This window comes from Dermacentor albipictus, unplaced genomic scaffold (genome assembly GCF_038994185.2).
Source record: "Dermacentor albipictus isolate Rhodes 1998 colony unplaced genomic scaffold, USDA_Dalb.pri_finalv2 scaffold_22, whole genome shotgun sequence".
Classification (NCBI taxonomy): Eukaryota; Metazoa; Arthropoda; class Arachnida; order Ixodida; family Ixodidae; genus Dermacentor; species Dermacentor albipictus.
This window is the reverse complement of record NW_027225576.1, coordinates 1,412,897-1,484,985: the sequence shown is the minus strand read 5'-3', so window position 1 is coordinate 1,484,985 and position 72,089 is coordinate 1,412,897. Positions and strand designations below refer to the sequence as shown.

The 72,089-nt window shown below is 48.0% G+C and overlaps 1 protein-coding gene across 1 annotated transcript; it reads right to left on the bottom strand.

The window, feature by feature from the left end:
• Positions 1-29,173: 29,173 nt before the first annotated feature.
• LOC139052416 (uncharacterized) lies at positions 29,174-62,768 on the bottom strand. The gene is made up of 8 exons (XM_070529511.1): positions 62,566-62,768; positions 62,360-62,485; positions 62,032-62,191; positions 55,399-55,510; positions 55,201-55,252; positions 54,609-54,759; positions 54,298-54,370; positions 29,174-29,478 (listed from the first exon to the last, which is right to left on the bottom strand). The coding sequence occupies exons 1-8, from the start codon at positions 62,766-62,768 to the stop codon at positions 29,174-29,176; spliced, it is 1,182 nt and encodes a 393-aa protein (XP_070385612.1).
• Positions 62,769-72,089: the final 9,321 nt, after the last annotated feature.

The following is a 72,089-nucleotide window of genomic DNA, read 5'->3' as shown; positions in this document are numbered from 1 at the left end:
TTGAACAATACATATTGATGCAATGAATATTTACACACTTGAATTATCACGAAAGATGGTTGTTTTACAATTCTGCGCTTTGCTTTCTATTGGTGTTAGATTTTGCATAAGCATGCCCCCCGTGCAATAGCATTTTGAAGTGTAAGGGTTCAATAAAAGGTGATGAACTAAATCTAAGTGCAAGAGCTTTTTTTCGAACCTATGACTTCCATCGAAATGCGACTTCCATGGCTGGCAAATCAATCCCTCGCCTTGTGTTAGCAGCAGAATGCTATAGCCACAGTGGCAGGTGAACAAATTGAAGAACAATATTTCTGTCTATAATTTTTTTCTTGCCTGTATGTAAGTAAAGTTTGGAATAAGTTTGTCATTGCAAAAAAGCCCAGTTTGTGTTCTTTTATTGAATGAACCACATATTGTGTATAGTTGAAATGCAGAAATTTGTTCTAAAATCCTCAGGTGATATATGTTCTTGCAAGTAGCATGGTATTTCATTACTTATAAAGATAGTAATCGCAGCGGATATCGTTATATGGGTTTACACACTAATATATGTGATCACAAACTTATTAGAAACTTACTAGAAACATGTAAGGCATGAATGTTTCTGCACACTTGATCAGCTGTGAACGTGCAAGCACTGCTTGTACTGGCTGACTTCACTGCACAGTTTGGATTTACTTTTCTTCAGCGTGTCGTTTTATACTGTTTTATCCACACAAGAACAGGGCGTTTGCCTGCTTTTCACATTGTTGCACGAGTTCTACATAATTGTGCAGGAGGGTACGTTGTCACTGTATTTACTTAATCTACTAGCTGTGCAGTTAGTTACCTTGCAGAGCAAGTGTTCATACAGATGCAGTAAGGATACAAAGTCCGCAACATAGTCAATGTTTATCGGTTTCTGTGCAAGAAAAAAAAATTCTCCAGAGAAGAGGTGCAACTAAACGTGCATGTAATATTTTATTCAAGCCACGGATTTAATGCTATCGTAGCAAATTCATTACGATAGCCTACACTTTTGCTCTGTCAGATTTAATAAGAGGCAAGATAAGCTTTGAAGATGCATCGGGAAATTCATGCTTGAAAACCGACAAGAAAATTCAACTGAACGGTACCGCGTTCAGCGCAACGTTGAAACTTCGGGTACTTTGCTGTCTTGTCATTTGCCCTTGCCGAGGTTGAAATAATTCAAGCTGCTCCGTAAGCGCGATTTTTGCATGCTACTCAAAACATTGTAGCGACCTCGTCGTCTGCTGGGGATCGAACACCTCCTAGCACTGACAACTCGCAAAGGCGTACGAAGCAAACGTGAAAATGCACTTCATTTGCTGTGCAGAGTGTCAACAAACGCATAGAAATCGGAGAATGCAATCTGCGGTACAAGTTTTTTATTCTCCCTTCGCGTACGTACCGAATTCGACGATCCACGTCTCCGCGTATTGCACCTGTCGATCGAGACGCCATTTTCCAAAACAAACCAGCGAAATAGCTCCTGTGGCAGCTCTCCGCGCAATTTCGACGGAAAATCGCAGCGATCGGTGCGACGGTGCGACTGTGCGACCAACCGGTTGGTCGCAGCCGAAAATCGGGGGGTCGGCACTGCGACTGCGATTTTCATCGCAAACGACGGAAATCGCACTTCCGGTGCGACGAAAATCGCATCATGTGAAACAGGCTTTACAAATGACCACGCTTACAGACTTCAACGCGGACTTCTGCCTCTACTGTGAAAGCTTGTACGTACACTATATTTTGATGCCTAGTTACGAACCTTAAATGAACAAGTGGTAAACTGCACAAACGACGCTTCCATGATAAAGGGAGTCCACTTTACAACGTCGTATAGCAGATATTTTTGACCACCAAGTGTGTCATTGATTGCACGACATCATTTGCTAACAAATTTTCCTTTAAACAAACACGCATAAACGGGTGAACGTATGTCAATTGATTAACAACTGCTTCACGGAAGCTCCACTTCACATCCATTTCAATATGTGTGTTAAGTTGCATATACGTTTTAAATTTGGATTTTTCTCTCTCGCAGCGCCCAACACATCACCACCTTTACCGTGCTGGTCAATCGGAACAAATTGCTTCGGCTACACGGTCGAGACAGCTCCGTGAAGCTGTCTCCACACGCGGCTTCTACACTAGCCATTGTAGACCCCGCAAAACGACGCTACCGAAAGGATTCAGCCTTGTACGGAAGCATTGAGACTGGACTGCGCGCTCCGGGAGCTGCCAATCGAGTTGCGCCGTTTCGGGGAGCCCGAGTGCCTCAGTTTCCTCCAAGCGGTAGCAACAAACAGAAACCTATGCAAAGTCACTATTCTTCACCTGCCTACAACGGCAAGCATTGACAGCATCTGCGGCGTGATCCTTCAGCGTGGACTCGAGCACCGATTCCAGATCCGTCACCATCACGTATCCGAGCTTGATGTAAGAGCGCAGCGAAAATGTTCGTGGATTTCCAGAGTCATGGTCAACGTCGTGTATTTTGTTCACCACTGTCAGCACGGCCCGGAACGAGTTAACGCGGCATTCGAGGCCGTAGGTTTCGGAAGCCATGTGAGATGGCTTCATGCGTAGTGCATGTGTTTCGAGGAAGGATCGTACACCTTCTGTGCTGGTTACATCGAAGCATCGCCACGCTCGATGAAGTGAAGGTGGTCTTGCTGCATGGCAAGATGAGCTGAATGAAGATCCGCGGGAGGACGTCAACGGCGAACTGATTAGAGCAGTTGCCCGCAGCGTCAGCCCCAGTATCGTCATGCTATCTCAAATTAAGCTGGAGGTGGAAGATTGTAAAGCCTTCGCCAAAACTGCGCTGAGACATCTCGTTGAGTTTCATATAGCACTGTACATCGACATCAAGGCGCCGTTTATTCCACACCTGACCTCTGGAGCGGCCAGCTATTTCTCCTAGCTGCAGGCTGAGCTGCACGGGGACATCATTCCTGAACAGACAGCAATCCAGGTAACGTGCTGCGTCTTCATACCCGCTACTAAATTATTTTATCAAATAATTTGCACAGACATTAACGATTATAGATTCACGGCAAACTCTAGACAGTGCATGATATCCAAAATGTGGTTTCCGTCTGTTACAAAAAGTTGCGCATTCGCAAGTTCAAAATGCAACAACAGGTTCTCATGCGGAATATGTTTTCGTGGTGCGCTTAATTTATTTATTTTCCGGTGAGCTTATACACGTGAACAATTTATCTTTCATGACAGGCACCTGTGATAATATGACTTTACACACGCGCAAATGTTTATATGGACGTAATGATAATATAGATTACTTCCATGCGACTCTACAAACCTGTGTCTGTGTACAGGTGTGACTGCAAATGAGAACGAACAACGCGTTAAACAAAATGTAGTATGGCTCCTTACATACGCATTGTAGCCGACGTTTGTTCTTTTTTCCACGAGTGTTGATTTATTGCCTGTAAGAGACAGGCTTACCGAAAAGTGGCGACATTTATCTATTTGCGGAAAAATTCCGCATTGATCTGGATGGGAATGGTGCTTATGACGATTGAACCCTCTAACAAATATATAAACAATATAGACGATAGAATTTCCAGGCTGAGTCTTTCAATTGACATTGAGGTACTTGAAAAGCTTCGCTCTTTTTCGCTCTGAATATGCCCCTTCCAGTGCACATTATGCTTGTCGGGGCGTCCCATAGACTGGGGTAATTAGTCCGAGCCTCTGCAACCTCGACCTTGTAAGATTTATACATCATCAGCCAAAAATGATTATCGTTTGAATTGACGTAGACATATTCGACGATTCCAATTAGACGATTCCCATTAAATTGTTGAATGTGCTGCAACATAAAAAAGCAAGCAAAAAGCAACAAAAATTTTCACATCTAGCTGATGCACGTGAACAATTTATCTATCTTTCGTGACAACCACCTGATTTATGATTTTACACACGCACAAATTTTTAGATGGATGTGACGATAATGTAGGATGCTTTCATGCCGCTCTACAAAGCAGCGTCGATGTATGGCTGTGACTGCAATTGAGACCCAACAACTAAAAGAACGAAATGCAGTATGGCTCCTTACATGCGTATGGTCGCCGACGTTGGTTCTTGTCTCCGCAAGTGTCCCTTTCTAGACTGCAACAGACAGGCTCACCGAAACGCGTCGACATTTATCTATTTTCGGAAAAATCACTCATCGTTCTTGATAGTAAAGGTGCTTATGACAACTGAACCCACGAAGCAATTCTTGGCGCAATAGAGACGGTAGAATTTTGCGGCCGAGTGTTTGGCACACAGGTTTATTTTTTAATTTTTTTTTTCGCTCTGGTGCCTGTGACAACGAAACCCAAGAAGCAATTCTTGATGCGTAGAGACGGCAGACTTTTTAGGCCGAGTCATTTGATGAGCACAGAGGTGGCTGAAAAGCGTTCTTTTGTTCGCTCTGAAAATTGCCCGACTAGGGAGCGTTATGCTTGTCGTGGCGTCCCATAGACTGGGGTTATTAGTCCGAGCCTTTGCAACCTCGGCATTGTAAGTTTTGTACATCATCTGCCAAAAATGATTAGCGTTTGAATTTAATTATATTTGGCCTTCAGCCGTAACACGTCTTCAGCTTCACGCAAGACTTGTGAGGGAGGATTTATCGTGCAGAGCTGGTATGCAAACATCAAGTACAGAATGCACCCTAGTCAACAGGCTGCAGGGATCACTTGGTGCCTATGGTCTTCCGCTACTGAGATGGAGGTGAGCGACTGGATCCCAGCTTCGGTGGCCTCATTTCGGCGTTAGCGAAATGAAAAGTATTCTGTACTGAACTTTCAGGGCACGTTAGAGAACCAAATGTTGGTAAACTTGATCTGGAGTCCCCCACTGCTACCTGAATCATAATCCTGTTGGAGTTTTCGGACTGAAAATCAAATATTTTAAATTCAAATTTTAAGCTTGATTTCATGTAATGTGTAAGTCGGTCTTGAAATTTCGTTAGTAATTAGCAGGTACGCATCAACATCTGTGGAACGGTTAAGAGTTGCTTCAATTAAGCCTGCTAGTGCAATTTGCCGAGAGACAGTCGGCGCACCACAGACGACAATACACAATTTGCCACAGTTCGTGAAGGGATAGGCATTGAAGCCGAGGAAAGCATATTCGAAATGACTTGTTACGTTTAGATGCAATTTAGAAAGAACAGCGCAAAGAACGAACCAAGAGAACATCAACGCACGAGCAATGTGTAGACCCTCATTACGCAATTCCTTTTACTTCCAGGAAGCGGCAAAAGGACTCGCTCCCTCGTCGAGCATGCGGCCCGCTTTGTGCTCAACGGCGAGTCGGGTGACTACCGCAGCGAAGCAGCAGCCGTCGAGCTCGTCCACCACCACCCGCGGCTCGTGGAAATCATCCGGGACGGCGCAGGTGTGGAGATCGCCGAGCCACTGCAGTATGGTTTGGTCCTCACTGGCAGCGGTCCAACGCTGCAGCCTGGACGAATTTATGAGGCTAGCTGTTGTGGTGCGAGAACGCGTGGAATGCTTGGACCAGCCCGACGCAGGTCTCTGGCTTTTTGACATCGGCGAAACCAGCTGGTTGTACATTAGACAGATCATCAGGCTTTAGTACCCGTAAAGCCATGTGGCACTAAAATAAGGGTAAATGTGTCAGAACCGTGGTCGTCTTCATATAGATGTCGGAACGGTTTGGTTGAGACTTTCTGTACGCCCGCTGGTTGTTTAATTTTATGCGGAAATAAATCTCACAGTAAAATAACTTTTCCAAGAACCATACTCTTTTTCTTTGTATATATAGTCGTATCGTAAGACGCCAACAAGGACAACATAGGGGAAATTACTTCTACGTATTACCGAAATTAAGGAAATAATAAATTATTCGAATCGCAAGTGGAGGAGAAAACAACTGGCCGCAGGTGGAATATAAACACATGTTTTGGCATTACGCGCGCGATGCTCTTACCAATGGAGCTACACATGCGCCGCTTTCCCATCTACTCTCATTTCCACTAACGTTATCATTTTTAACGCAAAGAGTTAAGGAGACCGTGTCGAAGGAAATCCAGCGCTGGGGTCTGGCCTCGGATGTTGTTTAAGCAAAAATATTTTCGAACCACCCATACCCAGGCTATTCTTGGGACACAAGGAATTTACTGAATTGAATTTCTGAAGCTGAATACTTCGAAAAATTGTTAACTACGACCTACACACAACCTACAAAGATGATAGCTCTCGGACTAATATTAATATTAATAGCTCTCGGACCGACGTGCGACAGTCGCACTTCTAGCACGACCTCGGTGCCCAGCTCGTACGCCGCTCGCAATCCACGTGCGGCGGTTGCACGTGAGGACCTTGTCTAGCACAGCAACATCTATGCCAGACTGAAACGCTGCTCGGCACAGCTCAGGTGCGGCAGCTCAGGAACCTGCGGCCCTCGGGTCAGCCAGCGTCTCGAACACTGGCAGGAGGAGCCCTGGGACGTCCACGCTCGGCTCTGTGGTCCTGCGCACCTTGCCACGGGCGTCTCGCCTGGCAGGAACTCTCACCTCGTTCAGCCCAGGAGCTTGGAACTGCTGTCCGCCTAGTTCGAACACTGCGAGCGCGCCCTCCTGCCGCCGTGCTCGTGCACCCGTACCCTTCTTCGTTCTTCACAGACCTTGGTAACCGCTCCGATCTTCTAGTGGCACCTCGTGGCACTTACATATGACATTTCACCCCCAGCTTTAAGAAGTTGTTTCATTAAAACAACTTTTCAAAGTACCTGAATGGTCAAAGTTCGCATTCTGTAAGGCGCGAAGTGTTCACATACCAAAGTATTTCCACACGCGCAGTAGTAGTTCCTGAAGTGTTCAGAAACGCAATAAATGCAGTAGGCACACTTCACGCTGTAAGTTCACACTCGGCTCATGTAGTCAGCGCCTACATTTTCGCTACCCTTTATATATTCCATCGTGAAGTTGTGCGCCATTAGTATCAGACTCCACCGGATTATCCGGCTGTTCGTGTGCTTGGCCGAGTTAATGTAAGCGAGCGGTTGTTGGTCGCTCTGAAGTACAAACTGCTTGGCGAAGAGATAGGCGTGGAATTTCTTAATAGCCCATACGAGAGCAAGTCCGTCTCGCTCCACGGTAGAGTAGCGGGTCTCCCGCGGAAGAAGCTTCCTGCTTGCGTAGGCGACAGGTTGAAGAACGCCTTCATGACACTGCATGAGTGCAGCTCCCACACTGCATGGTAGACGATGCGTCGGTGCGGAGAATAAATTTCTTCTCTAGGCCAGGAGACCTTAAGATGGGAGTGGTGGACAATAATCGTCGAAGTTCGTCAAAAGCCACCTGGTGACGTTGTTCTCTTTGCCTTGTTTGGCGCGCGTTTTCGAGGGAGCTCTGTCAAGGGATAAGACACATTGGAATAGTTGGCTGCGAACTCACGGTAGTAACCAGTAAGGCCTTGAAAGAAACGGACTTCTTTCTTCGTTTTCGGTCTTTTTGCAGTTTGTATCATTTCAAGGGTCGCCAGTTGCGGTCGCAAGACCCCATGTCCCACGATGTGGCCCAAGAACTTCACCGATGTTGAACCAACTTTACTCTTGGATAGCTTGATTGTGAAGTGGCCACGCCGCACTTGCCGGAAGAAACACTAGTGTGTTTACGTGCGGATGACGCCACTTTGTGGTCCGTGCATGAAGTTATCTCTAGACAAACTGAACAGCTTCAAGGAGCCCTTGATGTTCTGAACAACTACGCTCGGAAAGCAGTATTGGGAATTTCCGCCCAAAAGTCAAGCTATGTTGTGGTGGCCAACAAGAAAGGACGCACAAGAATCACGCAGCACCCCTTTGCATTTAGACTCAGCGCAGGGACAATCCCTGAGGCTTGGTCCGCATATTGGGTCTCGATATTCACCACTCCGGCAGTGGTGCACACTGGCTCTGTAAAACCAGACAGAGTTAGACAAAACACTTCACCTTATTCGTCGCATTGCAGTGAAAGCAGCTGGAGCTCGTACTGACGTAGCTCGACGGTTCAGCCACGAATCTTATATCAGGCACAATTTCAACGGCTGACTTTGGCACATCTGGCACAGTTGGAGACGATTAAGCGCGATGCTATGCGCACAATCACAGCTCTGCCCCGCATCACTCTGATACCAACCTTACAGGAACATGACCAGCTCAACACAATTGCAGAGCTAATTTTGCAACGTGAAAAAGCACGTGCAATAAAAAAGCAACTTATTCCGGCTGTCGCTGCGTTGCATGCTCATTTTCAACGCGCCTCTCGGATTGACAATCAGCCCTATCCAATGCCTCCCTGGGAATTTACCAGCATCACAACTAATAAGCCAACGAAGTTACAACGCCGCAATACAACAGGTATTATTGACGAACACAGTATCGTCGATGCATCATGCGCTAACACCTGCAAAGTCTATACGCATGCTGCCATTCCCCCAGACGGCGGAAGGACATCATTCCTGAGTACTACGCATAATTTCATCTGCGGCCGCCAGCGCTATTTATCTACGGAAGCCAGCGCTCTAGTAATGAAACTTCGAGCCATCCACGACGCTGTGCAAGGTGCGACATCTAGGCTGCCTACCATCAAGCAACTAGATATCTTCACTGATTCTTTAGCGGTTATTCAGGAACTCCAGAAGGTTGATAAGGCGATGGAAATCTGCGAGACAATACACTCTATGAATAGTAAAACAGCTACTTGCGTCAAGGAAGTGATTCTCGTAGCGACCACTGTTCCTTCGCGCTGCAGTATTTTCGGCTTTTTCCCGTGTTTTACTGGGTGACGCCGTTCCCATTGCCACGGCAATGGAAGTGGAGTCGGCAGAATGCCGCCGCGACGTGACTGCTTCGGCAGGTACCGGCCCGAGGAAGAGAAATTGCCCACCGAGTCAAGCTGACAGCGAGGACACTGCGCTGTACTCCTGCTCAAGTGATGACGCCTCAGATGACGAAGGCTTCGAAAGAGTGGTACATCGCAAGGCCAAGAGAAGAAACATCAGCGGACGGTCTTCGTCAAGTAAGTCTACCGTCATGCCACAGCGAAGGCCGTCTGCGCACACTATTCTTTTTGTGCCGGACACACCCGCCGACAACCTCAACCGCCTTAATAGACAAACGATTTCCGTTTCTCTGGAGGCTCTTGTCCCAGGAGAAATCAAGGATATCAGAATTAACACTCGAAAGAACGTCCTGGCTATTGATGTCCATAACCAAAGCGCAATCAATGCTTTGATGGCAGTAAAGCTCCTGGGCAATATCAACGTCCACTACCTCATTCCACAGGACAACGAAACTACGGCTGGTGTCGTTTATGATATTGACACATCGATTAGCGACAGCGACCTGCCAATTTTAATCAAACCTGCCACTGATGGTGTTGCCCTACTACAAGCTCGGCGCCTCGGCAAGTCGACCTGTGTAAGGCTCGTGTTTAAAGGTGACTGTCTACCGTCACATGTAAAGGTCGGACACTTTCGGCATGTGGTACGACCTTTCGTACCCAAACCACTTATGTGCAGAAGGTGTCAAAGAATTGGACATGTGAGCGCTGTCTGCCGAAATACAGCGACATGCCCACGATGTTCCAAACAACACGACACGGACACCTGCCGTGCAACAGAGCTCAAGTGCCCTAATTGTCAAGGCCCACACGTCGCATCCTCAAAAGACTGTCCACGCCTAAAGAAAGAGCAGAAAATCTTGCGGAAAATGGCCAGAGACGGATCATCACACAGAGATGCTTCTGCAGCGATAAGGCGACACCACTCTCGGAAACGAAAGTCTACGACATCCTCTTTCGGTTCAAGGGAAAAGTCTCGTCCGGCAACGCCACCTCCTGTTCCATCTGTCTCCAGTAACAGCACGAATGTCAACGATAAAAGCGGCCCTGCTATTCCTGCTTCATCAAGTGAGGTGTGGCCAGCACTGCCGAAGACATGCCACGCGCCAGAGCCACAGCACATGACTCGCCACTTAACGTCAAATGTCACTTCAGTTGACCAAGTGCGAGACAAGGATTCCCAGGTGATTGCTATGCTCAAATCCCTCACGAATGTCATGCGTCTACTACTGACAAACATGGACACTCCGGCTGCTCGTAGCGCACTGCAAGTGCTGGACGCGCTGACTCCAGTACTTGAAAGCATCGCATAGCACCATGGCCCGCCCCTCGCTGCCCTTCCACAAGGAAGTCAAGAAAGCATCTTTACTGCAGTGGAATGCCCGTGGTCTCAAATCGAGAATTTCAGATTTCAGACACTACGTTTTCGAAAACCGATTTCCCATACTTGTGATTTGCGAACCGAACGTGCAGAATGTTATACGCATTTCTGGCTATGAGGCATTCATGTCCCCTACCTGTGGTGATATAAGCAAGGTAATCGTATATATTAGATGTGATCTGACATACGTGTTGCACCCAGTCCCGCCGCACGATGACAACCAGTACGTTTGTTTAATTGTGAAAACGAAAAAGTTTACGTTCACACTCGTTGCTGTTTACCTTGCTCCTTCACGCGGATTCGACTCTAAACGACTGCACGACGTGCTATCAGCGACACCCCACCCTACGATTCTCACCGGAGATTTTAATGCTCACCATCCGCTTTGGGGGAGCTTGAAGATGGACTCCAGGGGAAGGAGACTAGCATCCTTTGCCACACAGCACGACCTTCACTGCCTCAATGATGGTAGCCCAACATATTTACGCGGGCTTACATACAGCAGCTGCCTAGACTTGACCCTGGTTTCTCGGCGTCTTGAAAGAAACGTGCAATGGTTTCCAGACATCGAATCCCGTGGAAGCGACCACATTCCGACGTACCTGAAGATCAAGGGACTATTTAAATGCCCCTCCACGACACTCCGGAGAATTGACTGGTCGGCGTTTCGGTCGCACATGGAGGAAGTATGTCAGCGAGGGAACCATTCAAGTCTGGAAACCGAAATTCAAAAAGCCATGCAAGATACTACGCGTGCTTTTCAGCCTTTCCCGAAATACGAAGAATTTGAAGCCGAACTGCAGCGACTACGAGCAATTCGCCGGCGGGCTGAAAGAAGATACAGGAGAACCAAATCCATCCATGATCTCAGAGAGGCAAGGCGGATGCAAAAGAAGATTCAACGCCGCATTGACGCACTTCAATCTCAAAGATGGAAACGTTTCTGCGAGTCGTTGGATCCACGTCAGCGATTATCTCAGATATGGAGAACTGTGCGTGGACTTCGTGTATCACCGCAACAGCGCGTTCCTTTTAAGTCCCTCGCTTTACAACAAGGTCGCAGCGAATTAGACGTTGCCGAAGAATTTTGCTCAAGACTTGCCAGCTCGCAGCCTCAACGCGCCCTTACACCATGTGCCACTCCTGTGCCACGGGACTCCCGCATGGATGTAATGTTTTCGGTGGAGGAGCTTGAAGCGGCACTAGCGACTTGCAGGCGCTCTTCGTCACCTGGGCCGGACGGCGTTACCTATGCGGCGCTCGCCAATCTTGGGCAGAATGCACGCCTCATGCTGCTAAACCTTTACAATGAGTCTTGGCGCAACGGTTTGGTTCCACGTGAATGGAAATGCAGCCGCTTGGTTCAACTTCTAAAACCTGGTAAATCACCGTTAAACTTGTCATCGTACCGCCCCATCGCTCTGGCCAGCTGCATAGGGAAAATAATGGAACGAATGATTTTGACGCGCCTGGAATGGTACCTGGAAAGTTACAACGTGTACCCAGATGCTATGGCTGGCTTCCGGCGTGGGCGCTCATCCATAGATAATGTCATCGATTTGGTCGCGTATGTTCAACATCAAAAACGGATGAAACGATTCACTGCGGCATTATTCCTTGACATAAAAGGCGCCTATGACAATGTAGCACATTATGCCATTATAGAGGCTCTGATTAAAGCAGGAATCGGTGGCCGCACTTTTCAGTGGCTGTGCAGTTATTTGACTGACAGGCATTTCTTCGTGATGACCGGAGAAGGCGCCACGACTCAACACCAAACGTTCTGTGGAGTACCGCAAGGCGGAGTGTTGAGCCCGACGCTATTCAACCTAGTGCTCGTTGGCCTAGTCAGATGCTTGCCCAACACAGTTCAAGTATCAATCTATGCCGACGACATCTGCATTTGGGCGTCTGCTGTAACACGACTGCAGGTACGAGCACGGCTACAAAAGGCAGCTACCTTAACATCACTGTACTTGCGAAAACAGAACTTAGAGCTGTCTTCAGAGAAATGCTGCCTTGTTTCTTTCACTCGGAAGGAAATGAAGCGTTATTCTGTAAGTGTCAACGGCCAAGCAGTTGCACATGCACGTAAACACCGCTTTTTAGGGGTAATTATCGACCGCGACCTATCATGGAGCCCGCACGTTTCGCACCTAAAGAAGAGGTTGCTGACAATAATACATCTCCTCAAGTTTCTCGGCGGAAAGTCATGGGGCACATCGGTGCGATCAATGCTGCAGCTTTATAACGCCTTGTTCCTCGGCTTCGCAAGATACAGCCTCCCTGTGCTTGGAAACACCTGCAAAACAAACCTGCGTGTACTCCAGGGACTACAAGCTCAAGCCCTAAAGACGTGTCTCGGCCTTCCGAGGTGTGCGTCTACAGCGGCAACGATTGTCATAGCTCGAGATCACCCAATAACAACGTACTTGGTAACCGACGCTCTCAGAGCGCATATTCGCCACGTTGCCCGACTACCTTCTCACCACCTTGCCGCTCTACCCGCAGAAAGGCCACACGCAGCTATCAGTCGTATGATTGTTGCCAATCGCACCTCATTGCCAATGAACTACATGCCTGCAGCAAGACCATCCACACCTTTATGGTGCCTGCACAGACCTGAAGTACGCCTCACCATCCCAGGAATCACTAAAAAGGCTAACATGCCGTCGTTTGCCCTGAAGCAGGCCACATTACAACTTATACATGAGGTGCACAGCGGCCGCGTACACGTTTACATCGATGGCTCAGTCACATCTGCAAGTTCAGCTGCTGCTGTGGTGATACCAACAAGATCCATCGAAATACAGCTAAAAACGTCGCATGTATCATCAACGACAGCTGCTGAACTTGTAGGCTTGCGTGCGGCTCTCCATTTCATTCAGGAGGAACCACCGCATGCATGGTCAGTCTTCTGTGATTCCAAGGCAGCCCTACAGAGTGTACTCTCAGCACTGCGCCATGGATCACATGAACAGCTCGTCGCAGAGATTAGAGAAGTACACCATCGCATAGTTGACGAAGGACACGATATCATATATCAGTGGTTGCCTAGTCACTGCGGCATACACGGCAATGATCGAGCAGACGCAGCTGCCCGATCTGCCCATGACGGCGTCAGGTGCGTTGCCATTCCTCTTTCGAGAGCCGACGCAGCGAAAAAACTTGCCGTACTGGCAAACGACCTGACATTAGCTCAGTGGAATTCATCCGATTTCAGAAGTGCACGACTTCATACCCTGGACCCTACTTTACAACTCCGTATTCCGCCCGAACTTCCACGACGCGACTGTACCCTTCTAGTTCGTCTATGGCTTGGAGTAGCATTTTCAAATGCGTACTCCTTTCTTATCGGAATGTCCGACAACCCACTTTGTGACTTCTGCGGGTGCAATGAAACAATCGCGCACCTTCTTTGTGAGTGCTCTCGTTTCAACCCGCAAAGAGCAGTCCTCTCAGCCACCCTAGACAAACTGGACAAGCGCCCACTGTCAGAAAACAAGATCCTTGGACACTGGCCTACGCGAACATCAGCGCGATCGGCTATGAAGGCACTGCTGCGGTATTTAAAAGACACTGGACTTTCTGACAGATTGTGACTTCACTGTGTGACTCAGGATTGTACGGTGCACTGCATCACAGTAGGAACGCCTTTGCGGGCTGCGTGACAGTGCCCACAGAAACAGTTTGTGTGTACGTGCGTGTGTGTGTAGTTTCTTTTTTTTTAATTCTTCTCCCTCTCACCTATCGCTTCCCCTTTCCCCTCCCCCAGTACAGGGTAGCCAACCGGAGATAATCTCTGGTTAACCTCCCTGTCTTTCCTTTGCCTTTCTCTCTCTCTCTCTGCGTCAAGGTACACTGGATTCAAGGCCATTCAGCGAACTCTCACAACATTGCTGCTGACCAGCAGGCACACTGCCCTCCTAATCCTGATCTTCCGCCTATTTCCCTCCCACCTCAACCCCTTAACTCGCTCCGAGCCGGTAAAACGTTTCTCCGGCAGGACACAAGCGCTCTTAACTCAGCGTGTGTCTGCTCCCTCCCCCTTCACCTTACTAGGGCGGAGGAAGTTGTGCTTAGGAGGCTTCGGGCCGGCGTGACCCTTACCGGTGGCCCTTACACCGGCTGTTATCTCAAGGTGGAACTGGTCGCATTTACCACTGGGTGCTACGTGTCCATACTGCTCCGTTCCTGTGATGGAAGCAGATACATACCACCTAATATGGACATGTACTGGATTAAAATCGGAACGCTCGCGTGTCCTACTGCAAGCCGGCCTCCGCTACAGTGTGACAACCAGCTATTACCGCTGGATACATGACAGTAGATTCCACAAAACACTGCTTCAATTCATACGCAAGACAGGCCTCACAGCACACATGTAATACACAAATACGCATTACGAATTACGCCTTGAGGGCAAATCTTTATCACAATAAAAAAAAAGCAAAAGAAGTTTACGCGCGTCTCCCATGTGTCTGTGGCTATAAGCACATCATCGAAGTAATGATATACGTGAGAGATACCAGCCACAACCTTTCGCATGAGCCTATAGCGAACACCGCAGGCGCTGTTTTATTACTGAAGGGCATGAAGCGGAATTGGTAAAGGCCTGGCATTGAATGAAAAGCTGTCATGTTTCGAGTCCTGCTGCATTGGTACCTGCCAGTACCCTTTGGTAAAATCAAACTAGGAGAAATAGCGAGCCTTCCCTAAGTTTGCGAACATCATGTCAACTCGTGGAATAGGCTCATTTTCCATGAGGACGACTTTGTTTACCTGCCGGAAATCAATGCAGAGGCGCACACTGCCGTCTTTCCTTTTAACCACTACAATGGGCAAGTGGTAGGGTGAGTGCCATGGTTCAATAATCCCCTGCGCCAGCACCTTCCTCTACTTCTTCTACTGCCTGTTGCACAGCAAACCGTATCTCGTATTGGCGCACGTTCACCGGCTTTGTAGATGTTGTCGTTAGCTAGCACGCAATCAAGTTCGTCTTGCCCAGAACGTCCGAAAAGGTGTCTTGGTTGTTCGACAGAATTAGTTCGACTTGCGTCTTCCGGTTAATATCGAAGGTGTCAGTGACTTTGACGTCACTCGTCTGGTCTCGCGCTGGTGAAATGAGAGGAACGGTAGTTCCGGGTCCTCTTCCAGTTGTTCCTTCTGCAACGTAACAGCCGCGCGTCCCGCGGTGTCCGTCGAAAGTGGTCTCTCCTCATATTTTTTCAGGAGGTTGATGTGAAACAGACTAGTGCGGGTGCCAAGATCAACGACATAGGCGATTTCACTACGTTTTTCCACTACAGTGAATGCGCCTTTCCATGTTAGTATTAGTTTGTTATTATCGGAAGGTAAGAGCAACAACACCTTGTCTCCGGCTCAGAGCTGACGTGGCTTCGTTTTGCGATCGTAATATTTCTTTTGTGTCAGCTTGGCTTTCTGCAGCTCCTCGTGAGCAATTCTGCACGTTTCCTGTAACCCTTCGCTAAGCTCCATAACATAACCATATGTGGTCTTTGTTTCTTAATCAAAAGTTGCTTGTGCCCATAATTGCTTTAGTATGGACATTGGTCCTCTAATGTATTGACCATACCGTAGGTCGAAAGGAGAAAAGCCGCGACTAGACTGAGGCACCTCTCTGTAAGCAAATAATAATGGCGCCAAGTATCTGTCCCGATTCTTTGGGCTTTCCTGGCACATGCGCCGTATCATTTGCTTTAACGTGCCATTAAAACACTCAACAAGGTCATTCGCCATATAGGGTGGTATAGGGTTGTTGGCAAATGTCGGAAGGACAGTAGTCTGTTTAGTTCTTGCATTACACTTGAAGTGAAGGATCGGCCTCGGTCACTCACGATTTCCCGTGGTATTCCCACACGCGAGAACATTTCCACCATGGCTTCTGCTATCCTCTCCGTTTCAATGCTTGGCAATGCAACAGCGTCAGGATAAGGTGTTGTGCAGTCCACCATTGTTAGGATATAGCGGTTTCCTTTTGCCGATGTCGGTGAGAGCGGCCCGAATATATCAATCGCCACACGTTGGAACGGCGTGTCAATCACCGGCATGTTCCCTAGAGGACACGTCCGACCAGGTGTTTGGGAACAGTGCGCTGACAGATGTCGCAAGAGCGCACAAATCGTGTCACCTCAGCCTGCACGCCTGGCCAATAGAATTTTTCTAGCATCCTCTCAGTGGTGCGCTTAATACTTTGGTGGCCTGCCAAAACTCCTTTGTGCACCATCTTAAGGATGAACTGGCGGAGGCTTTGGGGAATGACCAATTGGTCGACTTCCTTCCTCGTCAGAGATCTGTAGTGTCGGTAAAATATTCCCTTGATCAAACCATATTCTACTTTTGCTGATCGCTTGCTCATTGCCTTCCCGATCGACGAAAAACAACCCTCCTAGGTAGGGTCTGCTCTCTGCAACTCTTCCAGAACTTGTGGATCCACTTCCAGTGCGTTCGATGCAACAACAAGTAACTTCGTTTCCTTGGCTCCCCTTGTTGACGCTGCCCTCAAGGTAGCTCTATCTTGGCACTCGCTTCGGTGCCTAACAGGCTCCTCTGCTGGTGCTGACTCTTTGTGCGGTTTTGATCTATCAGACGGGTCATGTGGCGCGTTAAAACGAATAGGGTCGAACATTCCGTCGATGTTATCAAGAACAACATCATTGAGTGGCTTTTCCATGCAGAGTGCCAGTGTCGTTCCTCGAAAGAAAGGGGAGTCTACGTAGACCTTTGCCTCTGGAAGCTGCGTAAATGAAGTGTCCAGAAGGTAAGCGGTGCGCATGATACCAGTGAAATTCTTTTCCGGCACCATCGAACGTCTGTACTGCAGTATTGCAGAAGTATTGCAGAAGTATTGCATCCGGAATCTGTCAGCGCCGTCACAGGATGTACACCGAAATATCCGGTTGCCGTCGGCATCTCTTGCATCCGAAGGCCTAGACAGACTTCACGTATTTGTGGGCGATGAAGCCTTTCAGCTGAGGCAGGATTTTATGCGGCCCTATCCCGGAAAAGGAATACAACCAAGCCGAAAGGTATTCAACTATAGGCTAAGCAGAGCAAGGTAACATGAAAATCATTGCTCTGGTTGCAATGTAGAGCTCGTGTTTGAAATAAAACAGGCATGCTTGTTAATTTTTACATAGCTGGACAGTCTGTGAATAGCACATTACTAACCTGCTAAATGTTTTGTTCCAGGCGCATTGTCGAAAATGCCTTTGGGATTCTGGTGTCACGATGGAGAGTCCTTCTTGGCCCCCTCAATCAGCTGCAAAAGAATGCAACCAATGTTGTGCTGGCCTGCTGCGCGCTGCATAACTTTTTGTGCTCAATGAGAAAATCTCGGTATTCCCCGCCTGGTTACGTAGGCAGTCAAGACAGTTATGGGAACGTTAATCCAGGCCAGCGGAGGGAAGAGGCTCAGATAAACGGACTGTGTGGCTTGGCAAGAACGTCATCAAGAAATCACACCGCTGATGCTGCTGAGACGCGCGACCTCTTTGTAAAGTACTTTATGTTGGAAGGTGCTGTGCCAAGGCAGTGGGCACACACTTACCTTCGAACCCCATCTAATAATTAACATCTGAAAGCTGCGTTAGTGAGTGGTTTAGGATGACTCGGGACATTTCTAAAAACTATGCGGTTTTTCGAAGAGATCAAGCCTACTCTACATTGGTGAGTTGCGTACTGATTGTTATGAAAGTGTTTAGTGCTCCTCCATTGTCATTGTAAAGCAAGACATTTGACTGTTAAGAAAAAGTTTCCGGAAAGTGGTTGTGGTGCCAGTGCATAGATGTGACGACGTAGGCAGAGAACTGTAGGCTCGCACCTTTGTTTTTTTTTTGCAAAAGTTTTTGAAATGGTTGTACACAAACATTTGACCTCTTATTTGAAGCACGTTCCACTGGAACATGGGTTCATGAGTGGGAATTCTTCTGAAACAAATCTCGCGTGTGTACATGAAGTTCACGTCGACTGTCGATTTTTCAAAAGTCCTTGATGCAGTTATCATTGAAATTAATTATTCTAATCGAAGTTTGCTAAGCAGCCAGGGATGGAGCCACACACTGACTCTGTACCTGCTGGGCTTCCAGCACCAGCTAAGCAGTGAGCAAGAACCTATGATGCACATCACATGTAATTTTTGTTTCGAATACAATAGTGTTATTGTGCTTTTTTATAAATCATGTACTTTTTTTGTGAGAACTTCTGCACCATACGTTTGGCAGCTCTGTTGCAGGACATGACGGCTGTGCCAGAAACAATAGCTATGGTATGACATTTACATGACAAGGTAGCAGTTAACAAAGAGAAGCGTGCGCTTTATTTTCACTCATAATCGTGCCTGTTCAGCAAACGCAAAATTTCTATTTTCAATTCCGACTGCTGTAGTTCTGAAAACTTTCTCAATTTATGGGCAACAAGCTGCCTAAAAACAGCAGGCGCACCTTTATTTTTTTTAGGCAGGTGATCTACAGTTGCAATTCCGTCATCAAGCTTGTGTCTTTTCCTTTTCGCTGCGACTGCTTGTGTTCGCTTTGGCGTGGCACTTCAGCATACTTCAGCTGAAGTCCTCGTCAGTTGTGCTGGAAGTCTGAGGCACAGGTGACTCAGCCTGGGATACGCATTCGTCGGTAGTGTCTGCAAAAAAAGCGGCTAAATTTAAGCCTTGCTACCTTCTTCTAAAGAGTGGCTCAGGCATAGAAATACTTGCACAATACTATGTGACATGTCAAGACGTAGAAACCCTGAGCAAGTTTGTTTTTATATGCACTGTACCTTTATATATTTGTGAAGTGATAAATAAATGTTGTCTTACATTCTTTTTGGCAGCACATGTTGATCAGCAGGGTTTCTGCACTCTCTGGCTCTGCCTCAGCTGGCGGGATATTGCTTGTAGTACTGAAAAATTAATTATGCTGCTTAGCAACTTATACATTACAGCATACACAAACACCGTCTTCTGGAAAGATCATATGAAGGTAAATGTCATAAGGACGCTTAGCAGCTCAACAACATATATATCATGTACCAGCAGTAGAACAAAGTTCTACTTCATAAAACTCTATTTTATCTTGACGCTTACCTTCCGATGTCAACAAAATCCTTCAATAAAATAGCAGTTTAAAATTAGTCCAGCGGACTTCTTTGCTATCGCTTGCCCAGACCCACTTGGCGCACCAGTTTTCCAGGTGCGGTGCTTTTTTGAGAACGTGTCCCTCAAGCTCTTCCAGCGAGCTTGGGCAGTCGAATCTAATATACGAAAATATGCCATTACCCAAATACAGAGAGGCCAAATATGCTGGCAAGAGACACATGTCACAATGAGCAAACAGTGTACGTGCGGAAGGGAGTGTTCGAGCAACATCTAGGCGCTATAATACAATATAAACATTTAACCTTATACAAGTTCTTAAGCAACAGCAATTCGTCAGTGGCGTCGGCCATTGCTATTGCTTGAGTACGCTCCACCTGTACCTTCTTTATTTATTTTTTTCGGCAAGGCTTCACCTTTCTATGCAAGCAACTACTGCTTTTTGCTCATGTACATAGCGGTGCTGACTTAGTTCGAAGCGTATTTTCCGCGGCCTGTTCACGAGCTACAAAGCAGCTGAACGGACGAAGGAAATGTTTTCACATGCACAACAGTTCACAACTCAATTGCAAGGAGGGAAACGAGGCTTGCTTCGTTAAAGATAGCACCAAATTTGTGCAGTGTGTGTCAGAGGCAGTGCACTGTATTCCTTTCACATGTGGTCAAATGTACAGAGGGCAGACTGGCTGGGACCTAAATACCTACCCATGAGATCACCATATTTCACTCAAGAGACCAGTATGCTCTCTGACTTGGCCCAGCATTGCCGCAATGGGCATTCAGGCCGGATTAACATTGTTTATCTTTTGTCGCCCATGGTTGAAAATTGGAAAGAGAAATCAGTCAGGCCTACCACATAAATAAGACGTGTGAGTCAGCCCCCATTATCGATGCATCATGAAAAGCGCCCTTTCTGGCTTACAAGGTTTAGAAATTAGTCCGTGCCTATTTACTTACTCTTTTTATGCAAACACCATTTATCGTGATTTGGTGCTTTTGTATCGCAACTTCTGCCTTACCTCTCAAATTAACTTGTGCACAGCACAAGCGCACATCCAATACTATTTTCGCGAACCCTTCCAGTAATATAAACAGCCGGATGTTAGCCAAGGTCACGTTGTAGGGTCTCGCGTTCCACCCCCTCCCCCCGCCCCCCGCGTCAATATTGTCCGGAAAAGTTTTATGAACCGACCGGCAAATTCCAATGGACACTACAAGTTTCCCCGAGTGGACACGGGTGGTTCTCAGAAATGCACAAAAACAGTGATGGGTACCTGTTGGCATCCTGTAGTGTGTGCAAGCTAGCTTCGGCATTGCTGCAATACACACACTCACAACTGATACAATGCCTACCAGCATGAATGGGGGCAGCTTGGAAAGAATATGAAGAAAGGTAGAGAAAATACTGCAAGCGTACCAGAAAACATCTCCCTACTTAAATAACTGCAGCACAATGAATACTGGCCTTCCTGTGTCATAAAACAAATTCGAGCTCATCAAATTTGTATTGGCCAGTGGCAGTTATTCTGAGAACAAGTCAGAAATAATTGTAAATATCAATGTTAAACAACTATATGCACACTGCGTGCTTAGACCTGTGACATGTATGGCCCACTAAACTTCAAAGTCTTACATGGACAAAAACTGCACCTGTCTGTAGCATGAGCATAAAGGAAAATATGTAAATATATGCTACAGCATAGGGAACAGTTTCAAACAAATAAAACCAAAATAAAAAAGAAATATACTGAGTAATAAGCAAAAACATCATTTAACTTGCAGCCAAGCGATTGATGCGAGAAAAATGCTAAACGTCAGGACATGTTAGGTCTAGAGTTATATAAAACACAATATTGTGCGCATAATGTCTCCAAACAACACAAGCAGCAAGTGGAACAAAGTTGCATAAATACTTAGTCTATTTAGTAAGCTGCGTTAAGCAATATGTTGATAAACTTATCCACTAATGATACCGAGATCCCGCTTTTTGGAACACGTATGCTTAATGCATACCTGACATGTCAATCCAGATTACACGCCGTCCTGCTGCAGCCATGGCCATGGGCACGGTTATCGGTCATGGCATTTACACTACAAGAAGAATTCTGCGGGAACTTATAGCTGTGGCACAATAAGACCACTGTCACATCGTGAACACATGCAAGGAGCATGTAAAAACAGTCACGACAACAATGCCTGCACTGATTCAGGGGGTAACAGAGGTAAAGGTCGAAGTCAATGATGAATATCATGATTGTAGAGACCCCTTGAACAAAGCAGTTTTTAATAAGCGCGCAGCAGCAGGAACGCATTACAAGAAGTGTTTGTTTACATAAAAATTTTAGAGTTTCTTACATGACCTAATCAACTTTTTCCGGTAATGTTTAGTTACGTCAAAGTTATGGCAACCCCCCTTGTCTTGAACATAAGCCTGTACCAGGGACAAGCTGTGATTCCTTACATTTTCCCCTAGTACTGCTTGTAAACCGAATACATTGTAAGCAGTGATTATTTACAACGTGGAATCATTTATAAGCGAGGAAGCGTCATTGCAGTAAGAATCGGTCATGAGGCAGATGAGTGGTTATCATGCTACGTCAGCAGAAAAACGGGAGCTTACGCACAGGCGCGCATGAATACGATTATTTCCGAACGTAATCTTTCTCATCCGAAGAAAATGCTTATCAAGACTTTCAGTTTCGCATTATGACAATCAATTTGCGTAACTAAACTCTGACATCCAGCAAGCATCGGCACAGGTTTTAATGTCGTCGTGGGAGTTTTTCCTACGTTCGCAAGGCACTCTATGCCAACACGAGAAGCACACACAACACGTGTGTAGTTAGCAAGCATGGTTACTCACGTTTTGAATGGTATGACGCGGTTGTTACTGTTACTCCCATCATACGTGCCCGCGTAGTGGATGAGCTGTGGCCGCTAATAGTACGCATTATTTCTTTGCCATGTCCACCCGCCATTCCACAACCAGACAAAGGGAATGCACTCCACGGCATGAACATTGTTGGTACACAATTGGCTGGCGCGCCACGCATACGGCGAGTTTGCAACGAGACACAAGCTCTCTGTGGCACTTATGCGCACGCGAACTAAGTCACATTTCGTTACAACAAACACAAAAACACACGACCAAAGAAGCACATCGGTGCAGCTCGCATATCCGACCGACTCGCACATAAACAGTGCCGCAGGCTAAATGGATGGATGCTATGAGCTTCCCTATTGAAACGGGGCGGTGGGTGGTGACACTAACAGGTCGCATGGGGCCAGCGTCATCTGTGGACTCGTGCGGCTGCTATGGCCTCCTTTATGCCTATATTAATAGCCAGTACACTCATGTTTGGGCCGTATTGCACCCAACTGCGCATAGATATTGCAAGACAACGAGAACCACAGATAATATATTTCGTAAGCTATAGCATGGCACAGAAAGAAATTATATGAGGCATTTTGAATTTTGAATCGCTTCTGTTGTCTGTCGCCTGCAAGAGCATGACCTTCGAGATGAGAAATTTTTATCCCTATAGAACGCCGTTGCTGTGGCGTTATTCGAACGATTCGCTCTTTGTTCGCCTGTTAAAGCCCATGAATAACGTCTTCCGCTCTTCCCCGTGCTGGCAGCTAGATGGCAGCCAGCTAGTTCTGGTCCTGACAGGAAGTCACGTGGGCTGAGATCTCAAGACAACCCGAACGTGCCCGAAGTTTGCAAAATCGAATGCCGGGGCAGCTGGCCAAATGTAAACATGCTACTAGCATGGCAGTGCCCGGCGACACCAGTGCGCGCTCGGCGTAGTCGGCCCATTTATGCATTGCCAGCATCAAAATATATAGCTGCATGCAGGGGTACGATCACTTTCGCGCAACTCGGCGCAGGACGCGCACTGGGCCAACGTCACCTTGGACAGCGCAACCTCCGACGCGTTGGACAAGACGCGAAATCGCTCGAGATTGTATACTACAAAACGATAGCTCGAGGATCCCTGCTCGCAGCGATCACATCACCCACGGGCGATATTGATGAGTTGGCGTTGGGTCATCGCTTCAGATGACATGAAAAAGCAGGATTTCGGGTGCGTCTCATACGCATAAAATTTTGTGCCGACCTTCATGGGCTTCGATTTCGGAAAGTTTGTTGTGGCTGATGGTGCTTCTCATTTTGCCCCTAAGGAGCTGGGGACGCGGCTGGCGCATGAAAATGCACGCCGGCTGTGACCAGCAAAACGTTTCACACGAAAAATAACATTGGTCGCGATCGGGAGACCAATAAGCCAATGTACGTGTCTCTAATGTACCTGTGCCTATTACTCAACCAGTGCATTCTTAGATCAACGGCCTACAGTTGGAACATATATCGGTTTCGAGCTGCCACCCAAGCATACGACGGAGAGACGGAGCGAACACGGGCTAGCTGCAAAGCCTTCGCTTACTGCACAAAAAGGAGATATCTCCGCATACATGCGCTAGATATGTGAAAGGGAGCGCCACCAGAGAAAGACGAACCAAAATGTACCGCAGTGTGTGAATGAGCGTCTACAACTTGCGTGGAACACGATGCAGATAACATGCACGCATGAGAGCGTGGCGCGGTGATCACCGCCACGAAGAAGCTGTCAGGGGACACACACACACAAGCTTCAAGCGGTTCAGCACTGGTCGTATCACACCGCATTGCGACGCGGAACGGAGCGCTTTGTACCTAAAAAGATACACTGCGACAGCAGCAGGTTATCGCATTGTTCACCACTGTCTTACATTTCTCTCTAATGAAAGTTAAGCATCTACTCAAATTAAAAAGAATGAAAACGGGCGTAGTGTCTTATGCAAACAGAGCTAGGCGTCAGAAGGCACCTTAACAAATCATGCAAGCTTGATTTGCTGTACCTGTTGGAACAGCTTGCACGTGTCACCGTCTTGTGCGCTTGTGGATGGGCACTTCAGCCTGCTGGTCCGCATCGCTGCCTCCAGTATCTTCCTCAGCTTGTGGGTTGTTCAGTGCTACAAGGGCATTAATGAGTCATTGCAAGCTTAACATGTGCATTATTTGGTTTTTTTTTCACATTTTGGCGTTTTTCATTTGCTATTGAATTAACTTGTGCTGTGCGTTAGTAATTTTTTATGCACATGCACAAACACTGGTACGCGAGAAGTCCATCCTTTAGTAATACTATCCATGAATATAAGTAACACAGTAGTAAGATTTCACTTGCTTTTCATGTGTGTTTGTCACCTTCCCATAGGAAAAAACATTCTTTTTAACAGAGCCTGTTGTATGCATTGTGAATGATTGAATAAAATGTGTTTTGTGTGCACTTTGCACATACGTGATTGAATGGCTGCCCCTTCTTGAGTCGGTCTGCTCACACAGCTGTTGTCTGGAGTTGGGTCCCTAACCATTTCTCCAACTGGTGGCCCTGTACACTCATCGTACATAGAAAGTAGCAAGTACGAGGGAGAGCTCTCATCTGCACGCAAGAAAACAAGGTAAAGATATGACAACACTGTTAGTATAAAATTACCTTTGAAGTACAAATTCATTTTGTGAACCTTCATCTTAAAGTAGCACAGCATATTAAGCTAGCGTTCAATTATGTTCAAACCATATCCTATATTTTTGTACGCAGAATAAAAAATGACTGATCCAAGCTGAACAGTTTCTACAAGACAAAATAATGGGGGTTCAAGTTTTGGCCGGTAGGTTTCCTAGGGCACATGAAGAAGCACAGCTGTCAATATGCAACCAAAAAACGTAATACTTGCACAGAAAATTCCTCAGCTAAATGAGTAGTCATAATACCCGGCCAGCAATACGCCATTCCGTAAGTACTAGGCAAAACTTGCACGGCGTTGATCACAATCCGGAAATCGGAACCTAATTAGAAATTGCATCTGTGGAAGCTGAGAAAATTTTGCGGACTACAAAATACACAAACATATCCGTTAATGCCAGTCCCCACTCCAGATCACTTGCCATTTAGCTGCTCATTCTGGGCAGTGTGAAGTGCGGCCATTGAATCGGTGGCCGAGTCTCAAAGCTGGCGCACCACATGCCGAGCTTAGAGCTGCCGAGCTGTTGACGACGGCATCGATGTGACAGGTCGCCGAGGTCCCATGCAGCTTGCTCTTCGTGGCACGGCCCTCGGCACACACCCGGCGTTCCGCATCAAATCTGACACTTCTTGGAGCAGATGTTCGCGTTCTCCATATTGTTCCTCGGTGCCGGATCTACAGAGAAAACGAGCAGGTTACGCTACGACTATTCGTTTCAGCTATGAACAAACAGCGCAAACAGTACTACCAGAAGCAGAGCACTCACTTTCTCAGGTGGACTGTGTCTCGCTGTCTAAAATAGCCGACGAGCACGTCCACCCGCTCCTTGATGGCACGAATGGTCAGCTCGCGCTGCACAGCGCGCACCGCATTGCGTAGTACATCTTCCCACGCTGCGGGGTTTTCAAATGGGTCGGCGCTAGTGACCTCGCGTAGGAGACACAAATCCTCATCAATCCTAAATCGCTTGCTTGCTTTGCGCTGCGCAGGCGAACATCGCGTGGTTGAAGCGGACGGCATGGACGGCATGGGCAACATCTCGCTTGAAGGAGCCATCTCTGAAAAAGCACCACGATGCACGCGTGAGCGAGGGCGCGCGCACCGACCACCCTCGCCAGTGGAAGACGGCAGCGACGCTCCGGGCTCCGCTTAGGCAGCTCGTAAGCGGACCGTGTTTCTCGCTCCGCTATCCCGCTTATGGCTAAGCAGACGGCGCATGCGCATTCGTGCTTGCGCTCCGCTTAGCTGCTTAGCGGAGCGTAAACACGCTCAACTAAAACTAAGACACTCTACTGAATGTGCGTTCAAGGTGCCACAAATACACATTATCAAGCTGGCCTATGTCATATTGTGCCTATGTCAGTCCTATTGTGCTTGGATATGTGACGTTGCAAAAAATGTCGGTGGTCACTCTGCCCCTAACTCCAGTAGTGGTAAGGAACTTGCAAAACGTTCTGGCCCAGACGGTTCATCGTGACCCTGTGCAGCGTAGTGTTTTTTGCCAGGGCCTTTAAGAATGCTCGGTACTCCAACGTGCAGAAGCCGAACATGGAGAAGCGCAGGTCATTCAAGGAATCAGTTTCCTGCAGCAGGGCCTGTACCCAAGGCTTGATGCGATCGGTCTCTTCTTTGTGAAATGTGCCGCACATCACGCAGTAGGACAGTGGAATCAAGAAGGACGCGCGACCAGCGATAACAAAGTTGTGGTAGAGCTCGTCGACACGAGTGTAAGTGAAGCTGAAACGCTTGAGGATCTTGGTAGAGCGCAGCAGGTTCCTAACCGGAGCTGCAAACTCTTCCTTAAGTGGGGACAACTCTAGGTCGAGCGGGGTCATAACCGAGTTAAATGACACCCCTATTGCAAAAACCAGCGCCACTGGGACCCAGTGCGCCGGATTATGGGCCCAGTGCAGCGCGCTGGACGCTGGGGCGCTGGGAAGGCGCGGCGTACTGGGAGGCACTGGCTGCTCGATCGAAAAACTGCTCTAGCGCGTTAAAATGCGGTGCTTGGATACCGCATATATTTTTTTTTGAATACATAAAGCAAGGAAGAGCGCTTTAGTGCAATAAAAAAAGAAAAAAAAACAAAATTGGACCGACAAGGACTCGAACGACCGACCTACAGATCCCAAGCCCGTCACTATAGTGCCTAGAATATACTGGGAGTAGTGCCGAGTATACTGGGAATATACTGACGGTATAGTGCCTATTCTAGGCACTATACCGTCACTTTACCACTACGCCACGCCATCTTTTTTCTTTCTTTCTTTGTTGCATGGAATTATCGGTACTGTCAGACCAACGCAGTTACATTACATATGAACATACAAGAGAAACAAATTCACAGATAGTATATACAGTCCAATGTCAGTTCAAAATTCTGGCAAACAAACACAAGCGTCCAGACGTGAAATCAATTCAGGGACGGGGTCATACGTAGCCACCACACTACGGACTTGAGCAGTCTCTTCACGGAAGATAGACCTTGTCGAGCGAGGTGGCTCGGCATGTCTGTCGATCATTCGACTTCTCCATAATGAATAAAGTCCTAATAACATAAACAAATCATATGGTGTACTACTGGCTGCATTTTTGAAAGGAAGGAACCGGATACCATAACATGTGAGAGGAAAGTTTGGTGTGATGGCGTGGCGTAGTTACTTTCCTCTCACTACGCCACGCCATCACACCCAAATTCGCGGATAATTTGCCATGTCAAAGCCGAGAAGCAGTTTGTTTCGCAGAGCTACGTCTCGTACAGACATGGTTGATGCGCTATCGCCCAGCAACTAAAACTCACGCCTGTACCAGAAATAAAAAGTGGCTGTCCGTATTCAGCAGTATGCTTCGAAGTGCCACAACATCGATTTTCACTTGCGATTGCTATTTTAACTACTAGCGCCGAGATCGCTCCCCACCGAAGCTTAGGCCTAGCGTATCCGCCGAGTCCATCCTCTGGGAGTGTCTAGGCGCAGGAATCAAGAAATCTAACAAGGATAAATCACTCTCTATGTCAGCTTTCGCATCGATGTTCTTAAATAAACATTTTTTTCATGTCTACAGTGCCAGCATAAGAAGCGATGACCGCAGATGTGACGCGTCATAAACACAGGTATGTGTGCTATCGCCGAAGGCTCCCAGCACTAGCCCGCGCTTCTCTGACGAAGATCTATGACTAGCCAGGCGTCTTGACTGAAAGGCATCACTGCACTAAGGAAACGGTGCATATCCTTTGCGTGAAGAACCAGAAATGGCTATCGAAATCGGCAGTAACAGGCCATACACCATCCCGGGTCGGCGGTTCATTTCGGACTTTTTTTCGAAGGTAAAACAGCAATCGCAAGTGAAATTCGATGGTGTGGCACTTCCAAGCACACTGCTGAATAAGGACAGCAACTTTTTGATCCTTGTCGGAGCAATTTTATTTTTTACGTTTTCTTTTTTTTATTGCACTAAAGCGCTCTTCCTTGCTTTCTGTATTAAAAAAAACATATGCAGTGTCCAGGCACCGCATATTTAACGCGCTAGAGCTGTTTTTTCGCACGAGTAGCCAGTGCCTCCCAGTACGCCGCGCCTTCCCAGCGCCTTCCCAGCGCCTTCCCAGCGCCCCAGCGTCCAGCGCGCTGCACTGGGCCCATAATCCGGCGCACTGGGTCCCAGTGGCGCTGGTTTTTGCAATAGGGACGGCCTGGGAGATTGGATTGGACGTGAACCTCTGGCCCATGCGTTCTAGAAATCACTTCAAGAGTCGAGAGTGAGTGACTCGTCGCTAAGTACCAAGCAAAGCCGGCAGATCCGAGATCTGGCAATCTATCGCTTTCGAATGCTTGGAGTATCCCTGTCGTGATCGAGAGGGACGATATATTTTGTTTTGATAGAGCCCTTCAAGAAAGTCCTTGGCTTCATGAAGCTTCGTACTGACTTCGAGGGCGCAAAGCACCTTCAAGGGAGAGGTAGTCGCATGCAGAGGCGCCATACTGGCGAATAGCTTTGGCGCGTCGATCATTAGGTTCAGTTCCACCAGGTGCTTCATGGAACAGATAGCTGTGACGAGAGCATTGTTCATTAGTGCCTTGGCCGAGGATTGCAGCAACGGCAGCGCCAAGATCTTGCCTACGGTGTGGCTGAGAGCGAGGCCCACGACCTGCTCGTGGCCTCCGAAGACGTCATCGTTGATGGCTGCCATCACGACGCATCTGTGTTGAGTCAGCAGCCAATACAGGAATGTGGCGGCCCGCGTCTTCTCTTAGGCCATGGCCATGTTAGGTATGGTCGCACCTTCGCGTGCTCCGAGGAGCGACGGGGCTTCGCAGTTCACCTCTCGGAGCTCCAGACCGCCGTTTAAGAAGAAGCCGTTCCAGGCGGCAGCGTTCTTGCAGACATGACACAGTTTCTTTGGACTAGCCGTACATGGTTTCTTGTAGTCGACGCTGAGCCCGGTGTGGCAGCTGCAGATGCCGTCCATGTCGACCAGTGGTAGAGCCATGCCATTGTGCTTCCCTTTTTTGTCCTTGGCGGAAGTACCTGCTTCCCATTTTCTCCTTAGCATCTCTGGAGGTTAAATATGAAGGATGAGCCTGCGAATAGACGCATTGCAGAAGGAAACGCTGTTGTCATACCTTATACAAAAAGTACGCTTTAAACTAAACAACAAAGTCAAGCAATCAAACGGTCGAAATAAATAAGAAAACACGAGACCGGTATTCAAGTAATAGTCAGTTGAAAAACATCATCACAACAAACATCCAACGCCACACTTCTCCCTCTTCACGAACTCTGTATATATGCCCGACAAGCGCTGCATACCGGAACTTCATCGAGAAACTTTCAATGCCTTGAAGTATATAAACGTGCACGTTCCTAATATTTAAAAGCAGCGAGCACTCTTTTGATATATTGGGCCTGTCCTTGAACTGTATATGGCCCATACAAATTTTCGTAACCTCGACGTTACCCTCCTACCTCATGACAACTATCCAGTATGCACGAGCGAGTGTGCCTGTTATTCTTAAAATGTTTTAGAGGAGAGGGAGTACCCTACCGTTCCCGGCTGTCACGACTCTACTCAGAACTTCCTTCACACACCGGGGACGGCTGTGATTGCGTAACAAAATTGCAACTTCAAGGTTGCCATCTTGTAACGCGATCACTTCTGTCAAGGAGTAGGCGAATATAAGCTTTTTCGTATACGAAACGGAAATGACTTGTGAGTATTGAATCTGAAATACTCATACGCAGACGGATGGGCCTGCAGTAGTAATACATGTGTCGGTATCAGTGGACGTACCACGCCTGTACTGACTAGTGCAAAAGAAATTTTGCGGATCCCCTGCACAATGGGAATCAGCGCTTTGCAATGCATTTTGCATGCAGGCAGCTGGATAAGCAGGATTTTTTATGGTTCCGCGACATGTTACCAGGCTAGCCAATGTCCTTGTTATATCATGTATATAGCTGTGTGTGTGTGTGATGCGAGTACAGTGAACTAGACTTAACGCGAGAGTGCGTGTTTGAGACGACAGCAACGATACGACATCGATAATAACGACGATTGCGTAATCTCTACGATCGAACGATTCTTGTAAACGAGTGGCGTAGAGGTTCGACACTGGTAAGAGATGCAGAAGTAATTAAACATTATCCACAACACGTTGTATCATTTGAAGGGCACCAATAAAACACATATATCAGCATTATCATTTAGAGGACACTAACAGGTTACTTGAGGGCAGAACTGTAGCAAAACCCAAGCTCATGTATTTGATATAGACCTTCGGACGATTGGCTTAATTCACTCCTCACTTTCCTGGAACCGTGATGACGTTGCCATAGTGCAATTAGGTGCAACATTGTCATACTCGGACACTATGTGGACCAGGAAAGAGCAGGCCATAGTGTTTGATTAAGCGGCCTCGTCACGATGAGAAGGGCCGGGAAAGACCGGTAAAAAGCTTTGGGAGGAACAAGGAGGCGGTGCGTTGCTGTCCAGTGTTCGGAAATCCCCACCAGAGGAAAACTTGCTTTCCGATCAGTGTTTGCATGAATGCAGCCACCAAGCGGTGCTCTGCTGCCGAGTTGCCGGGAATGTTTTGCACGTGCCACCTGGCTCGAGCACATGTAGCGCACAAGAATCAAAGGCGAGAGTCGAATTTTTAGGTGTTTTGATGCCGAGCTGCAGGGATGTTTTTATGCGGATCTTTTACCCAACTTCAGGGCAGATGGCACCCGAAAATCAGAGGCGAGAGTCGAATTACGAAGCTGAAATGACGATGCAATCACCACCACGACATCACGAACACGAGAATATAGCCATCGGCCCAAGTTAGTGGAAAACTTGGTTCATTGGGTCGGCATAAGTTCTTGTAGTGATAATAATGAGACATGACATGAATTTGTGTCGTTCTTGGCATGCATGTCATGACATTAATGGCAGTCATGTCACGGTTTGCCAAACAGACATGTCATTGTATGCTTTCATTCCAATCATGTTACTCATGTCATACATATCCAAAATACACCCTTAAAGAAATGCATGTCATGTCATTCAGGGAAATTTTGTCGGCTCATTTATGACATTGATGTCATGGCACGCATATCATGTCATCCATGTCATGACATGACTACCGCTCATATAAAGTCCATTTCTAACAAGATGTCTAAAAGGATATCCATGGCATGAATGAAACGATATGGATGCATCACATGAATGGCACGACGCGCATGTCATGACGTCGTTATCGTGAATGACATAAATAACATCAGTTGATGACACTGTGATCGTTTATTTATCGGGATATGTGTCAGGATACGTGTGACAAGGCATGCGTGCATGACACAACAAGAATGACATGACATGGATGTCTTGTCAATAATGTCATGTCATGAACACGTCACGCAATTCATAGCAATCGTGTCTTGATGCGCATGTTATTCATTTGATGAAATTGAGGTCATATCATTCATGTGAGGTGATGCACGCATGCCACGTTAACTATAACCAGACATATATATACAGTTATAGGAGCCACGACGGCATGACGTTATTCACACCATTTACATCAAGACACACATGCCATGAGAGCTTTGGAATGCCATTGACGTCGGGACATGACATGCACGTCTTGTCATTCACGTCATGACGCACATGAAATTGACGCAATTCATGACATAAAACGTATGGAATGCAGGATGATGAAAAGGAAGGAAGGAAAGGCAGGCAGGTCAACCAGACGCACGTTCGGTTGGCTACCCTACACTGGAGAAGGGGTTTAAGGGAAGAAAAGAAAGCAGAGGGAGGGAAGAATGTACTGTCGGTGTGAGTACATGCGGATGTCCATAACGTCACGCCTATAATCGGTCACTGAGGCCAGCCGCCTTCATGAAACGTAGCAGCGAATGCGTCTCTTTGTAGGCCTGCGACGCATGTGGTCATGGTCCGAGAATCTTAGTCTCTGAAAATGGTCTATTATCTAATTGGTTTAACACCCTCTGAAGAACGTCGCGTTCGTTGTCATAGAGATCACAAAAACACAACACGTGCTCACTCGTATTTCGGATCGAGTTGCACGTGTCACAAATAGGTGTGTCGAATATTCCAAAAAGGAATGGGTAGGTTTTCGTAAAAGCCACCCCCAGTCAGAGGCGGCGCAGTAAAGTTGCATCACGATGGGAGAAGTTCGATAAAACTTACGTACTTGATGTTGTGACATCCATGTAAGGTCATGCATATAAGATATATAGGGTGTCCCAGCTAACTTTAGCCACCGTTTAAAAATATGCGAATGCCACGTAGCTCGACAGAAGCAAGGTAATGTTGTTCTCAGATATTTATCTTTCTACCTATTTACGTAATTAGTTCTAAATAATGATCACCTTCTCAAATATTATATTTATATGAAAAGTGTCAGTGAGATCATTGTAGAGCAACATGAAAAACTCCCGGTACAGCTTTCTGTTGCTCGATACGTGCTACATAAGTGTTTTGCAAGCGTGAAAGCAGCCCGCGAATACATGCAAAGTACCTTGAGTGACCAGTCGCATGGCTATTTTGCGTGCATTTGTAGGCTTGTTTCACGCTCGGGAAAACATTTTTATTGAGCACGCATTTGGCAACATAAAACTATATCTGGAGTTATTCATGTCGCTCTACAGCTTCCTCGTTGATATTTGTCATATAATTTTAATATTTGAAGTGTTCAATGAATTATTAAGAGTAATTATCTAATTAGGCAGAATTTAAAAAATAATTTGGGCATCTCCCAGCTACGGCAATCAACATCATCTTAGTTTTGTCCACCTACGTGTCATTTGGATATATTTAAATTCTCGCTAAAGTTAGCGTGAACACCCTGTATATTTAATCAAAGAAACCACCACGACGGTGTCATGTTAATCGTCATGTAATTGACATATATGCCATGACGAGCATGTGATGTTACTGTCGTCATTACATTGATGTTACTGTCGTCATTACATGAAATACAGGAATACAGGAGCTACAGAAAAAATCCGTAGTACACGGCTTGACAAAGCCGCAGCCCCTTTAACTTTGGCAGCAGGTAAGCTGCACAGTTTTACATAATACAGGTACATAACAATCGCACATTATACAAGCTCAACATAACACATGTACTCAAGCGTACGATGGATGAACAAGGTCGGCTGCAGCGAGACTGGCCCGCGAAAGGGCGTTATTCCTGGTGTATAGGTACCTGGGCACGCGGCTCTTATAGCATGACGGTGCAAATGCGGGCTGCTGGCCGAACGTTGCCGACCTTGTTCATCCATCGCACGCTTGATAGCAGCAAAATAACAGTCCGCAAGCGCCTCGTCATGTGGCATTTTTTCACATTTCGCGGGCTTTCTTTGGAACGTGGAAAAAAGGACCATGTGAGATATATCGTTTTGGAAGCAATTTATTGAGAACTTTCTCAAGGTGCTCTACAGCTTTGCGTATCACACTTGGGGTCTGCAGCCAATGACTAAAAATTTGATTAATTAAACCTAAGTAATGCGTTAGTTAAGGGGACAATAAAAAATAGCCTGAGTAACTCTAGTCCCGTGCCAAGATTATGCATTTGGTCCAACTCGCATTCATACAACTTTCGTTCAAGTTATGTGGGACAACCTGCATACGCTGAAGGCAAGTAGGTGTTGCTCTGCCCCATACTACGTGACAATAATTTAAGTGGGAATAGAAAAGGGAATTATATAGCAGTAGTTTTATAGGCCTTGGAAGAATATATCTTAGACGACCGAGAGCTCCTGTTATGTGTGCCAACTTTGTTGTAATAGAGAACGCACCTGTGCCAGCTAGCCAGTTTTTCGTCAAATTTTCATCAGTCTCTGGAGCACTTTCCGCGTCCTGGCTTGAGGCGATGGACGCGCAACGTTCCGCAGGCTCGTGCTGCCAGAAGTCTGCAACTGCAATCTCTTCTATGAGTCAAGGCACCTGGTCAACCACCAGTGAACGCTCAAGAGAGACTCCTACTCCTGTGGCCATGGATGCAGAGCCTATTGCCGGCCCGTCTGGCAAGATCACTACATTAACAAGTCCCTCAAGGAAACGAGGCACCTGGTCCAGCACCAGCGAAGACTCACAGGTCTACTCAATCACAGGTGACGACTCATCTGATGACAGCTTCGTGTCGGTGAGGAGCCGAAGGGCTAAAAGGAGGCTTACTACCATGCAGGCAGGTAGTGAACGCTGGCCGCACACCATAATCTTCATGCCAGTGGATTCTTCTGTCAACCTTCGAGTATTGAACAGGCAAGCTCTCTCTGTTTTCCTTGAGGGAAAGGCGCCAAACGAAATCAAGGAAGTGCGGCTGAACACACGAAGGAATGTTCTAGCTGTCGACACAACCCGTGGAACCACGCTGGAGACGCTACGACAGATAACAGATTTGGGCAACATAAAAGCACGACCGGTCATACCTATGGATGGGGCCTGCACTGCAGGTGTGATCTACGATGTTGACTTGGCTATTTCGAACTCGGACCTGCCAATTCTGATCAAACCGGCATACGAAGGAGTGGTCATCACGCACGTATGCCGACTCGACAACAGCCGTTGTGTGAAGATTGTGTTCAACGGGGATTCCATCCCTTCGCACGTAAAGGTCCGTCACTTCCGACATGTCGTACGACGGTTTATCCCAAACTTGCTTCAATGCCACAAGTGCTTTAAGATCGGGCATGTTAAGGGCGCCTGCGCAAACTCCCCAATATGCCCCCGGTGCGCGGAGTCACACACGGTAGATGTCTGCCGTGCAACAAACTTTAGGTGTGGCAACTGTGAAGGCACGCAGGAAGCAACGTCTAAAGAATGCCCAAGAATCAAAAAAGAGTTCGAAGTTCTGAAGCAAAAGGTCAGGGATAACTCAACCCATAGAGAAGCCTCAGAAAAGATCCGGCGTCGACGTCGTCATCGACGGAAACGCTCAAAACAGGGTGGAGCTCGTGCGCCGCTTGCGCCAACGCCATCATCTTCAAATAGAACGCACGAGAGCACAAGGAGGCCTCAGACGGGAAATGCTGCACCCGTGGAAGAGTGGCCAGCGCTTGCAAGCTCTCAGTCTTCTAAGGAGTCTCCACGCTTGATGCTCCCATCGAAGCCCGCTTCTGTCGGTGAGGCTTCAACAGTCGACTGCCAAATGATCCCGGTGCTGCCATCCATTGTGAATGTCATCAGGGCCATGCTGACAAGCATTGACACTCCATGTGCTCGTAGTGGACTACAAGTGCTCGACGCGCTGAGCCCCGTCCTAGCAAGCCTTGTGTGAAGCCATGACTGACAATCACAAGTCGTTTCGTAAGGAGGTCAGAGAAGCGTTGATCCTTCAGTAGAACGCGAGAGGTCTAAGATTTCGCATCGCCGATTTTCGTCAATTTGTTCTCACTAACCGATTTCCAATCATTGTCATCTGTGAACCAAGATTATCCCATCCAATGAGACTATCCGGCTACGAGACAATATTCTCATCAAGCGACATCAAAAGTAGCAAGGTGGTTGTGTTTATTCGCCGTGAACTCACTTACGTCGTCCAACCGGTGAAACCTCATGACGACAATCAGTATGTGTGCATGACTGTTAAAAATAGGAAAGTCACCTTTGCACTCTTGGGGGTGTATCTGTCTCCATCAAGTCGATTTGACACCAAAAGACTAGAAGACATCTTGAAAACACAACCTGGTCCATGGATTATCACCGGGGACTTCAACGCTCACCATACCATTTGGGGAAGCTCAAAGGTTAACGCGACGGGAAGACGACTATAGCTTCATTAGCTTCCAACAATGGTCTCTACCTGCTGAATGACGCGAGTCCAATATTTCTGCGGGGGATAACGTACAGCAGCTGCCTCGATTTGACTTTCGTCTCCCACCGCCTCGCCACACATGTTAAGTGGTTTTTGGACATTGAAACGCACGGAAGTGACCACATCCCCACTTACCTCAAGATCCAGGGAATGTCTAACACGTATACGTCCACCATGATACGAAGAATAGATTGGTCTGTCTTTAAATCCCAGATTGAGGACGCTTGTCACAAAGGCCTCTCACGGGGACTTCAACAATCTATTAAGAAAACGGCAGAGACGGCCACGCGCATACTCACGTGTTCTCCAAGGTATTCTGAATTCGACCTGGAATTGGAGCGACTTCGTGCGATTCGCCGTCGTGCCGAAAGGAGATATCGACGCACTAAGTCAATTCAGGATCTCAGAACAGCCAGGCGAATGCAAAAGAAGATACAACGCCGCATGGATAAACTAGAGGCTCAGCGTGGGTCGAAATTTTGTGCGTCGCTAGATCCCCGCAAACCGCTATCTCCAATATGGAGAACTGTGCGAGGTCTACGTTCTGTTCCGGAACAGCGTTTTCCGTTTAAGGCCCTAGCACTATTCCAGTGCCGACAAGACATTGATGTGGCGGAAGACTTCTGTGCTATGATTGCGGGCCAGCCAACTCGCACAGGTTCGCTTACATTGAACCGTATTCCAGATTCACGTGATTCACGCATGGATCTGCCTTTCACGACGCAAGAGCTTGACGCGGCGCTCGCCCTATGTAATGGGTCGTCGTCGCTTGGTCCGGATGACATATCTTAGGGCATGCTATGCCACCTTGGTAAACGGGCACGAACTGCGCTACTTAATATCTATAACGAGTCCTGGCAAGAGGGCAAAGTTCCTCAAGATTGGAAGATCAGCCGCCTGGTACCGCTTCTTAAGCCTGGCAAGTCGCCCTTAGAGATTACTTCATACCGACCAATTGCGCTGGCAAATTGCGTTGGGAAGGTAATGGAGCGAATGATCCTCGCCCGACTTGAGTGGTATCTTCAACATTACGAAATCTACCCGGACGCCATGGCTGGTTTTCGACGTCACCGATGTATCGACAACGTTATCGATCTGGTAACCTATGTTCAACACCAAAGACATGTAAGAGGTTATGTGTCGCAATGTTCTTAGATATAAAGGCAGCCTACGACAACGTTCTTCATGACGCCATACTTGAAGAATTGGAATCGGTGGGCCTAGGCGGTCCATTATATCGTTGGACTCGCAGTTATTTACATAGGCGGTCTCTATTTCTTAACACTGGAGCTGGCCCAACCTCGCAATATTATACGCACCATGGAGTTCCACAAGGTGGTGTCTTGAGTCCCACGCTTTTCAACCTTGTACTCATTGGTCTCGTGGAACGACTTCCGAACACAGTGAAAATTTCAATGTATGCCGATGACACCTGCGTGTGGGCATCTGGTGTGACACGGCCGCAAGTACGCGCCAGGCTTCAAAAAGCTGCCACGTCAACATCGGCCTACTTAAATGAACAAGGCCTCAAGATCTCGCCAGAAAAATGCGCATTGGTCGCGTTTAGCCGGAAGCCAATGAGATCATATGATGTCTCTATCAACGGTCAAAACATACCTTATGTCAGGACGCACCAATTCTTAGGAGTAATCATTGATCGCGACCTCTGCTGGAGTCCTCATGTGGCCTACCTAAAGAAGCGCCTGACGGATATCTCTAATGTGTTTAAGTTTCTTGGAGGAAATGTCTGGGGTACTTCAGTACATGCAATGATGCAACTGTACAGGACGCTCTTTCTTGGGTATTTGCGATACAGCTTGCCTGTGCTGACCAACACCTGCAGAAGTAATATCCGTACACTCGAAAGCGTCCAGGCCCAGGCACTTAGAGTGCGTCTTGGATTGCCGCGGTTTTCGTCAACGGCTGAAACCATTGCGATTGCACACGATTTCCCAGCCAAGACCCATTTAGTCATGGAAGCGCTCAGAGCACACGTAAGACACCTTGCTCGAGCCCCTGCCCATCATCTAGCCTCACTGCCAGAGGATCGACCACGTGCTTCCTTTTGTGAAACAGTCCTGCCCTATCGTGCTTACCTTCCATCAGGTTATACAGCTCCAGCGAAAATTCCGTTTCCACCATGGTGCTTGGCTCAAGCAAAGGTTCGACTTATAGTACCAGGAATACGAACAAAAGCCCAACTCTCGTCTCCAGCACTCAAGCAGCTTTCACTGCTCTTGCTGTACGAAACATACAACGAGCCTCATCATATGTATACTGACGCTTCAACCACGGTGAATGGGTCTGCAGGATCGGTGATCTTTCCTGCAAAACCTTCCACCATAAAGATTCGACTCTCTCACCAGACTACATCGACTGCCGCGGAGCATGCTGCTATTCGTTGTGCACTTCGTGTAATTTCTGAAGAACTACCCAAGAAATGGAGCGTGTTCACTGACTCCAAGGCTGCTCTTCATTGTTTGGTTTCTGCCTTACGCCGAGGACCCCACGAACAACTAGTTCTAGAAATCAGACTGCTGCTTCACCACCTCGTCGAGCAAGGACACGACATCACGTTGCAGCAAATTCCAAGCCACTGTGGCATAATTGGCAATGAACTTGCCGGCGCAGCAGCACGATCTGCACATGAGGAGGGTTTGCAAGACTCCATTCCATTCTCAAGAACAGACGCTGCAACGAAAATTCGTGTGCTTGCAAATGAAGCCATCAAAACCTTACGGAACACCCCAAGCTTAAAGCATACATGTCTACACCGACTGGACCCATCCCTTCGACTTCGACCCCCATCTGGACTATCTCGACTAGAAACAGCAGTACTTTGCCGACTGTGGCTTGGTGTCGCCTACACAAGATCCTTCGCCTTCCGAGTCGGTATGGACGACAGCGCGGCTTGCAGACACTGCGGCGGCGAGGAGACCATCGAACACGTGCTCTGCCACTGTCCTCAATACAGCGCGCACCGGCTGTCACTAGCGACCGCGTTGGCACGCCTTGACGACAGGCCACTTTCAGAACAGTCAGTTTTGGAATGCCGACGTGAACTGTCGTCGCAGCAAAAATCGGTCAAGGCTTTGTTGACTTTTCTACGTGACAGTGGCCTATTAGAAAGACTATAATGACCCCATTTCATCCCTTTTCATATTTTTTCTCACGCTTTTATTTTTGTCACGCTCTTCTTTCCGTCTTTACTTCCCCTTTCCCTTCCCCTAGTGCAGGGTAGCAAACCGGAGGTTTTAAGTCTGGTTAACCTCCCTGCCTTTCTCTCATTTGCATCTCTCTCATTGTAATAGACATCCTTGGGGCTCCCATGAAATATTGGCGGAAGAAACTATGCCCAGGCACTTAAACTTTTCAACAATATCAATGTGTCTTGAGTTTAGTACAATATCCAAGTTGTAAGAAAAGGTTTGTTTTTAGGACGAAGTATGACGGCTTTTGTTTTCGTGTCATTTATGTACATTGAATTAGATTCAGACCACTTTTGCAGTACAGCCACTGTGTCATTGCACATATGAATGAGGTCATTGATGTCATTTCCAAAAAAAAATGATGCTGGTATCACCAGCATATGTAATATAGAAATAAAAATAAAAATGCTCGAGCCTGGGAATTGCCTCTGACAAAAAGTACTCATCACGGTCAACAACAATTGTGACAGTTTGCTTGGAGCTGTCAACAAAAAAAAAAACACTTTGTTGTGTTTGTTACATACATTGTAATTTGCATTTGTGTGTAATACTGATGGCGCTTGTTCACTACCAAGTGACCATCTCTGTACTCAATGTACATTATGAAGCTTGATTGCTTAGTGTGGTCGATAAGGACATCGTTTTTCCTGGAGTACGGGCACTTAATTTCCAGCAGAGTTGTTTGGTCTCCATACTTGAAAAGTCCGTCAGGGCTGGCACACAGCCATGGTTGCTTAAGATGCACAATGAGACCAACCTGCAGTCATATTGGTTGAGAGTTTGCAGTTGCACAGATTATGCCGCATTCCAAGTAGTTTATATATGACTGATATGAAGACGTTTCAGTCTGCACCTACCTTACAAAATTTTGACAATTTATTATACGTTGAACAAGGGCATTATGCTGCTTCATCTTTAAATGAAGAAAGGTCGTAAAACCATGCAACTTCAGACTGCAGGCCTACTTTTCACATCATATAGATATGTGCCATCACTGCATTTGGTAATTCTGCAAAAAAAGTGACCCATATACTCATTGTTTTACAGTGTAAGTGCTGGAAGGCAACGTATAAATATGTTTATTGCAAGATATGATGGTAGCAGGCACATTAGTTTGGCAGTGGTTACTTGCTTTTAAAGTTAGCGTCTTTTATTTGATTACTTTTTTGCTGCTCTACAGGGGGTTCCAAATTAAGTTTTATGGAATTTTTAGAAATCACCTGTGGCAGGTAGCATAATTCTTATCATTGGGCTGGGTTATTCGATGAGGCGGACATTAGTAGCACGAGAAATCCAAACACCCTTTAGAATCGTGAGTTTAGCTTTCATGCAGTTGCCGACTTTCAAGCAGAAGAAAAGCTCTTCTGTGATATAGCAGTTCTGAGTGTTGCAGCATAAATGTGTACCCAACTGAAAATCTGCTGTGCTCATTGCAACTTCCATGCAAATTTTTCCAGCATTACAGACCTTCATGCAGCTCACCACATACCTGAAAAACAGGCCCTCCTATTTTCTGCTCAAACTGCTCCCTGGCTACAGCTTCCGTCTTTTGCCCTAAGGAAATAAAGGAATAAACAATATTTTTTGCACTGGTGTAAAATCAGCTCATTAGAATTTGCATGCTGCCTTCAGTTTACCGTGCACAACGGCCTTCCCAAAGAAGGGCTTCCTGCGTTTAATCTGTTCGAAAAGAGAGTCCAATGGTAGCCTTCTGGCGACAACTGCATGGGCGATTTAACTTGACAGCCGGATCGCGCATTCATTGTGCGACCTGCGCAAACAGTAGTCATGAGGTACCGTATTCGCTCGCGTAACGAACAGATCCCCAAATTGGACGCGAAAAATCTGATTTTCTTTCTTCCCTCGCGTGATGAACGCATCCCCAACTTTGCTACTGTGCAGTCCCACGATCGTACGGCCGTGCTATAGTTTTTCGGGGAGACTAGGATATTTTACTGTCGCACATGTGTTTAAAGCAAGCGCACTTAATCTCGATGCCCGTCCACGGCAAAGCCATGATCACTGGCGGTAAGCATGCGGTAGGCTGCGCGTATCACGGGCGCTTGGAACCTGACAGAAGCAGCGACCGCGATAACGCTCAGCCTGCCTGCTCTTACCGCATGCTTGCCGCCAGTGCCGGCGCAAAGGCAGCGCGCTGGCTCGAAAAAGCAAGAAAAACGGCAACTGGCTCTCCGCAGGTAACGGACTCTACTCAGACTTTAAGGAGAGAGCACGCGCGCGATGCACGGCAGGTTGCGGCGATTGGGAGAGGAGGTGGGGCGGCCGGCACACGGTCGGCGTAGCCTGTTGCTCGTTTTTCTACCTGTCTTTGGTTTCGCTGTGTGCCATGGGCCCAAAGTCGAGTTATTCGCCGGCTGTAGGACGGGGAGCTTATCTGCTCACAAAACGGAAACGCTGATTAGATACCAATAAACTTTGACATGCCGATGAGCAGGACGGTAGACCAAAGAGACGTACACAGCGTGCGTGTCAAAACAGTTTCCGAAAAGCAGCGCTTCAACGTGATGTTTGCGATAACGGCAGACGGCCGGAAGCGGCTGCAAGGTCGAACTGTTGTGGAACCACAAATTGGTTGAAGCGGCCAGCGACTTGGACGACGGTCTGGTGGTTTCGATGCGTGGTTAAGTGCAATAAAATGTTGTTACGCTTTGCAAATAGCTTACGTCTATTTTTACTAGCTGCGAAGTTATCTAATGCATTTTTCATATAATTGTCGTCTTAGTTGTTAATTTGTGGTGTTTCGAAAAAGTTCCCGTGATATTTACCCTGCATAATAAACGCACCCCCAGCTTAAATTAAATTGTTTAGATTTTTTGGAAATAAACAAGTGCGTTAATTACGCAAGCATATACGGTAATTTTCTATATTCTGCTTATTTTGTGTGTCTTAGTTATCTTTAAAAATCCTATAATGCAATAAACTCATGAACATTGAATTGATATCGCAGCTTATTTACCTTTTACAGCCAGCCTGCAGGACTGTACCTGCAGCAATCTCCTCGGCATCTTCCTGTGAGCAGAGCGCATTAGAAAAAAAAACTTTTCTTTTACAGTCATTTGCGTGGTTAGTTTCCATCGTGAGATGGTCAGCACTGTAGGTGTCTGAGAGGTTGCTGCCATTACAGTGTACACAGGCATGTCTGCCTTCCATGTTATCATTTTTTGTAGACGTAACAAGTGAAAATTGCAAAACTGTTTCTTTACTGAATGAAAGCCGCCTGATCTCATCTTTTTGTGAGGCACTCATTGAAGCTAATTTCTGAATATCAGTTTGAGGACAGGCTATTAGAGAAAAAATGTTCATGAACGTATGATGGGGGGACCTGGTCGGGACATGTGCCTCCGATGAATACCTTCTTCGGACCTGCAACATTGAGTAGTTGCACTATACTATAAAGTTCATGTCAACAGACAGTATATGATAACTACGTATGTGCAGGCATAAACTTCACGTGTAAAAGAAGCCCGAGGACGAATGGTAAAACTTACGACCGAAAAGCTCTCCGATAGATTCTTTGGCACCTATATTTGGCCTTTCTGAAGGGCGTCCCCAGGTTTGTGGAACATCTGTACATGATGCCGGCTGGAATTCATTCACCCAGAGCACCACAGCAGCAGCATGCTTGCATTTGCCCAGGCCAGCCTTGCATGTGCATTTGCTTGAAATTATGGCACGCTGAGGCGAAAGCTGAACTTATATGCAGTGAACAGCCGCATGTGCATGCGTAACTTGTGAATTCATGCTTTTTTAAACACAAATTGCCTAGTACGTCCCTACAAAGGCAGCTGTGCCACACCAAGCAGCAAAGCAGCGAAAAGTGTACTGTGGCAAGCACCTAAACATTGGGAATGCACAACACAGAAAGCAGCAAAACGTGAGACACGCGTGGCGTAATTAATTCACAGATCATGTCAAGGGAATGAGCAACACAGCAAGCAGTAAAAAGAGAGATGCATAACCTAATTTACAGATCATGTCTATGGAATCCACAACACAGCAAGTAGCGAAAATGAAAGATGCAGTATATAATTTACAGGTCAAGTCCAACATCTCATTTCAGATAATCGCTATTAAATGGCAGACCGACATATAGCAGCAGGCATGGCTGGTTATTCACGATTCGAGACCCGGACACAGCGACTATTAACAATTCGACCGGTGCGAGGTGGCGAAGTGACCAGACGTGTGCGAATGACCACAAATGGTGGGGCTGATCCGGTGACAATTTAATACCCCACTACGAGCAGCACAGGTTAGAGTGTTAAATGTGCTCATCCTTGACCTCATGCCAGCACGTTGAGGCAGCGCAGTAGGGTAGTGTATATTGATTACAGCACATCCATCGATGTTCGAGCGCTGTCATTAAAAGCTACATCAAGCGAGCAAGCGCACGAGCTCGCGCTGCAGCGCAGTTCGCACGTACGTGCGTGCGAGCATTGCATCAGTTATTATCAGTTGCTAAAATTTACAGATGACGGCTACTACAACGCAGGCATAACTACTTGTCTAGCGACATGCAGTCAACAAAGATTGCAGGAGGCCCGCCGTTTCCCTGTATGTCGAAAGATCGCTGCCGTCGCGACGCGTACTGTCGTGCGCTCGAGCAGCTCTGTACACATGATGTCTGCTTATCTCTGCTGTGGATTCATTTAGAGCAAGCATTTCCTCGCGTTTGTGCGCCTGAATCTAGCAGCGTGCAAACCTTACCTGAAGTTCAACTTCGTTCGCGACTCGCTTCACTTGCGATTGACACCGCGCTAAAACTTCGCCGCCTAATTCTTGAACGGCGTACACGTATCCGGCGCTGCATAATTTCTTGCCTTTACGCAGCGTGCCACCCCTGAACAAAATCTTCGGCGAGCGATAATCGCTGCAGGCCGTGATACAACACAACCGAAAGTGGCGGGTCCATATTGTAAACGTGCTTTCCGAAGCAGACGACCGAGCCTGGTACGACCCATTTTAGCACAGAGGGCGCTTTTTAGCACATTTTCGCAGCGCCCCTTGGGCAATGCTAGAGCCCCATGGGAGTGTTCGCTCTTGTTGCATTTCTTTCTCTATGGGCAAAAAATGGGTCCTCAATTTCTGCGGCAGCCACTCAGCGACTTGGTTATTCAACGACAGAACAGTGGTTGATCTGTCACACATTACCGGCAGCCTGGAGCGCCGCTGGGCGCTCGGTGGCTCCGACATCATTCGCTCGGTATTTTCCGGTCCACTTCCAAGCTATACAACGCTCACGGCAATTCGCGACGAACCACCGACGCTCACCAGCCGAAATATTTTGTTGCTGTTGTTGCCACTTTATTATCTCCTCGCAATAATCTCACACAAAGAAGAAAATACGCTGATATTCGCGGCGCTGTCGACTGCCATGCCTTTACAGTTGAGCCGGCCGGTCCACCATGCACCGTAGGGTATACCCGTTCACTGCAGCTGAGTTTGGCAAGTGTCGCAATTCTTGTGGGCACTTAACGCTTGACTTTGCACATCGATTTTCGTGAAATGAACAATTCACGCCTCGCTTCATCTAGCTGAAGTGTTCTAGAAGATTTTAATCTAGCGGAATACCCACCGCGGTTGCTTAGTGGCTTTGGCAATCGGCTGCCAAGCACCAGGTCACCGGATCAAATGCTGGCCACGGCGGCCGCATTTAGAGGAGGGCGAAACCCGTGAACTTAGACTTAGGTGCACGTTAAAGAACCTCAGGAGATCCAAATTGTCCCGGAGTCTCTGCATACGGCGTGCCTCATAATCAGATCGTTTTTTGGCACATAAAACCCCATAGAAAGAAAATCTATAGGCAGGTTGCGCACGTAGTTCCCGCGCCCACTAGGGCGCCCCTCGCGGCGGCGGGCGCGGAACTGGCAGGATACGACCGGCCCGCTTGCGTTCGGAAAGCCTGCATGTGCACTGTTTCGCGCGTAGCTGTTGCCTTTTCTGAGCGATGCCGAAGTGTAAACCGAGCTCTTGAGTAGTGGGCTGCAACAGCACGTACACCAACTCACGAGGAACAAAGTTTTACAGGTTTCCAAGCCGACCGTATGAAGCAGATCGGCGTCAACACTGGATAGCGCTCGTCCGACGGCATAAGCTGTTTTATGTTCCGGCGTTATGCCAAGTCCGTTATAACGCTGAATGCTTTGGTTTTACAGCAATGATGGCAGCAACGGGACACCTACAGTCAGTGGCGCAGCTAGGTCGTCTTGCACCTGGGGCCCATAGGTCCTATGTCCCCCCCCCCTCGACCCCCCGGGTTTATTGGAGGAAGGCGAGGATATCAACAATTTCCGTGTGTCTCCAAACGTATATGACCCCCCTCCCCCCCCCCCCCCCGCCCTTTGCTACGCCACTGCCTGCAGTGCGTACCAGGATATGCATCAAACAAAGTAGTTTGTTCCTACACTGTACCGCAGTACAACTGTGGAACTCTTTCCCAATCCTCTCCCATTCAAACAGCGCTAGGGCTTGCTGACAGATTTGAGGAGGGGTTGCAGCCGGCTGAGCTGGCATACACCTTTCTGCGCCCAGCATATCAACGAAGAGGCAGATGAGATCACCAAAATTTTTGACAACGTGGTTTATTGGAACATCCTTTGCACGCACTGAAAAATCGCAACATAAAAGTATCGCACTTCCAGTAACTTGGGCGAAAATATTTTCCCAGCGTAGTCTAACACAACTGGTAAGTCGATCCCCTTTTTTGTGTTTGGGGAGAGCAACGTTAGAATACCTCTGGTAGGTCTTACGAGTCGTTCGTACGCCCCACGTTCTTGGATGAGATGTTTTGGATTCGTATTTGCCGTCCTGTATGTACAGGGAAACTACCGCGGCGTCCTTGCACTTCCCTGCGATACCAGCACGGTAATCGCAGCTCCCCGCTAGGATTTGTCTGCTGTCGCCGATCTTCAAGAATCAATTTCGCCTACAATTTGATGCGTCCACACCGTAGATAACGAAGTAACTTACGCTGAGCTTCACGCATCTCGGTGGTGCATTATTTTTCGTTTGCCGATTAAACCTAGCAGTTACTTCCGATCAGTGCGAGTTCAACACTTCCCTCACGTCGTAGACGCGCCCCACTTCAAATAGACGACTTCCTTTCTCTAAATTCTTTTCACGAAAAAACTATGAAGATCTTGCAATTCTCGAAACCCGGTTAAAATTAATATCGGCACGCTGTTTCGCGCCATCGCTACCATTTGACAGCACGCCAAACACGCAGCGCGGGCTGCTGACGCCGTGAGCAATCCTACCACATTCGCGCAACTATTCGTCAGATGACGCTATGGGTCGGAAAGACAGGGCGCCGCCTAGCACTTGCAACGTGCCCATGGAGCAAGCAGCACGGAAACGAAACAAGGAATATAGTACTTACACTGCATAGGCGTGAAGTGTTGGCCGGCTGCCGCTTGTCCCGTTTCACTTTTACAATCCACAGGAGCCTTCTTTTCGGATCTCTCGGAAATGAAAACATTCTCCAGCCATTTCGGGAGTGATTTGTGCACGGAGGCACGCAACACCCCGGCATGTCTTCCTCGTCTTGCGGCCAAGAAAAATTGCAACCGAGAGGAAACAGGCCGCCGCACGTGCAACTGACGCAGGCGGGACGGGGAGGGGGCACAAATATGGCGCGCGTCCTCGCCGAGGCGGCACTGACCCTTTCAAAGGATGTCCTCACCCTCCACGGAGCGGCGGAGGGGCGCGCGCGCATCGAGGCACCCTATTTCGCGGTAAAGCCCCTCAATTTTCCAAAAGTAGCGCCATTCTTAGATCTTTCCGCCACCCCGCTCACCCTGGCGCGTCCTACTCCACGCCTCCTGTCGCCCCAGCCTCCTCCGCTCCCCCATTGGCCAATCTCTGTCACGTGAAAGCAGGCGCCGCGCTTTTGTACATTTTTTTCTTTCCAGCGCGGAGCAGGCGCCGCGCTTTTGTATATTTTTTGTTTCCAGCGCGCGCCGACCTCCATTGTTGGGCCTGCGCGACGAAAGTACTGCAGGCGGACTGACGGAGTGCGTTAGCGCAATAGAATGTGCAGGGCCGAGAACTTAATTGCGATGCCTTGCTGCTGCGCCTTCGGTTGCCGCAACAGACACAGCGAGGGCAAAAAGCTTTTTGCTTTGCCGTCCGGCGGGCGCAACGCAAAAAGAAGTGTGGATTCGCAGGATCGGGCGGGCTGACTTCGAGGAAGTAGCTAAGAACGCACGGCTTAGTGAAGTAAGGGCCACGGCTACTCACAACCTCTTATTTTGAGCCTACTTCACGCCTTCCGCTTCGAAAAAGTGTGTTTTCATGCTCTGCGTGCTTTTTAGCGCGTTGTTTGACTTTTTTTTATTCGAATGTGCTCTCTTTGTTTCATGTAGTTTCGTGTTGAGGTGGAATACAAGCATCTGCAGCTGGCCTGTGACACAAAAACGACTTTATTCAGGGTGTGTTTTGAGCTCCACCAGAAGTTAACACATTCTCGACGCTTTTGCAAGGCTCATTATGACTTACGATGCACTCTTTTAGCTTCTAATGTACGCCCGCATGTATTGATTTGGTTTGTGGTGATTGACGTTTTTAACGTTCCGAAGCGACTAAAGCTAGGATGGAGGTCGTAGTGGATGGCTCCGGATAACTTTATCTAGCTCGCCTGGGGATGTTTAACGTGCACTTTGATCGTAGAGTCCTACGTGGGCCGGTAAATTCCTCGTTGGCGTTTCATAATACTCGCGCTAGCGCTGCTTTAGAAGTTGGCGCCTCGGCGCGATTGTATTTCTTCAATAAATTTTATTTACTAGTTGTAACAACTTGTCATTATATCGTATTATTGACGGCGCCTCCAGGGGATCAAAGCGGCAACGGGAACACCAAAGCTAGAACCAGGGCTGGATGGGGCTCGCCGAAGCCTGTGCATGCCAAGGGGGTATAAGATCACGGACAGTCAATTTTGTATGCGAACACTCCCTGCGACGCCTGCATTAGTGTAATGTTACGTGCTCTTCAGAGGTCTCCGTTAGCCATTACATGTGCCCTCCTGGAGCAGTACTTTTAAAAAAAAAGCTATATATCGTCGCGCTTACCAAAGCACCCCGCAATGAAAATGCGGCCCTGTTGCCAGGCGTTGCTGACCGCACACAGCCGTAATCTTTCACGCGCCGACCGAACAAAAGTGTCCTGCAGATACGTGAATGAACCTACGAAACCACGTACACATACTTTCACACTGTCAACACCTGAAACTTTGGTAATTACGCGCGTGTTTGAGTACACCGCGTGCTTGCGTCGTGTTTCAGCAACACGAACTCTGAAAGTCGCGCGCTTTGCGCCTTAAATACGCCTGGAATAATGGTCATTTTCTCTATTTCTTCCGCAATTCCAACACGATATTCTTAAGGCCAGTTACCGACTGACGAAGAAAGATCTCGATTGAAAAAAATGGCTGTGGATTAGCTAAGGTTAAGCCCAGGATGCTAAGGATGCTAAGCCTTTATTTTAAAGCGACAGCGTTAAGGAGCTCGTGTCGCAGAAAAGCCGGTGTCGTCGGCGTCGGCTCAGGCGTGCGTCGCTTGCTTAGGCGCGCATTTCGTTGTCGCACCGAACGCTGCGTTGCTCGACGCTCACCGCGTCCGATGCGGGGCGCGTAGTCGCTGCGCCGTAGCCCATTGTCTTACACCCCTTGGCGGGTCGACGGGAACGCTGTCGCGTTCCCTTCTTGAAGGCGAAGCTTAAGTGTCCGCTTTTGCAGCTGTTATGACGTCATATGGTAGCTACGCGGCCGCGCGCGGCGCAGCAAGGAAGAGCGTGGTTGTGCGGCTAGTATGCTTCGCATAAAAACTGCTCCGCATGGCTCGAACGAACTTTTCTGCGGATTTCCTCCCGTAGCGTGTTAGCCGTCGTCTGCTACGGCAGGCCCACCACCGACGGCGCCACCGTCGAGGCCGCGCCGAGCGGAAGAGGAGGGAAGCGAATGGCGCTATTTTGGGAGATTGAGGGGTTTTAGGTCCGTTCGATTTACCTTGCACTGCGTGAACTAGTTCCTGGCAGTTCAGAAAAAGTGTCACACTCATGCAGCGCCAGTTCAGCAGTGCAGGCATAGCGCGACACTAGCGCCAAACTGAAACGAATGCTGAAGTGCAGGTAGTGCAGGCCTTCTGCTGGTCTTGGCGCTTCGCCAGCTGCACGTCGACTTTTGTTCATGGATTGATCCAGCCTGCCCGCGGTTAGGCGAAAGTGTTTTGAAGGGTGTACAGGCTGGTTGATATATGGTGGAAACCGCTATGGATTGCGGCGCATCATCTGCAGCCATCGTTCAAACAGTTATTGAGCTGATGGACTCGGACAGTGAAGACGAGGATTTCGACGATGTTGTCACAATTCTAGCGCTGAAGCTAACTAGGTTGCAACGCAATAGCATTCCTAAGTACTGTGAAGAAGTCGTGAGTCGCTACTTTGATTTTGAATTTAACAGACTTTTCCGCCTATCGCACAGTTCCCAAACGCGGTTCCCAAACACGCCTATCGCCAAACACGGTTCCCATCTTCATTGACGATCGGCGTCAGCTTCGTTGCCACGCCGCCTATTGCAACGCAAATGCTGCCGTCGTCTGCTGCCATGGCTGTAGCACGACCGGCACCACCTCTCAACACGGTGCAGGGTCTGCCTGAACTAGCCCTGCACGACGCCTGCACTTGTTTAAAACGAACGCCGTAGTTCAGAGGGCGCCACGTTGCACTGCCAAAACGAATGGCCGAGTGTGGCACTACATGAACTAGTTCAGGTAGTGCAGATAAATCGAACGGACCTTTTATTTCGCGGAGGAGAGAAAAGGGAGAGGGCCCGGATCCGAGTTTACGGACAACGCGGCTGGCATCTATAGTCGGATACAACTTTAGAAAAAAGGGGAGGCCCCGCCCAGATGACCGAAGCGCCACAGCCGATTGCCTCCGCGACTAAAATAGTCGCGCTCGAAAACTCGTGTCCCTGAAACGCGTAATTCTCGGTATAAATAAATACTTTTGTATTTTGATGACTGGTTTAGTAGAGCTCTCCTGTGCTACAGCGCATGCCGGATCACGAGAAAAAAATAACCCCGTGCCTTCTACAACGTTGCCCGTCGTCTGCTCTTTAGCTTCATTGCAAGTTACAAAAGTAGAAAGAGCAGCTCCGCAAGGCTTTTGCGCTTGTTCACATGTACACGGCGTGTCTACAACTCATTTTCGAAGCTTAAAATGAATCAGTTGGTATTGACAAAGCACTTATATAAAACAATGCATTTATCGCAACCATTACAAACCTGGGGCGAGAATACGGTCGAGGCAGGAAGGTACAAAAATGCTCCATTCATCGTTTTAAATAAGTACTCTTGGTTTTAAATTGCATAAATTTTTTTTGTTTTGTGTTTTCACCATTTCACAGCACGCCTTCTACAGCTTGTGCGTGCAGTGAGCACTGGTGGACAGCAATCAATCGACGGTGCTACACAACGCTCGAACACCGTCGCTAGACGCTCGGCTATCTCACTGCTGACAATGATCGTTCACGCGAAGTTGACAGCTACAAATCTTTGCGTTGAAGGCTTCTTCTGCAAATATTTTCTGTTGGGACATTCGTAGGTTTGTTTCATGCGCGCACACTTTTCTGATTTCTTCCGAGAATGGTTTTGCTCCATCACTTCACCCCGTCCGACGAACAATGCAGCGACACAGCACAAGGAACACACCCGCCGCTAACAGTAGGCACCAGTCTTTGGAAAACTTTTCTCGTCGTAACTTCACTCGGGAGCGAAATAAAACAACATGGAACAAACACGCAGGATGTTTGTTCGTAGCGGTCGCTGCGGGATCCTGTTTTCAGGCAAAGCGTAGCGCAGCGCCAGCGATGCTCGCTGCAATGTTCCTTCGCCAGATCACGGCTCAGAATAGACGCACGCGGCACAAATGCCGCATGGTAAGCTCGCAGTAATATTTCTGGCATGATAGACCATCACAAACAGTTCTGGAATTCACTCTGACGATGGGCTGAAGCACACAGCTGACGCGACCTCGCCCAGTTCGAAGCGCGGGCGGCCATCTTCTCCGTCGGTGGAGTCACCGGCCGTGCGGCTCATGACGTTAGTCCAGAGTGCGCGCCCATTGGTGGATGCTCCTGTGCCTCCGCCTCGGAGGAGTAAACGCCCCCTTTTTTTCGAAAGTTTTATGCGACTATAGTAAAGGAGGCCTTGGTTGGCGCCAAGTGATGTTGTGTGGTCGCCATATCTCCGACAAGGCTACGTTCATTATGTGTACTATGTGCGGAATAAAGTAATTCTCAGTACATAACATTGGCGACGAACCGGATCAACCTGTGGCAGGGAAGCCCAGAGGGTATCGTGGAGCATCCAGTGAGTCATGCCTGAGCGCCAGCATGATTTTTCTTCACGTTTGGAGGAGTTTACTGGCTGCAACTGGGCATCGTGGTTCGGCCGGCTACAATTTTTCTTCGAGGCCAACGATGTGACTCACCCTGTCAAGCAACGAGCACACTTGCTTACACTGTGCGGTGCTCAAATTTACGACGTGGTTTGTGCGCCGCTTGAATTGAAGACGCGCGACCAAGTTAGCTATGCCGAGATCGTGGCCGCACTTCAGACACACTACGACCCTCGTCCGTCCGAGGTCTATAGTTACACCGTGGTCTATAGTCGTGCGATGTTCCAAAGGCGAGATCAGCTCCCAGGCGAGTCGGTAAACGATTACGTTGCCGCTCTACGCAAGTTGGCTACGAGCTGCAATTTCGGCACGCTGCCGACGGCAACAACAGCTACGGCGACGCCAGCTGAGGGAACGGCACCACCTACACAGCAGGGAGCTACGGGCTCCCCGCTGTGTATGGTCTCCGTGACCAGAATCTTCAACAGCGACTGTTTGCAGAGAAGGATATGACTTATTGCAAGGCTTAAGGTACGGACACGCTGGCGGCAAAACGCGCGCGGCACGCCGCCGGCCGCGCGCGGCGTGCCGCGAAACCTGCCGCGGAAGCGGTTTGGTCTGCCGCGCAGAGAATGGGTCGAGGAGCCATTTTCAGCGGCTTGCCGCGTGCAGCGAACCAATGAGAGACGTCCGGGCTTTCTCCTAAGCACCACCTCTTGGCTACTGCCGAAGTTAACTTCCAGCGGCGGCGGCGGAACCACGATCGACGACCGCGACAGCCGCGACAAACATAGCTAGTGCTTTATGTGCATCCACGTTGCAAAATGAATTTCAGCCGAGAGAACATGATGGAACAATTTCTGGAGATTGTTCGCGTGTTTCCCTTTTTGTACGATAAAACTCACCCGGAGTACAAAGATAAGGACGCCAAAATGAACCGGTGGGCGATCATCGGCAGAACATTCGTTCTGACTGGTGAGTTGTTTTCATTCTTTATCTGACCTTCCGCTGAACGTTCACGTCGGCAGGAATGTGCGGGGGTGAGCACACTTGTTTAGAGTGCTCTAGCGGTGTGCTGCGGAGCAAATGATGTGGAATCTAGGTTTCCTACGGGCATCCTGATTTTGCCTGAGCGGTTCGCAAGTCGTATCAGGCTGCGCGCTTCGTACAGCGCCGCTTGAGGATTGCTCATCTTCTCATTTTGCAACATTTCTTGGTGATAAACAGTGGCATTTCTGTAGGATCGCAAGCAGCCCGAAATTTTGAAAATGTGAAGGATCGTTGGCTTAAAATTGTGTCGGCCTCGGAGGGGGCCCGGAAAAGTGGCGCCGGAGGAGAGGCCAGAAAGGTCCACACGAAGAGGACACTTTTCGACATCGTGGATGGCATGCTGAGGAACACACCGCATTATGCGGGAAGGTAAAAAAAAGAAGAAAGGCAACTTCGTTTCGTAGCCATCTGCGCCAACTCAAGCCTGGAATTGATAACCTCACTACTGTCACCTGTCCTACCACTCTTTTTTAAGCTGCTTTCTTCGTGTTTAATATCTTTCTACCTGCTTTGAAACCTACCTGCTTGAATTCTATCTGCTTTCAATTAAACCCTGCCCTCTTCAAGTACTCGCTGTATTGGCTGACCCTGTAGGCATGAAGAGCTAGAAAAAACAAAAGGTCAGGACATTAAAATTACAGGAAACATCTACATACTTAGATTAAAAATGCAATGACACTAATTTCAAATTATTGAAATAACTGGCAGCTGCGCGCACCCGCTGAATACAACTTGAAAAGAAAAAAACTGTTCCTACATCTAATGTCCTCTAGGTGCCTCTTTCCAGTGCGGCCAATTTGAAATGCTGAATAAACTGATATTATAAGGGTTTTTATTCATTTTTTGCATGTTTAAGTTGTGCTAAAGAAATGCTACATAGGGCCACCTTTGGCTGCATTGCACAACTTGTGATTTTCAGTATATTATCCTGTCAGAAAAACAGGTTAAATAGTGCTCATGCATTTGCTTGCAATCACGCAATTAAACCTTGTATGTCAACATTACATTTTATTACTGCATCATACAATTGCTTTCACACAAAGTACAACATAACATGTAAATTATCAACAATAAAAGTATTTTAATACACTCATATTGCACTGCATACAGGAAATTTAGTCCCCTGCACCATTTCTTTTTCCATGCAGAAACTAAACCTTTCCTTGTAAGACTTGCTATGTACATGCATGCAGGCTAGACTGCATTTGTAATTTTTTTTTGAAATTGTTTGACCATTTTTACCGTATGCATGCATTGCACGAAACTGTATCTGCTATGGAAAACAGTAGCAGCAGTAACACAGTACAGCTGCATTGATATTTCATCTCGGCAATCAGAGGAACATGTCAGCGTTAAAAGTAATTGAAGCAACTTGCCAGGTGGAGGATAAGGCCGCACGAGGTAAGGCTTCAATGGAAAGGCCTCGTCGCCCACCACCCGCCTTGGTTGCTTAGTGGCTATGGTGTTGGGCTGCTAAGCACGAGGTCGCGGGATCGAATCCCGGCCACGGCGGCCGCATTTCGATGGGGGCGAAATGCGAAAACACCCGTGTACTTACATTTAGGTGCACGTTAAAGAACCCCAGGTGGTCCAAATTGCCGGAGTCCCCCACTACGGCGTGCCTCATAATCAGAAAGTGGTTTTGGCACGTAAAACCCCAGAATTAAATTATGAATTCGTCGCCCACCATCAAGTATGGTATCAGTCCCGCTGAGCCAACTGTTGCTGCTGGGGGGATCCCAAATCTGCGCTCGCCCAATATGCGCATCAACTTCGTTCTTAAGAAAACTCCTCCATCGCTTTCTCCCCCGTAGTGGCCAACGTCCACATACACAAATCTGAAATAAAGGAAGACGTTTCAGTGTAGCCCATTTAGCATCTGATGTAGTACATGACTTTCACCTCGCTCCTCCTGAAGTCACTACTGCGTTCAAGTCTCGTAAAGTGATTTCTGCGCTGCATTATAGTTTGACTAAATATACATGCCACACACAATCACAACTCCGATTACCATCTTACCATCTGCTGCTATTTATGCAGAACCAAATATGTTTACTGTCAACCTGCGTGAGCAAACCATTGTAATCGTACACCTGTCTACGCTGTGCTCCTTATTTCGTCATGTAACTTACACCATTGAACTGTCCACTTTTCTTTCAGTGCATACAATAGCACTCTCTTTCAATGAATATAATACACTGTTTTCATGACTCACAAGAAAAATGCACCATTAACGAGTGGTTTAACAAAAGTTTTCTTTTGCCATGTATGCACCATACCTATAATGTGCATCGCATATTGCCATGAGGACTGTGCTGAATGACTTCTTGTGGTAAGCAGGCCCGCGGTCCGGTAACGAAAAGTGCTTTATCATGGGAGGGAGCGATATATGTACACTTGGAAAGGGGGTGACGTAGACGTCACGTGTTAACAGTCGGGGCGCTATCAGAATGACAGCGTGTTATGGCTACACTTGTAATTCAAGTTTCGTGACCCTGAATTTGCAGGACATTCAATGCTCTCATGCTTTCCATCAATACATCCAATGCAGTTGGGAAAGTTCCACTCGACAAGCATGTCTGTGGCAATCTGAAAGAGTGATCGGGAGGCAATATGAGACTGTGACAAAACAATAGCGTAGCAATGCCTAAAGTAACCTTTAGTTGGCTTAGGCGTTATCAGATGCCGGGCCCCCGCAGGGGCGTCTGCGCAAGCAGGCGTTTGGTGTGTTGCGCCACCACGTACCCGAGCACACGAGGGTTGGACCCTCCCGCGTGTAGCCGTGCGCGGCTTAGCCGTGTCTGGGGAAAAGGGGATCCTGGGGGTGGAGCTGATGCTGGGTGTTTGGACCTTTAAGGCCCCCCGGCGGAGGCAACACACCCCTTTGGCCTCTGCTTCACATAGACGGCACCCCCGGACTGACCCACCCGGGGGAAATCGGTAGTTGCCTTTTCCTGTCTCTCTCTTCCTCTAGTCTTCGTCTTTCTCTCACTTTTCATCTTTCCTGTTTTCTCCTAGCTTCCGCTTACTTCCAATTTTTCCAGGCAGCAAGGGTTAACCTTGTGTGAATAGCCACCCTAGGTTATATCAAATCTGGTTATAGCGGTAATGTACAGCTGGCGTTTGCAGGCCGTGTCTCACAGGTCCTACAACGTCCCCTTGTAGGACTCCATGGTGGGTGGCTGGCGTTACTGCCGAAATTACAATCTCTTATGGCTTCTTCTTTTCCCCCCTTACCTGATCGCTCCCTCAAGAGGGGGCGCACCGATGATGTCTTCGAATTTTTTGCCCGTCAAAAAGAAACTTTTCCTCGTTTCCATGTAGTGCACTCCGAAACACCAGACAAACCAGTGCGAGCAATCTCACCATTCCTCGTGTCCAAATCTCTGACCCATGTTCTTGGTACAGGCTACAAAGCATCCAGAATGGCAAGTGGTGATCTCCTCTTGGAGCTCCGCAACCTGAAGCAATATGAAAAGCTACCTAATCTAGTATCATTTGGCGACGCCAAAGTAACAGTAACACCGCATCGTACCATGAATACAACCATGAATACGGTCACAGTTCACAGAGCTGTCGAGGCCGCCAAACCTGCGCGAAATGCAGTGCTCATGAGCACACCTCTGAAACTTGTGAAAACTCTCTCCATTGTGTAAACTGTGAAGGGGAGCACGCTGCATACTCGCGGTCGTGCCCATCGTGGAAGAAAGAAAAGGAAATAGTTACAATTAAAGTAAAAGAAAACATAAGTTTCAAAGAGGCACGCAGGCGGGTGTCCTTCCTGCCAAAGAACACCTTTGCCGAAGTGGCGCGTCAGGGGGCAGCGCCACAACGGTCTCCGGCGGCTGTCCGACCCACACTCAGTGAGCCGGCAGTGACGCTATCCGCCCCCCCGGCGTATGCAGCTAGTGCTGCTGCGCCAACCAAGCAGACGGGGCCATCTACCTCCGGGCAGGTGACCTCAAAGGCCTCGTCCAACGTGCCGAGGCCTTCACGCCAAACAAAGCGCTCGAAAGAGCGCGTGTCCAGCGCCTCGCAAGAGGCGATGGACACAACCACGAGCAAGACGGCGCCACCAGCGCCGAAGGAGCGGCGAGGCGGTCTCGATCGCTCCAAAAGAGACAAAACTCCCGTCACGGCGCCAGAAAAAGGCCCGTGAGCCAACATCAGTCTCTTAAACACACAGCACCCTTCACATATAGCATAATGGATACACAAATACTACAATGGAATGTGCGAGGACTTCTACATAACCTCGACGACATTAAAGAGCTCCTACATGAATATAGACCAAATGTGCTGTGTGTTCAAGAAACGCACCTCAATCATACGCAAACTAAGTTTCTCCGACAGTACGCTATTTTTCGTAAAGACCGTGATGACACTGTCGTGTCGTCCGGAGGTGTGGCCATTATAGTTGCCAAAAGTGTTGCTTGCCGGGAATTAAGACTTCGTACGCCCCTAGAGGCAGTTGCTGTCCGAGGAGTGTTGTTTAACAAATTAGTCACGATTAGTTCCATATACATTCCTCCGAATTACCATCTTCACAAAACAGAATTTCAAAACTATATAGATGAACTTCCGGCACCTTACATAGTTGCCGGCGACTTCAACGCACATAACACGCTGTGGGGAGATTCTCGTTGCGATGCGAGAGGACGCCTAATTGAAAGCTTCCTCCCCTCCTCAGGAGCATGCATAATTAACAAGAAAGAGCCGACGTACTACAGTGTGGCACATAACACGTACTCATCAATAGACTTAACTATAGTATCGAGTACACTAATCCGTATATTGAGTGGAGTGTTCTGAAGAACTGCTTTGGGAGCCACCACTTTCCAATTATTTTAAACCTAACGAAACAGGATGCATGCTCTCCACATTTTCCGCAATGGAACATTAACTCAGCTAACTGGGAACTGTTCCAAGAGTTGACGTATTTAGGCGAAGATAACATTGCTGGTTTTAATATAGACGACGCTGTGGCATATCTAACAGGTTTTATTATTGACGCTGCAACTAAATGTATCAAGCAAACTAACGGTTTGGCAAGCAAACGTCGCATCCCATGGTGGAACAATGAATGTCGGAAAGCACGAAAAAATCAAAATAAGGCGTGGAGATTGCTTCGAAATTGTCCAACCGCTGAAAACCTTATTAAATTCAAACAAGTCAAGTCACAAAGGTCGGAGAACACGTCGACGAGCAAAGAGAGAAAGCTGGGATAGGTACATCTCCAGTATAAATTCATACACTGATGAAACAAGAGTATGGAATAGAGTAAATAAGTTAATAGGCCGGGAGTCACATCCCCTACCGTTAGTAAGTAGCCAAGGTGACAGCCTGGAAAATCAGGCGGATTCTCTAGGCGACCACTTTCAATATATCTCCAGTGCATCGCACTATACAGAAACATTTCTAAGACACAAAGAACGCGAGGAGCGGCATCCCCTAAACCGCAAAGGCTCATCGAGTGATGCTTACAATTGTCCATTTACTTTGGCGGAACTCAAGGCGTCTCTGGCTTCTTGCAGCCACTCGGCGCCAGGTGGCGATCGTATCATGTACGAAATGATTAGGCACCTTCACCCTGAAGCTCTGGAAACACTTCTATCTCTTTTTAATACCATGTGGGCGGCGGGGTACATTCCATCGTCCTGGAAACAAGCTATAGTTATTCCCATTCTCAAACAAGGGAAAGATCCGGCCTTAGCCATCAGCTACAGGCCAATAGCGCTAACAAGCTGTCTGTGCAAAGTTTTTGAAAAAATGGTAAACCGGCGCTTAATCAGCTTCTTAGAGAGCAACAATAAACTAGACCCCCTTCAATGCGGTTTCCGAGAGGGAAGGTCGACAATAGACCACCTTGTCCGCATTGAGGCGAACATTAGAGATGCGTTCATTCATAAACAGTTTTTACTCTCAGTGTTTCTGGACCTAGAGAAAGCGTACGACACGACGTGGCGATACGGGATCCTCCGCGATCTTTCCGCAATGGACGTCCATGGGAACATGTTAAACACAATTGAAAGCTATCCCTCTAACCGCACTTTTCGCGTAAAGGTTGGTAACGTCTTATCGAAATCATTCACCCAAGAAACTGGTGTTCCGCAAGGAGGCGTACTTAGTTGCACACTTTTTATTGTCAAAATGAACAGCCTACATACAGTCGTTCCACGGACAATGTTTTATTCCGTTTATGTTGACGACGTACAAGTAAGTTATAAATCTTGCAATATTGCTGTCTGCGAACGACAAGTGCAGCTTGGGGTAAACAAATTGTCTAAATGGGCAGATGAGAACGGCTTCAAAATAAACACCCAAAAAAGTACCTGCGTACTCTTCTCAAACAAGAGGGGGGTAGCACCAGTGCCTAGTGTTACGTTTCGCCTACGACGCGCGGATGCAACGGACGCCGGGGCTTCATTCAAAGCGGCGGACATTTTGGCCCGTTCGGAGCGGCCGCGACGCATCCCCGCCGAGCGCGTCCCGGCATGTTCAGTGCCACGTGTCTTTGTGTGTGCGTGTGTGTGTGTGTGCCCACGCTTGTCAAAGCGCGGCAGCCGGGGAGAGGAGCTCCCCCAGTGTGAAGCGAGGAGGTCTGACCGGCGCCGGCCCGTCTGATGCGTCACCTCCTTGTGCCAACGTGTCTTTCAGTCCGTCCGTGCCTCGCTGTCACGTGGTGTCATCTCGTGACCTTCCTTCTTGCCCGCGACGCCAAGAGTATAAGAGCAGCTGCCCCCGGACGCCAGGAGAGAGGCTCCGATTTCTTCTGTTGAGTAACGTGCTCTCCCGTCTCTCTACTTCGGTCGACCTGACCGCCCGCTCTTTGCGATGCTAGAATAAACAAGTTGTTCTGTTAGCAGTCGCCTCATGCTTTGCTGGGACCTTCGGATGCTTCCAGTGTGCCCCAGGCCGCCAGGCCAACGCTACCCTTGGGGCTTGCGACCCATTTGCAACAACGGGCGCCAACGGTCCGGTTGCAACAACGGGTGTCAGCACTGAGGTTCCAACAGCTGATGGCAGCGCTGAGATTCCAATAGCCGGTGCCATCGGTGCGGATCAAACACTAGTATTACGATCAAGGGAGACCACCTCTCTGTGAGCAGTCAGCATAAATTCCTGGGAATCACTTTAGATTCAAAGCTCACGTTTATTCCCCATATTCAAAATCTGAAAATAAAATGTTTGAAAACAATGAACCTCCTTAAGCTTCTGTCACGCACTACATGGGGTAGTGATCGAAAGTGTCTATTAAACTTATACAACAGTCTTGTCCGCTCCCGCCTGATTACGGAGCAATAATTTATAACTCTGCAACACCAAGTGCATTAAAAATCTTAGACCCCGTCCACCATCTGGGTATCCGTCTCGCGACGGGCGCTTTCAGAACAAGTCCAATCCAGAGCCTCTACGCTGAGTCAAATCAGTGGTCACTTCATCTACAACGGTCATATAGCAGTTTCACATACTTCCTGAGAGTACAAGCGAACAATGAACACCCTTGTTATTCAACCACAAACAATATCACCGCTGCTACGCTCTTCCATAACCGGCCTGCAATGAGGAAGCCGTTTGCTTTGCGTGTGAGGAACCTAATTGAGGAAATGGGTGTTCCCCTCCTTGAACAGTGTCCTATGACTCAAGCGAAACTGTTACCGCCATGGCAGTGGCAGATCATAGACTGTGATATGTCGTTTGTAGATGTCGGGAAACATGCGCCAGAGGCACATATTAAAATGCATTTTTTAGAACTCCAGTATAAGTACTCTTGCACTGAGTTTTACACGGACGCTTCCAAGTCGGATGCAGGGGTTTCTTACGCAGCCACCGGCCCATCCTTTTCAGAATCCGGCGCACTGCACCCGGAAACTAGTATATTTACGGCAGAAGCCCATGCACTTTTGTCGACAGTGAAGCATATAATGAAATCAAAACTTCGAAAAACAGTCATATATACAGACTCTCTAAGCGTCGTAAAAGCCCTGAATTCACTCTCTAAACACAAGAACCCTGTACTTGTTGAGCTCTACTCCGTTCTGTGCAGAGCATACATATCTAACCAGCATATCATTATATGCTGGGTACCTGGCCATAGAGGTATTGAGGGAAATGTTCTAGCAGACCAAATGGCCAGATCAATTACATCGCAAGCTACTCTTACCGCTGGGGTTCCTGCTACTGATCTGAAGCCTCTCTTACGAAGAAAACTACGGAACCACTGGCAACGCCTGTGGGATGCGGAAACAAATAATAAGCTCCGCGTGATAAAACCACAATTAGGATTCTGGCCCTCTGTAGCAAAATCACGCCAAACGGATGTCCTGTTCTGTCGTCTCAGAATAGGACACACGTTTGGCACACATAATTTTCTACTCACCGGAAGTGACCCTCCAACCTGTGGTAGATGTGGGGATAGGCTTAGCGTCCTCCATGTCCTCCTGGAGTGCCGGAAAGCCGAAGCGGAGAGAAAGAAACATTTTCCACTTGCATACCATTACCACATTCCTCTTCACCCGGCTATGTTTCTTGGCAGAGAGCCCCTTTTTAATTTCAAGGCAGTCCTCAATTTCTTAAATGACGTTGTCCTACATATTATAAGCCCATTACATTCGTAGAGCATCCTCGTTCCAGAGGATGCCGCTACGATAATTGTGTTGCATAGCACATGCCTCCAGACCCTTGCGTTTCAAGGGCTCTAAGGAGGCAGTAGTGCTCCAGCCAATCTTATAACCTTATATATTTTTACACATCGTATCATTCTTTTTAAATGCATCTTAATGTTCATAGCACACAACATACGCCATCGCCATAATCTTATTATACAGATTTTACGTACTTTAGAGCAGCTACGCTTTAAGGCCCCTTTACAGCCACATCGCCCCAACTTCATGGAACTCATTAATTAAATTGCAAGCCCATTATCATCGACATGGCGCTCTTTGGCCATACATGGCCCTTGCGTCATTAAAAATCAAACATTCATTCATCAGATGCCGGGCATTGGGAAAGTCAGTAGCATAACAAATGAGGTAAAGAAAGGCAAGCTGGACGATTGTCAACACTATAAACCCTCTCCGCAGTAACAAAACGGACTGCAGTGCACTTACTTTTTTCCATTCTTCTGCTGTTTGTGGAAATCTTACATAGATTGGCTGAAGTATTTCCCATAATGCAGCACACGTTTCTCTTACGATCATTCCAGCCGTTGATCGTCCTGTCAGGAAGTTGAACGACAAACTTCTCATTGTGTCGCCGTTTGCGAGAAATCTGAAAAGCGTATTCTCTTCACATACGTCTCAAAGGATAAATGAGGAGGAGGGGGGGGGTGAGTTGCGTCACAGTGCTCATGCGGTATGTTTTACTCAATATTTTCCGAGGGACTGCTCATCATGCACTGTGACGGGACAGTACCGGGTCACGGACTTTCGGACTTACCTTACTGTCATGGCAAGTCGATCGTGTGTGGATATCGACCGCCTGAACGGAGTGTCCTGCCGCTCAATCACAGGCCGAACTAGGTGGAACAGTGTGTCGAACGAGCTCGGCGGCATCCGAAAGACGCTATAATCAAGAATCGGCAACATCACTATCACGTCACACACACGGCACACTACGCGTTTAAAAAGGTTGTAATCACCCACTCTCGGAAGAAGCCTTCATCTCGGGCGCGCAGCCGGGGAAGCAAAGCATTCGCTTGTCCCTCAACGTCTCGGTAGCGCCAACAGGGGTGCACCCAAAACCTTCGTCTGCGTGCCTTTTGCGCGCGCCGCCGTCGCAACAGCAGAGAACACACAATGACCAAAACGCTCATCGTCGTCAGAACATCGTTGTCTGCATCTGCCATTGCAGGAGTCAGCGGGGTAGATGAGGGACGAAGAGCTGGTATGCGGTCTGCTAACCGAGCAAGGAGAAAGCGCGCAACAACCGCGAAATCGCGCCTATGCTCGCGCAGTTCGATACAAGGCGAGATCAGCTCTGTCACGTGACTCCGCGGCGGCCGCCGTGCGCATAACCGATGTGGCCTCTCTGCCGCACGGCGTTCATGCCACCGGCGGCGTGCCGCGCGTGTTTTGCCGCTAGTGTGTCCGTACCTTTCTGACTTCGCTATTCGAGTGGAAAGCGCCGTTCAACGGCAACGACAGATAACAGCTGATCATGCGGAAGTCAACAAGGCGGCAACGCACGCCGGCGACAGCGCTTCGACCTCCAAGACGCATTCTCACCAAGGGCAACGCTGCTGGCGTTGTGACAGTTCGCACAGTCCCAAGGCGTGTAAGTTCAGCACAACTATTTGCAAAAATTGCCGAAAACAAGGGCACATTGCCAAGGCTTGTATTTCGAGGAAGAAGGCTGAGAAAAAGGCATACCAGCGTAGCATTTCCTTAGAAACTTCACGGACTGCGGAAGTGACTAACGAAACCAAACATGAGGTTTCAACGTTGCATGACTTCTGTGCAGTGGCAGACGGATTCAGCGCCCCGAAGTTTACTCTGACGCTTACAGTGCACGGCAAACCTGTGACTTTTGAGGTCGACTCCGGTGACTGCAGCGTGCAGCATGGTCGCACACATTTCCATTAGTGGGCCCCGCATCAAGCTAGCGATGGCCCATGCTAACGTTCCACGCTACTTCCTGGTGCAGTTCCTCGGACTTTGGAGCTTGCAGCTTCTGCAGCCTTCCAGCTTTCGTGCCCCGTGCCCAGAATCTGTCGCCGGGTTAGGTCTAGGCGCAAGACTTCCGGTCTACGGGCGTATTGCGGCGGAGCCAGTGGAGCCGTGCTGGGCTTCAATTCAACGCGTGCTTTATTTGTCGTACAAAAATCCCTCACGTGACCTGGTCCTAGGTGCCTAGGGACAGCATCGTTTAGGGCGCGATGCTGGTGCCGAGCGACGCCGTGGCGTGTTCGTCCTCGGCGTGATCGTTCTCTGCACCGCACGTTGTTCAACATTGGTCATGTGATTGCGCGTGCGCTGCTTGTGTGTTCGTTGTAGGTTCTGTGTTACTTGGCGGAAAGCCGTGAGTAGTGGCGGTGCGGCTTTGGCCTCGGTGAGCTTTGGTAGTACAGAATCTGCGTTGTGTGACCCGTGCTTTCTTGCGAACCCGGCTGTGGTGACAACTGAAATATCGAAGTGGCCTAGCGCCTCGGCAGCGAAGTTCTGCGAACCGTGATGTGGCATCGCCGTGTCCGACTTTGCTTAACGGACATCGAGGGATGTGCTGCTCGCTGCAAGTCATGTCAATGCAACTGCGTCGACCGCCCACTGTTCAGCGCTGAATGTGTGTTTGGTGTGCTATGCTTGAAACGAGTGGTGCATCCGTGCAGCTGGGGTGGCGGAGGAGCAGAGTGGCTTAGGGGCTCCGTTTGTGCCTTCACAGACATGTGCTCCCGTCTTGGTCTCATTAGCGGCTGCCTCGGGATCGTGGTGTGCTGGCTCCTTGCCTAGTATGAAGTTTACGACGCTAACACACAGCATGTTCACGTTTTTCCGCGCTATATGTCATTTGCACGACGGCCGTGTTGAAAACGAGACATATGTCTGTGTTCTTTGAGTTTGTGTGTTGTAAATTACTTTCTATTGTGGAAGTTTTGGGAGTCCTATTACGCAAGGAGTGCGAACATAAACACATATGTGTGTCTGAAATTTTAAATTACTCATAATACCCTTTACGACTGATAAGTGGGCTACGCTGCCTGTGTGAATCAGCTACCGTAGATTGAGACGCCCTTCCGTGTGGTAGACTGATGCATGGTGCGCGTTTATTTCTGTACTGTAAAAACCATTTGTTTATTCACTCGATACAAATGTACGGCTTCATCGGCGCAGTACACTTTAGTTACGCGGTGAAGCACACTAATAGTGGGAGGAGGCCGCTATCAGCCAGCATAATATATCCACTTAGGCGACCAGAGGCGGAGGGTGCGCGAGTGTATAATTAAAGAACTCTTATTATGTCCAGTGACAGTGGCCCCGTTTCACTTTTAGTATGCTTCACCGCAGTACATTGCTTAGGCTTCACCGCGAAATATTAGTTTATTGCGAGAAAGATAATCGTAAAAAGCGTAATTATGCAACGTTTCTTTTGTAGCTTGCTGCACCGCAATATGGGGGTGTAAATAAGCATCGTGCAGTAAAGCATACTAAGAGTGGAAAGGGCACATAGGTTTACATTGTGCTTATTATTTTCAGTTGTGACAATTTGCAAGTGCATCTGTGCTCGTGGTAAGCTTCATGACAATTCTTTCTACATTACAAATTCATATTGCAGGGAAGCATACTAAAGCACATTCGCCATTATGGTACGTGTTATTCACCTTCAATGTAGTAGCACAATGCGGATTCTTGCCCCTGCTTTTGGCCGGACTGCACATGCTTTTTGAGAATTGATTTATTCTTTGATTAAGCGTGAGACCTAGCAATGGGTAGCCCAAATGTAGATTTGAGAAAACCAAAACGAATTCAGCACTAATAAGCTAAAGGGTTGTTTTGTGTAGACCAGTGGCCAAGTCTGGATATGAAAGAGGAGGAAGAAAAGCCGAGTCTTTCCACTTCAAGACTGGGAGGCACAACTCCCACAAATAAATACGACTCTTACTTATTTGACTTTTTAAAGGAGATTACCGACTTGCATTGGCAAGTGTTCAGTTCAACAAACAGTGCATGAAGTAAGCTTCCTGCGCATATTTCACCAGCTGCTGCATTATTGTTTCACATTATATGTGAAACTGCAATTTTCTTTATGCCACAACTTGCCGAATTTTGTGTTTTGCATACACCTGGTGCTATTATGGTCATTTTTTCCCTGTCCGCTAGACCATTCTAGCCAAGAAAAGTTTATACACAGACCACAGGTATCGTTGATAAGCAAAGTATACTTATTCGGTGACATTTTCTGCAGCCCTGCAATTGGGCTTTCCTTCCTTCCTTTTCAGTTGTGCAGGTTCATTAAGAAGTGATGAGACAGTTTGACAATTTTAATCGTTGAAAGACTTAGCGAAACCTTTTTCCGGTTGTTTTTTCTTGGTTTCAGACTCTGCACATTGCATTTTAAAGTGTGTTTTCTGTGTTAGTTGCTTTTTTTAATGGGTAAGGCATGTCAACATTTTTACACCATGTCAAGTATGTGGTGCCATAGACTGTTCTTAGATGGAGCCTTGCCCTTTCATTCTGTACAATATGATGTCGGTTGTTTGTGTCCAAGGCCGTTATACAACGTGATTGTAGTATTTTGCCAAGTTTTGCCTCTGCCACCCAAGCTTGAAAGATTGCTACCCACTGCTGGTGGCATGACATATGTGGTGGTGGTGGTGAAAACTTCATTGAAAATGTCCGGCGATTTGGGCGGGGTGGGGCCATAAGCACCCCAGCCTAGGTGACGGCCTCGAGTCCTTGGACTCGGGCGGCTTCCTCGGCGTGCCGGACGGCCCACAGTTGATCGGCGAGGTCGTGGCTGAGCAGGGCCGCCTCCCAACGCGCCCCTCGGTTCGAGACTGCCATTTCTATCCCGTTCGTCGGAGACTCCTGCTGCTGGCTACCGGCGCATGCCCACAGCATGTGCTGCAGCGTCGCTCTGGCTCCGCACGCTTTACAGTCGTCGGATGGATAAATGTCGGGGTAGCAGAGGTGAAGGATCGCCGGGTTAGGATATGTGTGTGTCTGCAATTGCCTCCAGGCAACCGCCTGTTTCTTGTTTAGGTTGGCGTGCGGTGGTGGGTATTTACATCTGTTCAACCTGTAGTGTTGCGTGATGTCTCTGGAAGTGGTCATGCGATCCCCCCACGTCCACTCCTGCATCGTTCTCGCGGTGGGCGAGACGTCGGGATTGCCGGCGGGCGCCGCGGCTCGGCATGTAAGTCCTCGAGCCGTGGCGTGGGCCGTCTCGTTTCTCGAGAGCGGAGGGTCCGTGTGGGCGGGGGTCCATACGAGGAAACGGTCGTTTTTGCGGCAAATATTGCCCTGTTGAATTTGGAGAATGCGGGCCGCTTCCCGGGAGATCCAGCCGCTAGCGTAGTTGCGTATCGCTGCCTGCGAGTCGCTGATTATCACCTCGGCATCCGTGGTGGCCACCGCGAGGGCTATCGCTTCTTCCTCGGCCGCCTCCGTCTCTTCCGTGCGTATCGTCGCGCTCGCGACGCAAGTTCCGCTATGGTCCGTGACTGCAACCGCGAAACCACGTTGCCGCTCGTAACGGGCCGCATCTACGTAGACAGTTTCTTTGTTGCTGCCGTATTTCTTTTGTAAATCTCGCGCGCGCCTGTTGCGCCGGCCAGCGTGATGCGTCGGGTGCATGTTCTTCGGCAACGGCGAAACGGCGATGCGCTCGCGAATCGGTATGGGTATCGCAACCTTTTCGCCCTGCTGTGTGTAGTAGCTGATGCCCAGCGTCTCGAGGATGTGTCGTCCGGTTCTGCATTTTGACAAACGCTCGTACTGCGCGACGTTGTGCGCTCCTATTAACTCGTCTAGGGTATTGTGTACACCCAGTTCGAGAAATTTATCCGTACTGGTATTGATCGGCAATCCTATGGCACGTTCGTACGCCTTGCGGATGAGGCGGTCTAGTTTAGTTCGTTCGGCCACCTGCCACTTGAGGTAGGAGGCGACGTACTTTATGTGACTGGTTACGAACGCTTGTACCAGGCGGATCGTATTGCTTTCTTTCATTCCGCTATGTCTGTTCGTGATACGTATCAGTAACTGGATCGTTTCATTGACCGCACGCTCTAGTCTGCGTATGGTTTCGCCGTTGTGGCCGTTGGCCGACAGGTGCAAGCCCAGTACCCTAATTTTGTGAACATGCGGGATGAAGGTGCCGTCAGATGTGACTGCTCTAATTTCTCTGTCGGCGTGCTCGGCTGCGGAATCGGAGCTCCTGGGTTTGCGACCCCTGCGCGTGGGTCTGTAAAGCAGGAGCTCCGATTTGGCCGCGGAGCATTCGAGGCCCGTGTCACGTAGATACTCCTGCACCGCGTCACTTATCCTGTGCACTGGTTATCTTTTGTCTCTTTGAATTGCAATTTGTTGCCTTTATTTGCTCTTTTGTTGCATTTCAGTTTAAGAATGGCTATCATAATTAACATTAAACCATATTGCACACAATGTTGATGATATGTAGTTGCAATATATGGCCACTATAAATATAATAGAAGTCAATAATTCAAGAATAGTGCCTTTGCATAGTCGTGCAGCCATGAATTGTGGCTATAAGGTACCAGCGCTGCAGGTAGCACTGTTTTTGCAGAATATAGTTCAACTCTACTACTTTCAAACAGCATTGTTTTTATCTGCATTTGTATAGCTCCAGTTTCTGTGAACAACACATACCTGGTGGAAGAGTGGCTTGCACCCGCAGTTGGGTCCAATGAATAGCCAAATTTCTGCCCGTTTTCATGTTCTTAGCATATTAGTAAAGGCAGTCGTTTTTATAGTAGCCTGTTTGCCCAGTGTAGAAGCCGCTGCAGGGTGTCAGGATCTCATACACATCTTCAGCTTTGCAGGGGACGCAGCATCTCGCACATAGTTTTGTCACAGGCCATGTATTCGGGGCAAGTTGAGTTTACTCACTAGCAAAGGGAGAACCAAGCTTGTTGGATATGAAGTAAACCGCCTGTATACTCGGTGGACTTCATTTCGTGTGACATAAGTGGTTATAGCGACCCTTGTTTGAAGCACTCCGGATAGCTTTCAGCAAGCTGGAGATGAATAACACTGGAAAACCAGCAGATGTTAATTGTCGCACTTATCATGCGAAGCTTCGTAAAGTATGATGAGGGCGTAAATAAATGAGGGTGTTCCTCAAGGCCTTGTAGCACATGTCACGAGTTAGGAGCAACATGATGTATAGCACTTTTTGATCGCATGCTATAGGTTTAGCAGGTGTGGCCACGGTTGAAGTGCAGTGCAAGGTCAAGAAAACATATCTATGAGCAGGAGACCCTAGGAAAACTAGTGGGAAGCCTGTTGCACATCTGGTCGATCGACTTGTTCGCTCCATCATGCAAAGTATGTTAAAGAGAAGGAAGTCATCAACATATCAGAATGTTTTTACATATAAACACTTTGCTAAGGTCATAACATGCCAACAAGTTTTACTGCGCAGGCTATGCACGACCAACTACATATGCCTTCTGTTCGGACATTGCTCATTGTAACTCACCAGGATGGAGTGGACAAAAAAAGAACAGCAGGTCTATTAATTTGGTTTCACTGGTATTAACGGTGTTTTGTAAGTGTACATTGCCATACTCCCCCAATGCCTTCTTGGGTGACATCAGCAAGGACCAGCTTGAGCCAAGGGGTAATAGACGTCTTTACAAGCTAAAAATGCATGCATACATGGAGAGCACATTGTGTCCAAAAAGTAGGCACTTCACGGGGGCACGGGATAAGGAACATATTATTAACAGAGGGCAAAGACAAGCTACTAAACACCCAACACTGTTGCCATGTAACGACCTCTGAAACAATACCTCTTGAAGAGGAAATCATCTTTGTGAATCCATAAAGAGGGCAGATGGGCAAAGCTCCTTCAGTAATGATGCCAGCTTCAAAAGCCCACTTTGCACATCCTGAATGCTTCCTTCTTAAGACTTTGCTGGGTCCAAGCATTCTACTGTACAAAAGCTGTCATTGAGAGCACTGTTAGTTTAGTGGCAATACAATTCAGAAGCGATTGCAACAAACCTCCCTTCCTAGTTGGCCTGGATGCTCACGGCACTTATGGCACGGCACGTTTGTTTACATTCACGCTTCAGTGCCATTTTCGCTCGAGAAGCGGCGCTTGTTGGCGCCATTCCTTCCGTTCCTATTCTGCGTTGTTTTGATTTTGCGAACGCCTTGAAAGATGTTGCGTGGCAAGTGCGACGTCGCTTCACGTCATTGTCTGTGACCGTGACCTGCTGCGCGTTCGGATGCCAATATAGTTTTAGCAAAGGAGAGAATCTGTTCGCGATACCGACCGGTAAGCGCGACGGGTTAAGAAGAAAGACATGGCTTCACCGAATCGGGAGGGAGAACTTCCGACCAACTTTCTCCGCGCGACTATGAGAGGTAAGTTGTGAGTCTCTCAGAGTATAGTATGTGCCAGGCTTGCGTATTGTGCTGCGGGCAATAACGTAGTAGATATTGCACAGTTCACTGTGCATGTTATTTGTACGCACGCTTTAACACGATTTTTACGCAACATCTTTGTTTGTATACGCACTACGTGGTCGTGTTAGTCGTATTTGGTGCGCTTAATCGTTTTGTACGCCAACCGGCTTGAGTTTGCGGGCACGCGAGGTTGCGTGCGATAAAATGATTACGAAATTTTTATAATTCAGCGCAGTCCTTTCGACAAAATTTCAGTCTCGACCAAGAAAGCGCCTCAGGAAAGCAGCTCTCTGCCTTTTGTGGTTACTTACTAGCCTTCTTTAGATAGAATAGCTTTGTTTGCCTCATTTGTTCGTGTTCCTCGTTGGCGGTCGCCCGGTGGATTTGCTATACAGAGGCAGCGATGAAAAGCGTGCGTGCTCTCCCGACACCGTGTTACGCGGTGCGTTCGTCGCTGAGCGACAGCATCATAGGTAATTGAGATGTATGTGCTAATTCGCGTGAGCGTTAAAGTTTGCGAAGCTTAAGATGCGGCGGTAGAGCACTTGCGAAGAAAACGTGCGGTCGCCCGCCCGTTCGCTGGCTGGCTTAGTCATGCTTAGTCGTTTGCTCGTTCGCTTAGTTCGCGCGCTCGTATAGTCGTTCGCTTGCTCGTTCATTCCACTATTAGTTTCCACAGTCACTCTGCCTAATTGAGATGTGCTTGTTGTAGGACTCTTAGACTGGTGCGTTTATTTACTCAATGAGACAATTAATGGTGCACACGTATTTTGTGACTGCAAAGCCAAATCTGTAATGCATCTATGCTGAAAATAAACTGTTAACTTGTAACTCGAATGCCGTTTCATATCATGTTGACCTATATAAAAACATCATTTCACTTGCCGCAATTTCGGCCGCGTCATGGCGGGGGGATTCTTTGCGCAATCATGACTTCACTAATAAAGTCATGTCTCGCAAATGTTACTTCGGAGGGAGTGCAACCGTCCTCAACGCATGCACCTCAGTGCAGCTCGGTTCGCGACAAGTACATCACTTAGTAAACGGACGAACCAACGCACGATGAAGTGTTATTCGTGATAAGTCATTAACCTCAAAACAATTACTGAAGCCCACAGTGGTCTTGTTTGAGATTTAGTCAAGCATTGTTATCGCGTTCCCGCTTCGCGCACAAATGCTAAAAACTTATTTCATTTTCTTGTGTACGCAGAGTCCCGATTCGATAATCGGCCGCGGTATTTCTGTCGACGTTGAGACACGAGAACCATAATGACACCAGCGCCCACCTCTGAGCCTTTGCGCGCGCTTAGATTGGCAAGCACGCACGTTGGCGGCACTGTAGCTTGTAATACAGTTTTTAACCTTCAGAGCAGTGATCTCCGTCAGCCTTTGTACGTCATAGCTGATACGCGCCGCGAATTCACATGGTAAGGGGCGGCGCAGATTCTTTAGGCTGAGGGTTTGCTGGAAGTCAAGATGTTGTCATTTGATCGTAAACCTGTTATTTACAACCATTCGGAACAAGATCTTGCAACACGCCCTTGACAAATTTTGCGTACTTAATGTAGGGCGCGCGATACATTCGCACTCGTCAACGCACAGCGTTAACACTCCTTCAGGTACTTTTTAAGAAATAGTTATAAAGAAATGAAACAAAAGCTGCCGTTACTGAATTTGCATAACCATCCGACTAGAAATGTTATGCTGTACACGAAGTTACGCCGAGCTGGAAAGCCAACGTGAACGCCCAAAGAGAACTGCCTTGCTATGCGTGCATTCACTCTGCGAAAGGCCGTCTGCTGCGCTCGAGCATCGCAGGCGGTGCCACGGTCGAGAAGGGAGCTTGAAAAAGAGGAGAAACGAGGAGAAGTGAAGGCGGAGGAGGAGAGTGTGACTACTTTACGAAGTTTAAGGGGCTTTACGATCGCGTGACGTCAGGGCAAGGACTCGCGCCTGTCGTCTGCTACAGTTCGGGCATTGTCCGGGCGCTTTCTGTGGTGTTTTCGTTTGATCGCCCTCGTTCTCTCTGCTTGTATACTTATGGTGGTCTTCTGATCTATATTGTTACGACGTCT

Bases quoted from the DNA above. Each gene is read 5' to 3' on its own strand.
- LOC139052416 (XM_070529511.1), bottom strand. From the start codon at position 62,768: ATGGCAGATGCAGACAACGATGTTCTGACGACGATGAGCGTTTTGGTC. The intron at 62,486-62,565 runs GTGGGTGATTAC...TCTTGATTATAG, and splicing joins GATGAAGGCTTCTTCCGAGA to CGTCTTTCGGATGCCGCCGA. The intron at 54,760-55,200 runs GTATGGTGCATA...CCTTTATTTCAG, and splicing joins ATATGCGATGCACATTATAG to ATTTGTGTATGTGGACGTTG.